A 72,089-nucleotide genomic window follows, 5' to 3' on the forward strand; every position below is an offset into this window, starting at 1 on the left:
ATCAAAGTCGCTCAAGCACCATTTATTGAAATCCTTCAGGACTGTTATGAAAAATCAATTGATCGCACAAGTGTGGCTATCTTTCTAATTCCATGTTCTGTTTTATTTAACTATCTTTTCATAAATACCACACTGTCTTTAAATGTAACCTCACAGAAAGTCTTTACATAGTAAGTAAAGTAAGATAAAGTCTTACTCTTTGTAAAAAGTCAATCTTTTTAAATAAAGATTTTATTTATTTATTTGACAGAGAGAGAAAGTGAGAGAGCAAAGCAAGGGAAGCAGGAGAGGGAGAAGCAGGCTCCCCACTGAGCAGGGAGCCCTATATGGGGCTTCATCCCAGGACCTTAGGATCTTGACCTGAGCTAAAGGCAGACACTTAACCAACTGAGCCACCTGGGTGTCCCTTACAATAAGTAAGCCTTGAAGTCAGGGTAGCCCTCCTACATTATATTATTTTCCCTTTTCAAGACTGTTTTGACTATTCTAGGTTATTTGTTCTTCCATATAAGTTTTACAGTAGCTTACCAATTTATAAAATAAAAAACCTTTTGGAATTGTGATTTGGCTTGTATTAAATCTATACAATAATTTGGTGGAGAACTGGTATCTTGACAAATTTGTCTTTTATCAATTAACATGTTATGTAATGATTTCTTTAATTTCTCTCATTAATATGGATTAATACGGATTCAGAGTACAAGGTTTTTTTCTGTATTGCTAAATTTATCCTTAAGTATTTTATGGTTTTGATGTTATTTTAAATGCAACCTTTAAATTTTTATTTTCCAAAATCATTTTCTTAAAGAGAAAATATAACCTCTTAAAGAGAAAAATGTGGAACTCCTCCTAAATTTTCCTGTTTGTTCAGAATTCATGCTAGTCATCTCTGTACGGTTCTAATATTAATATATATGTTGACTTTAATGCAATTCCTAACAAAATACCACCAATATTTTTGCAAACAACCCTAAAATTTGTATGGAATCACAAAAGACCTGAATAGCCAAAGAAATTCCGAAAAAGAAAAATAAAACTGGAGGCATCATGATTCCAGATTTCAAGCTATATTATAAAGCTATAGTCATCAAGACAGTGTGATAATGGCACAAAAACAGACCCATAGATCAATGTAACAGAGACTAAAGAACCCAGAAATGGAGCCACAGCTATGGTCAACTAATCTTTGACAAAGCAGGAAAGAATATTCAATGGAAAAAAGACAGTCTCCAACAAATGGTGTTGGGAAAACTGGACAGCCACATGCAGAAAAATGAAACTGGACCACTTTCTCACACCATACACAAAAATAAATTCAAAATGGATGATAGACCTAAATGTGAGATGGGAAACCAATAAAATCCTAGAGGAGAACATAAGCAGAAACCTCTTTAACCTTGGCCATAGCAACTTCTTATTAGACATGTCACTAGAAGTAAGAGAAACTGGTACCTTGGGTGGTTCAGTGGGTTAAGCCTCTGCCTTTGGCTCAGGTCACGCTTTCAGGGTCCTGGGATTGAGCCCCACATCGGGCTCTCTGCTCAGCAGGGATCCCACTTCCCCCTCTCCCTCTGCCTGCCTCTCTGCCTACTTGTGATCTCTCTCTCTCTCTGTCAAATAGATAAATAAAATCTTTAAAGAAGAAGAAGAAGGTGAAGCAATAGTAGTAGTAGTAGTAGTAGTAGTGAGAGAAACAAAAGCAAAAATAAACTATTGGGACTTCAACAAGATAAAAGTTTAGGCACAGCAAAGGAAACAATCAACAAAACTAAAGGCAGCCCACAGAATGGGAAGGATATTTGCAAATGACAAATCCAATAAAGGGTTAGTATTCAAAATGTATGAAGAACTTATCAAACTCAATATCCAAAAAACAAATAATCCAGTTAAGAAATGGGCATAAGACATGAACAGACACTTTTCCAAAGAGGACATCCAGATGGCTAACAGACATATGAAAAGATGCTCAACATCACTCATCATCAGGGAAATACAAATCAAAACCATGATGATACACCACCTCACACCTGTCAGAATGGCTAAAATTAACACAAGAAATAAGAGGTGTTGGCAAGGATGTGGAGAAAGGGGAACCCTTTGCACTGCTGATGGGAATGTAAACTGGTATGGCCACTCTGGAGAACAGTTTGGAGGTTCCTCAGAAAGCTAAATCTACCCTACAATCCAGCAGTTGCACTACTAGGTATTTACCCAGAGAATATAAAAATACAGATTTGAAGGGGTACATGCACCTTGATGTTTATAGCAGGATTATCTACAATAGCCAAACTATGGAGAGAGTCGAAATGCCCACTGACTGACAAATGGATATATGTATATATATATATATATATATATATATATATATATATATATGGAATGAAATCTTGCCATTTGCAATGATGTGGATGAAACTAGAAGGTATTATGCTAATAAGTTAGAGAAAGATAAATATCATATGATCTCACTCATATGTGGAATTTAAGAAAGAAAACAGATGAACATGTAGGAAGGGGGGAAAGGAAAAAAGGAAAGAGGGAAATAAACCATAAATGACTCTTAATGATAGAGAACTGAGGATTGATGGAGGGAGGTGGATGTGGGATGGGCTAGATGGGTGATGGGCAATAAAGAGGGCACTTGTGATAAGCACTAGGTGTTGTATGTAAGTGATGAATCACTGAATGCTACTCTATAAACCAACAGGACACTGAAAAATAACAAAATAATAATCATTAATGTATATTAACATATTGACATATATAAATTATTTGTATTAATAAATAATATATAAATTAATACTTTAATAACAAAATTTAAATTAAAAAATAGTATATATGTTGCCAAAAAAGCACATATTTCCTCTCTAAGTCTGTGGCTTCCTGGAGGTCAGAACTTTAGAGATATCATTTTAATTCAGGTACCTAGCATAATGCCTCAAACATGTAAGAATTCCAAAAAGCATTCAAAAACGATTAATCAAAAAGAAAGAAGATTGTTTTTAAGAGATTACTCTAATAAGAACATAGGACATTATTTACCAGAGCATGTTCCATCTAATACTAGTTCTAAGAGAAGACAGCACTTGTTAATTTAAATATATATATATATATATACACACACATAGATATGGGGGATTTTTCTCTATGTAATAGAGTAGACAATTTATACCTACATCTCATTTGTATAAAATTTTATGATATTTCTGTGTAACTAAGTTCCCTTATAATCCTCATTTCTAATGATGGGTAGAAAGCAATACTGTGAACTTCCCAGTTACAGGTAACTCGATCTTTTCCAGTTTAAGATCTCACTTAGGCACATGTTCAACTCAATTTAAAGTTTAAACTCTCCTTCGAGCAATTTTTCACTTCCAAGTGATCTTACACAATTTTCTTTCCAAAAAATGTCCAGGGCTGGGGGGAAATGACTTCTGGGCTTTTTCTTGTTGAATTCTGGTTGAGGTGTAGCTTGTCTCACCTAACTCTGGGCAGTGGCCTTTTTTCTAACTACATCTACTTCTTAGGTATAAGTCATTGCCTGTTTGCTCAGCAAAATCAAAAGTCTTGAAAGCCTCATCCTCATTCTTACTTCTGGATATTATGTGTCTCCTTGGTTTCCATTAGCACTCTAAATCCTCTGCTTTTCGGCCATATCTTTCTGCTTTAGTCTTTTTCATATGGGATCGCCTTGCCATTTACTGTAGTGACCCATAACACATCCAGTCTTATTTCTCAACTATTTTTATTTGCCTCAATAGGAGCATGGAAGGAATTTTTAATTCTTTCCACACCAAATATCTGTCAAGGGAAACTTAATTGGCAAAATCCCCTTCTGTTTTCTGCCTAAATACGAGTACAATCTTTTCTATTCCACTGTGATTGTCCCATATTGGCACAAGAGGATCTTGTATCCTTTCAGAATTTCAGTTGGTAAAGGGATTACATACACCCTAGGGTTTCAACTTCTCTTTTAACTTGCCTGAGATTTTTAACCTGGTTTCTCTGGCATCTCTTGAATGAAGACCCATGGAGGTAGAGACACTGGGTCTCTGAAGAACCCAGGCTGCTTCTTTATCCTCCTCCTGTCCCTCCCAAGTATCTCCCCTCCCCCTCATGAAAACTGTCATGTTCCTTTCTCAGCCTGGTAGGCCTTCTTTATACACTACTGTTTTCTGATAAACCCGTCTTTTTTTTTTTTTTTTTTTTTGTAAAATTTAGTATTTATGATTCCACGAAGACTGGAGTTTGAAATGTAAAAAATCTTTTGGAATTTATAAGTCCATGTTCTCTCAATAAAGCTGGGATTTCAAGAATTTTTCTAGTCTTGATGTTCACAGTCCCCTTTGGAAGTTCAGTGTTCAATACTGACTCTTTGTCTTCTAATTATTTTAATTTTGCCTAAAGCACTAGGTACTACAAACTAAACACACATGGTGATCATGGGTAACGTGGACAAGAAAAGCACGTTACTATGTTCCTGTTACTCAGGACTTCTCAAAGCTTTCAATGTGCTGAAAGGGTTTTTGGCTCTATACACATGAAGGATATGGGCTATACAGCATTTCCAACTTATTTGAACACAGATCCTTTTTCTTTTTTTTTTTTAAGGATTTTTTTCTTTTTTTATTTTAACAGAGAGGGAACACAAGCAGAGGGAGTGGGAGAGGGAGAAGCAGGCTTCCCCCTGAGCAGGGAGCCTGACACAGAGCCTGATCCCAGGACCCTGGGATCATGACCTGAGCCGAAGGCAGACAATTAAAGACTGAGCCACCCAGGCACCCCCAGAGAGCATTTTTCTTTAGGGAACATATTACCAAACTAATATTCCATTAGAAATACTCTGAGATCCAAAAGGATACACTGCAAAGGAAAAACTGGAACTGAGGATGCCAGTTAAGAGGGTACTTCATTCGTCCAGAAGAGAAGGGATGAAGATGTCCGCTGGAGAAATGGCAGTAGCCGTGAGCCTACACAGGTTCCATAAGAATTTAGAAAATGAAATTACATAATTTGGTGAGAATATTTACTCTAATAGATAGAATCCTAGAGATTTCTATTTAACAATATATTTTGTAAATTTTCAAATTTCACAAAAGCACATAGATGAAAACTAGAGACATATCTCTATGAAATAGATGTCTATGAAGTAGATATGGAAAGAAAACATATTTCCTTTGGGTTGATCTTGAAGGGAAATTTTCCTAAGATGCTCAATTGTGTTTTATTCTGCCCCTCTTAGTGTGTGTAAAATACTAGAAAGGCTCCCTTTGACTTATTAAGATCTTAAAAAACAGACCTACAATGGAATAAGAAAGACCGAAGGAAAAAAATCACCAAATGAGTACTTCAGTGAAATTCTAGAATCAAAGTAATTTCAATATTTTCAGTACCACATATTTTTTTTTAATGACATGTTGGAATATCAAGATCCTTCATGGGCCTCCAATGATACACTTTCCATTAACTAAGCCTAGTACCATGTGTTTACTGTACTGTAATGTGAACATAGGAAGAAAACAAAAACAATTTAGTCATAAACCACATTAATTGATATTATTAAATATGATATAAAAATCTGCAGATATTTCAGGCTTAATAGAACCAAATCATAAAAATAGAATTGGTGATTTCTTAACCAAAGATAAAACCATATTGCTATGCTTCTTTTTAGCAAAGACAGTGACAATTAGAGAGAAATTACTAATACGATATGCTCCAGAAAAATGGCCTATTCCTCCATATCTTTTATATAGTGAGAAAAAAATTATATGAAAAAATAATGATAAAAAAATTAGAGAATATGGCAGATTGCTGGGGGGAGAAATGACCCATAATTATTTCCTTCCCTCCCGTTTATCCACGCACCTATGCAATGTGACTTTGCAGCCACTTGAGTAACAACACAACAGCAGTAACATCAAGCCAGTTGCATGTCTAGATTTCAAGTGCCCTAGGCACTTCCACTCTTCAGACAGAAAGTCTTCTCGGCTTCCCGTGATCAAATCTGAGCTAGTCTTCTGGCAGATGAAAGACCACACGGAGCAAGGATGTGTCATCCCCACTGAAGTTGTCAGAGACTGGCTGGCTCTGGTCATTAGCTGCAGGCATGTGACTGAGATCAGCTAAGACCAGAACTGCCCAGATAGGCCCCGCCCAAACTGCTACTTATAGAATTATAGAATAAATAAATGGTGGTGGTTTTAAACTACTAAATTTTGGGGTGGTTTATTACTCAGTAACTAATTTAACAGTTCAGATAGTTTCTCTCAACTATTTAATCACCTCTCTGTATTCTACCTTTCTACAATTTCTATTCGTGTCTACCCACACATTCCTGTCAACTTAATTTCCTAAATGCTTTTCGTACTCTATTACTTCTTACAAAAAATGTTTGGTGGTTCTGGATTGCCTGTGTGATAAAGTCTCAACAATTTTGATCTGGCATTCAAGGCCTTTTGTGATTTCTCCACAACTTAAAATTTGAATCTGAGTTTCTGCTACTTTTCTCCATTCACCCTCAGTTTTGTCAAGATGAGTGCTAGTGTCCTAACTCATTGATGTGACACCATTGATTGAACAGTCCATCATCCCTTTAAAATGTATCTTATTCCATAGCCTACTGGGTGGGAAGTTTTTGTTTTTGGGGGGGGGGGTGTTGTTTTTTAAAGATTTTATTTATTTATTTGACAGAGAGAGATCACAGGCAGGCAGAGGAGAGGCAGGCAGAGAGAGAAGGGGAAGCAGGTTCCCCACCAAGCAGAGAGCCAATGCGGGGGTCAATCCCAGGACCCTGAGATCAGGACCTGAGCCAAAGGCAGAGGCTTAACCCACTGAGCCACCCAGGTGCCCCAGGAAGTTTTTTTGAAGTTGACTCTAAGATAACTCATGATACTCTAGACATTAAAATATAAAAAGATAACGTAACTGAGATTTAAGGCAAGAGTCCTTGCCTTAAAGGGACTCAGCCCCTTGTGGGACTAGAAAAATTCCCTCTGCTTTCTCTACTGTGGGTCTGAATATTCAAATTCTAGCTATCTAAAAATCTATTCAAATGTCCCCTCTCTTAGAAATCCTTGAGAACCTTTCTCTTTACTGAGTCAGATGTAATCACTCCTACATGAACTCCCCTAGAAAATGATTAGAAACACTCAAAGGCACTTGTCACTTCCTACTCTGTACTGACAACTTTTTTTCATTGCTTTAGATTGTCTTCAGTTGAGGGCAATTCAGCATTCATTGACTATTTTACGTCCTCTTTTTGCAATGCCAACCCACAGTTCTAAGTACAATATCTATTGGATATGACACTATGTATTTGTTAAGAAGGTAATTTAATGAAAAACACAGATAACAAACCTTGAGTTTCTAACCCTTACTTTTTGTTCTGTCACTAAGTAACCATGTGACCTTAAGCAATTTATTTAACCTCCTAGGGCTGAGGCCCCCAATGACATAAGAAACGAGATAATGCATATGTGGAAACTCTTTATACAAACTATAAACTGTAAGATCAGTTCGAGGTATTAGCATTGTTTCCTCTTCTGAGAAATGAGGCAGTTGAACCTGATCTGTTTTTTTTTTTTTTTAATGGTCTGTACAACTAGCATTCCACAATGACATGATTGCAAGTTGCTGCTTTTTCCCAAAGGGTGTTGGCTCTAAGTGTGAAGTGACTTGAAACCCAGTGGCAGAACCTGCCTTTTCAAAAGCTTCTCTTGGTAGCTGATACACCAGTGAATGTCCCTAATGTGATTATCACTACGGACAGCTTTGTGCCATGTGAATATGTTGAATGAGACCAGAAGTATTAGGAACCTGTGCCAATCAGGCCTATCCCCTGCACTCTGAGGTCAAAGGAGTCATTCTCACAAAGAAGGAGATGGGGTGAGTACGGCAGGGTAAGTTACCCGAGAGTTTCATTCAGAACTTTTTTTATTAGCTAAAACTTTTCTTAATAAAAGTAGATTTAAAACATATTAAGGGTTCAATATTTTAAAGTATCACCTCTCAGAAACAGGCACGTTGTGATTGGTGTTGATGTAATGATACACCATCAATGATATGACTACTACAGAGTCTTAAGCCCCACATCTCTACATTGTGATGGATTTTCCAGTTCAGTTCAATACAGTTCAATTCAATTCACCTTGATTCAATTTACATTTGTTTCAACTCAAGGTAGCATTATGATATTGTGGGAGGAAGGTCAGCTTTATCTCAGATCTTAGAATTCACAGACTTCAACGTAGACTACAATTAGTATGACATTTGGCAATTTACCCAATCTCTCTAAACCTTAATGTCCTCATCTGCAAAAAGGGGATAATATTAGCCACCTCATAATAGATAGAAAGTCCCCAGCACAATGATCATATCATCTTCCTCCACCTTCAATTCATGTCAGTTCAATTTGGCTTAATTCAACAAACATCAACTATTTGTCAACTACAATGCTGAGATATAACAATGAATTATGGTAGCATCATTGCAAATGTGGGCTTCTGAGAAGACTCTGCAATTCAAAACTTTATCCCCAGGAAAATATGTGTAATTTGATTAAGGAATGAGGTTGTAATGGACAATGATACAGATGCGTTTAGTATGGAACAAAAAGTAAAGGAATAATTGGAGTTTCAATGCCTATGAACACATTAGGTGTTCAGAAGACTCACTAAGAGACATTCCCTGTGGCAGGGACTACGACCTCAACCAAGACTTCCCAATTCCAATGATGAATTCTGACTTGACAAGAGATGTTAGGAAGTTCCCTATTGGCTCTGAATGTTAGTACATTCCCTCACTTAGGAATTTAATTATTCCTAAGCATTGATTCAACTTATAGCATATTTTAAATAGTTTATAAAGAAATATATAACCCATTCTCCTGACTTTTGATTACAAAGCACAAGATATATACAAATGTGCAAGGGTGTTTTAGGCAGAATAGGTTATGATATTATAATACATAGTTCCCAAATCTCAGCAGCTAAACATATAAGGTTTATTACTTGCTCCTGCAAAGTCTGTTATATGCTGGGTCATGCCTCTAGGCAGCTGTCCTCCATGGGATGATTCAGTGATCCAGGCTATTGTTGCTCTGTTATCTCAACACACAGACTCCATGCTTTCTGCTCAAGAGGAGAGGGGAAAGACTGGAAAATTATGTAGGGGCTTGTTCCCTGCCTCCATTTCAGAGGGACACATGTCAGTTCTGCTTATGTTTCACTGACCATTCATAGTCACACTCTCCTGTCTTACTGCAAAAGGACTGGGAAACTTTGACTCTCATATGTCCAGAAAGAAAAGAATGACCAGATATTGATATTTTATTACTACATAATTCAGTGGGAAGATCACCAAGGAAAGCCTGATGCTTTGTGAAAATCCGATGTCTTCGCATACCATACTTTCCAATAAAAGTGAGTAAGTCTCCTTAAATTTCAGGAAGACCATTGTCTCCCATAACCAGGTCAGGGCACATGGCCGGAATGGAAGGCATGAGTGAATCTAAGTATTGCAAGGATGGACTTTACTGGATCCCTCTTGTGGTCCACTTAATTCTGTTCAGCCAGATTTCTTTCTCCAGCCACTGTTGCAATAACCAGTCCCATATGGGCTTTGATCAGCTTCACTCAGATGCAATCTCACTTTGGGGCTTTGCCATAGACTGTTCTACCTGCCTTGGATTCTCTGATGCTGTAGCACAGGATACCTACAGGATCCCACTCAGAACCCCGAAGTGAGAATGAAGTAAGGGATTAATAAACAAATTATTCCCTCTTTCATTCCCCAGGTAGATAGGTCTGAAATGCCATTTCATTAGGCTCCTCAGAAAGTCCCATGGGAGGAGCAACTGTCACACAGTAGACACCAACTTGTCTTAGCTCTTCCACCTTTCTTCTCTCACTCTGCCTATCCACCAGTCCTGTTTCTTCATCTGACATTCGGAGGGAACCTGGGCTAAGACAGCATATAATAGGACAATTTTTAAAGCTTGAAACTTCTCTGTACCCCATAATATTTAATATAGTAGAAATATATTTTTGGTCTTCATCCCCATTTCAGCACAGAGTTCCTAAAATCCTTGGAATTTCCTAAGCGGTGAAAGGAAAAAAGGTGTCTTTGACATGTTAATGGTGACTTTTGGACCCCACCAAAGGATGGAGGCTGGTTGCCTGAACCAACCATGTGATTAGAGGGCTGGAACGTTCGGTGCCTCAGGGGAGGGAACAGGGCTGGAGGCCGAATTAATTGCCAATGGTCAAGGACTTATTTGTGATAGCCGAGATAGAGGCAGGATTTTCAGGCCTTAAGTAAGAACAGCAGACAATAAGGCAGCACTACGGTTGAAGACATCTCATGACCCAAGTGCTACGGATTCCTGGCAGGTTTCTCATCCTTCTGATCCCTCAGTGGGGACTGAATCTGTTTCAGTGGCAGCTTTGTGAGGGTCTAGATTTCTTGACTTTGGGCTACTGTGGTTTTGTGCTAAGTTAGCTAAGGTGGAACTACATGTCCCAGAACCCTCCTCCATTTACGGCCCCAGACTACTGTTGGCCATCTGGAATGTCCATGAAGCTGGGAAGGTGGAAGTGAAGATGCAGCCCTGGTGATGCTGGAAGGCTGGCAGAGGGTCAGAAGTCGTTGCAGTGCACACGTGTTGTCACAGGTGTTGGCTCACCTGGTTGGTGTGCAGCAGCAGCCCAGCCCATTCTCTATCACCTGCCACCAGGTCTCCTCCTTTGGCTTCTCTGACTCCTGGCCAAGAGCCTGTTTACTTCCACATTAATGGGCTGGCAGCTGCTTCTGCAGGTGACTCACATTAACAAAGTCAGAGGCTTCAAGGTGGCGTGACACCACGTGGGTTCTGCCTAGTCCACATGGACTCCAATTTGCACTTGCCCTCACCCATTTCGCAACCATCTTTCCTTTACCCCTGCCAGCCCTGCTCATGCCATGCAGTAGCCTGGCAAAAAGCAATAGCTCCACATAAGCAGTCTTACCAGTCACCAGAATTTTGCATGATAAAATCCCTACCATAAGCTCCTTATTGGATATCACTCTGAGTCAATTTGCTTCTGATCTAACGCTGCCTGATACCATGGCCAGACATAAAGATTTCTGTTTTACAACTTTGGGCCAGAGGTGTCTCAACCTGCTTTGGCCTGATTTCACTTGTGCTATGTATAATGTGGGTAAGAAAGAGAGAGATCAGTCTGGGGACAGTGGTTTGCAAGATAGTTCTCCAGAGGATGTCCCCAGTTTTAACTCAACAGCACAGCTGAAGTCACAACATTAAATCTGCATAGGGAAGAAGCAAGGGAAGAAACTGAATGGAGCAGGTAAGATAGAGACAAGAGAACAGGCACTTCCATAGGGGAAGTAGCAAATCCCTCAAACTGATTCTTATCAGGTGAGGACAGATGCCTAATATCACTAAAGCTAATTTTCCTAAAAGCTGGAAATCAAATTCTTATACAAAATTTCTCAATCATAAATGTTTGCAACAAAAACAAAAACTAACGACTTTTAAAAAAAAAAAAAAAAAAAAAAAGAAAAGAAAGAAAGCCAGGGGCCCCTGGGTGGCTCAGTGGGTTGGAGCCTCTGCCTTCGGCTCAGGTCATGATCCCAGGGTCCTGGGAATGAGCCCCATGTCCGGCTCTCTGCTCAGCGTGGAGCCTGCTTTCCCCACCCCCGCCTCTCTGCCTACTTGTGATCTCTGTCAAGTAAATAAATAAAATCTTTTTTTAAAAAAAGGGGAAAAAAACCTACAACGTTTACACCTAACAAATCCTGTCTATAAATCAGCTTTAGCTCAGATTAAGCGTGAATTCCACAGCCAAATTTCCTGGTTGCAAATACATGCTTAAACACTTATGACATATTCAACCTTGGCCAAGTTCCTTCTGTACCTTGGTCTTTAAACTATAGGGGCACCTGGATGGCTCAGTCGTTAAGTGTTTGCCTTGGGCTCAGGTCCTGATCCCAGGGTCCTGGAGACTCAGGTCAGGCTCCCTGCTCACTGAGAAGCCTGCTTCTCCCTCACCCACTCCCCCTGCTTATGTTTCCTCTTTGCTGTCTCTCTCATTGTCAAAAAACTAAATAAAAATCTAAAAAAAGAAAAAAAAAGAAAAGAAAAAACTAGAGAATAAGACTAATAGCACTAATCACAGAGGATGTGTACAAGGATCAAATGAGTTACTCATATATTTCTTTGTTTCTAAGACACTACTGAATATAGGATGAACCATTATTTTACATGTCTCCAAGAAAAGATGGCTGCTAATTAACCTATGACACAATGTCTTCTTATCACTTAGAACTGTTGTTTTATAATTATTGAAGGAGCTCTTTCAGAGTTATTTTGACATCGATTTTTATCATTTATCACATATATAAAGGGCACACATATAAAGGAGCTATAAGTGAAATAATCAGGTTTGGTCTTCTTAAACCTTCCACATTATGAGGCTGACAACTAAGAATTAGCTTCCCACTTTGTGCTTTTCCACAAAGTGTCATCCTTGCTGCTATTAAGAATGTAGGTGAGGGGCACCTGGTTGGCTCAGTGGGTTAAGCCTCTGCCTTCAGCTCGGGTCATGATCTCAGGGTCCTGGGATCGAGCCCCACATCGGGCTCTCTGCTCGGCAGGGAGCCTGCTTCCCTTCCTCTCTCTCTGCCTGCTTCTCTGCCTATTTGTGATCTCTGTCAAATAAATAAATAAAATCTTTAAAAAAAAAAAAAAAAGAATGTTGGCGATGTAGCATTTCTTAAAAGAGAGTTCCACCATTGTCTCCAGAAATGTCTTCTAAGTTACTGACACCCATGGAGAGGATTTGATCTAACCAGAAGATGTCAAATGCAGAATTTTCAGACAACGGAAAGATGTGTGTGATTTTTTTTAAAGATTGTTGGCTGAACATTCAAAGAATTTCAGTTTTTAGTCATTCACCAGGAATAACAAAAAAAGTTGTGCATCTACAGACATTGGCAGCTACACAACACCTGTTTGGCTGACAGTGACTGTCCAAGGGGCACTGATTTTAAGACATTTTCCGACGTATTAAAACATAAAAAAGAAAAGTGTGCTGAATTTCATCCAAGAGAGTCTTTGCAAAGCTTATAGGAGAGTGATAAATAAAGGTAAATGAAATCTAAACACAGGGGAGAAGCGATCATTACTCCTTGAGTCTCAGTTTTATCTTGAATCACTTGTATGGCCTTCCTAAGACATAATCTTTTCTTCTAGAAAGTAGGTGTAATCTGAGTTGTATTGATTGCATGTGACAGTACCTAAGTAAATGGATGATCATGTGTAGAATGTCATGGTTATGTCAATTCAGTGGGTCAGAGTCTTTGAGGGTTGGAAGAGAGAAACTTGGAGAAAGGAAGGAGCACAAAAGGGTTCACTGATGACGTCTCTTTGGGAAGAGCAGACTGAATCAGCCCAGTTCCTTAGAAAATTAAAAATAAAAGACCCTTAATACTGGGATTTTTTTAAAGTAATCTCCATGCCCGACATGGGGTTCAAACTCATGACCCCAAGAATCACATGCTCTACCATCTCAGCCTGCCAGGTGCCCTTAGCCATAACATTGGTTTGACCACAAACATAACTTGTTGAAGGCGAGAACGAAAAGAAAAACTTTATCTGGGAAAAGAGGAAATAGCAGAGACAACATTTGCCTAAGTCAGACATTCTGATTGGGAGGTCTTAGATGGCTTGAGTCCAAGTTGTTCCATCTGACCTAGGATGTCTGGCCATAGCAAATCCCAGAAGAGCCGTTGTTTGTGATGCCAAGATTCTTGGGCCCCATTTGTCCATTGCACCTGAATCCCAAAGTCCCCCCCGCCACCCCGCCAAGAGAAAAACATTTCTTTGGCTTTTTGGTTCTTAAATTCTATCAGTTCGGTCCCTTGCCCCCACTAAGCTGGAGGACATATCAGGACTTGGAGAATGAGGCAGTGCTGGAGAGAAATCAGGCAGAGGAAGGGCCACCCCTCTCCTAGCCCACCTTCCATGGTTACAAATGTTTCCGCAAGCTGAACAGGGCCATTGTATATTTCATTTACAATGATTGTACAACAGCTGTATAATCGATGTTGTTGAAGATAGGAGTGTTGCTCAGAGTGCAGCATAAATGTCCACAGTGAGCTGCAAATGTGAATAAGAATGGCCCTGCCTGCATAGTAATTGGTATTATTATCGGAATGAATGGGAAAGCCACATATGGATGGATGGGTGGGCCTTTGAAAGGGTGCAGCATGAGAGACTAACGGTAGTGCTTATTTTCTCTTATCCACGTCTGTTTTCTCAAATAACCAGCCAGAGGAGGTGGAGGAAAGGGGATAAGAAGTGGGAATGCAGCGGGGGAAAGAGGGAAACTCTTTATCTGCTGTTCTGCAGCAAGCCTGTTTGCCTCTTTCTGTGCCCATTCTTATTAATTGCAACTAATATATCACATATCCCCACCCTAAAAAAAAAAAAAAAAAATCTGTTACAAAAGGATAGAGGCCCAGGCTCAGGTGAAAGGGGTAAGGTTGAGGGGGAGACATAGGAAAGAGAAACACTTCAGGTTAATTGGAGCTGAGAATATAAAATACTCGTCTTAAAGTGTGTGCTTCAGTTATGAGAAGGAAAGTGTCGAGATCATAATGTTTTCTGTGCAGGATTCAACACAGCATGGGTGTTTTAAAACAAGCGGTAATCATTTCTCATGGAGAAATTATAAGCTGCAGCTCCAGGCTCAGGACAAGCACATGGGAGACTCGTTCTTTTCATGTCTCCAGGGAGACACAAGGAGACACTCGGTAGTTAGCGGCTGAGTCCCTTGAACCAAACGGCAGAGTTAGTGATGGAGAGATTTATATAGTTTAATTTGCTCAGTGCTTTATTCATTCAAAAAGAAATGACATGGAATTCTCCTAGAATTCTGAAAAGTAAGAGGGAAGAAATATGGGTTTGGAAAAATCAAACTGCCTGGCTCCTATAGACACTGGGAAGCAAATTTGATCAACTTTGTGATCAGGAAACAACACAACATTGTTACAATGAGTTCTTTGGCAAAGCTGGCTATGTTATTTCTTTTAAAGACAAGACCCTTTGAGCCGGATGCAAACACAGACTCTGCCGGGTTAGACAGTGCTTTGGTTTGGCTGCTCTCATCCTGGATTATTCACCCATGTGGCATCTGAATCGCTATTAGGTCACTGTTTAAAGATTCATTTTTACTGGAAATAATTTCTCTAAAGTAATAAACAACACACTGCATAATACCGAGTTAAAAATTCTTAGAAATAAATGCAGGGAAATTAGTTACAATTATTCACATAGTTCTTCAAAATGGTAGTACATGAGAAGAAAGAGGGGTCCTTCTCACCCTTTTTTTTTGAAAATCCATCTTTGTTTACTTCATTCCCAAGTATTAAGAGATTGCATGAACCATTTGCATAGGATAACTAACATATACCACATCATTTGCACGTCTGCAAGTACACGTGAGTAACCGTAATTACACGTGACACCAATTACTCTATTACTTTGTATTAAATTATAATGGAAAATTCCACTAGAGAATTGAAGCCTAATTGCATCTTAATTTGCATAATTTTGCATATTAATTACATCTCAGATGAATAATAAATTTCAGCAGATTTTTAATTTATGCATAGACACAAAAACAAGTGGAGAAATAATTTAGAAAAAAAAAATACCAGCAACTATTACTTAGGGCATTCAACTAATTTTGCTTAGTTTAGCAAAACAAAACTTGGTTTGTTTAATATAGCATCTTTAGGCTGATTGCTGTTTATTGCACAATATGTCAGTCTTGAAACATAGGTGCAGACATGGCTTTTCTTAATAAAAAAAAAAAGTGTTCAATTATAGCATTTCAAGTTTGGGATTTTATATTTTGATAAAACTGTCGTGGGGATAACATCATTTAGTTGGAAATATCTATAATTGTGATGTATTTTATTGAGGCTTAATCTCTGTTGTAGTTATTTTAAATGCAAGGTATTATGAAAAACGGAATGTAAAGATATCTTGGCGAAGGAGATCACTAATAAAATATGCCAACGCTTTCTAATTTTGAGTCTATTATGAAGTCACCCAAGAATGTTTCAGTGATTTCACATGAATGATTCAGAGTGAGAAATTCCATACAGTTTTGTTTTGCAGAGTACCACAATTTAGAAGAATGGCTTTTAAAGATGACTACTATTTTCTAATCGTTTTCTTTGTTTTTCCTTGCCTGCGTGGTAAACAATATTAATGCCAGAGACCTTGGTGTTAAATTTAGTCACCCTTGCTTCAGATTTACCAAATAAACAGAAGGTTTATTTCTCTGAAATAATTCACACGTTTTAGTTACGTAGCTCTATCTAGGTTGACAGTCATTAGGAAACACCGATTTAGTGTTCCTCAAATGACAGTATGTAACGGAAAATTCATTTCATCCCCGTCTTGCCTCAACCCGAGCCCTAATGCTTTGTACCTGCTGCCACTGTTAGGGGGGAAACCCTTCGCTCTGCCTCCACCAAGTCTAATACTGTGATCATTTGCCAAATTATACAAAAGAAGAGGATGACAACGTCCTAATAAATCAGGAAACTGTCAGGATTAATAATCTCAGCCGTCATCTGTTTTCCTATAAAAGCCCTACTGGCATCAAATATTTTGCAGTTTGTTTTGCAGTTCTGTTGGTACAGAAACTGGACCTGTGCCAGCCTGGGGCCACACGAACTCCAAGAGGCCATTCTATATGTCTTTTATCACATTAATCTGGATTTCACAACTGTGCTGGTTCAAAAGGCTGTAGGCAAGAATTCTTTGCAACATATGTTCCCCTTCTCCAGTTACCAATCACAGTTATTATTTGCTAGTTAATACACAACACTTAGAGCTAAAGGTCTGGATTTGTCTTTGTGTCCTTATAGTCCGCTATTTGCTGTTTGCATCCAAAGAAGTTTGCCTTGTTCATAGTGAAAATAAAGACTCGTCAGTGTTTTCTCGATTACATGAATTTCTCTCAGATGCTTGACTCGGGGCCTGGGTTTCTGTTAAACAGGTTAGCGCCCTGGGAGTGTTTTTGATTATTTGAATGTTTAAAAGCTGAGATACTTCAGCTCTTAAAAACAGAACTGCATCGATGATTGTATCTGTCCCTTTACTTTTTTGTTCAACCCTTTGGACCAGGTTCTTATATTCAAGAAAGATTTGAGCAGGATGAAGCCCTCAAAAGACCCAATCCTTCCAACATTTAAACAATGGTTCCCTCTTGTGGCAAGGTTTGAGTACTGTGGTTTGTGACTTTCAAAGGGATTACCATGAAACATACAGTATTAATCTGCTTTGCAGATAATATTTGGAGTCTTTCCTAGGTCCCCCAGGCCTTTGTTACCTATTTCCAGCCAGGTGCAAGCTCTGGAATTTATTGAGAAAGACTAGCCAAGGAGTCTGAAGCTCATTATAGACAGTACTGGGCGGGGTGTGGGATCTGTTTTGGGGTAGAATGTCCATATTTTAGGGTAGTTTTGAGGATGTTAATGTGGGTGTTGGAAAAAAGACAGTTTAGCCTTTCACTGAAAGCTCTGGAAATGGATTTAGAACTTCACTATTCACAATTCATTATCTCCTGAGGGAACATCGCTAGTGTAGAATTAAATCTAGACTACGCTTGTTCTTTCAGGCATTTTATCCTCAAAGTTCATCTGCGGGGGGGTGGGGAGGATGGGGGGAATCTGACACTTAACCAGTTGTTCAAAGATAGTCTTTCCAAGCACCTTTAATATATGCTCTCAAAGATTTATTTTGAGTCCAATTTCCCCAGGGGCCACCATCTTACGCTCTCCAAATTACTGTGATAAAGAGCATTCTTCTGACACAGCAACTATACACAGCCCACAAATGCTTTCTTTCCGTGTGAAGCTATGTTCAGAACAGCAACAGCCAAGAGATGTCCCTTAAGTAGATTTTTTTTTTCCTTAAGCTTATGTTTAATGTAAAAGTAAAGTGTTGTTAGTTATAGAGACAAGAAGCTGCTCTTGCGGTCATAGGACCATAAGTATCTAGGAAGGATTGCAGCCATCCACGCAAGACGGAGGTGAGGTTTTTTCAGTACACTTCAAAATCCTGAGTAATAAAAATGTCGTCTTTCAATTCCACTCCAAGGATCCTTTTTAAAGAAGGAAAGGATTCGTATTTATCAGGTCTTTTTCAAGCCACAACCCTTCTCGCTCACCACAGAGTTTATGTATGTAGAAGTTAAACATGGAAACTGAGGTGCAAGATGGAAATGTCCACTAGTTCTGGGTGTCCTGGGAAGGGTGGTCAAAAGAGAGCTAGTTGCCAAGAAGGGAGAGCCCAGAGATCATATAATGACTAATACCATGTTACTTACTCTTCTGACTCCAAGTGAATACCTCCTTCCCTTCTCTCCCCCTCCCTCCCCAGGCTCAGCCACCAAGTAACAAGTGTCTTTCCTTGATTGCTGAGGCCACAAGGACACCACAGGCCACCTCCACATTTTTCACTGACCGTGCACCATTTTGTGCAGAAACACACAGGGAGCTCATTTTTAACTCTTCACCAGCAATGTGAGTCATATAAGCAGCTCACATAACACAGGAAGATTATACATTCAGGAAATAATATTAGTATCAATTGAATTTTTAGCTGGAATTTCAACATTGAAAAGAATGACCTTCTTCAAATAACGACTATTTATTTATTTATTTTGGTAAATTGTGTTTCCCACGGTGAATCTTGCTACACTTTTCTGTCCTCACTAGGGACAGAAGTGCCCCATTTACGCCCCCTTTGTCATGTTCTCTCTTAGGGTTGGTGTGAGTTTCCTGGAGCAGGGAGGAGTTACTGCCTAGGATTCCTTTCCTTAAACTTTTCTGGCTGCCTTTTTGTTCACTATCACAATATAAAATTTTATGAAATAGTGACCATGAAAAGCTTGCCCACAAATGCGCAATTATTAGTTCTTGTGGACATATATTTTTAAGTCATTATCAAATGGCTTTTATATGTATATGTATATATGTATATATGTACCTGCAAACTCTCAGTCTCTCCCTGTTCTTGCTCGCTCTCTGTCTCTCTCTGAGACTAGCCATGTAATTCATCAGCAGAGGAACGATACAAAATAAAACTCCATTTGACTTTTCATCTTCCCACTCTTAGAAGAACACAGAGGACCCTGGAAGTTTGCAAAACAAAAAAGGACATGGAAGGAAGTGTAACACAGAGGTCTCCCAATTTTAGATTTAAAGATTCAGTAAAATTTCAAACACAGTATTCAAGATTTGGGGACGATGAAGATTTTCCAGTTTTTTATTTTGCTAGACTTTTTTTTTTAATCTAAAAATAACCATAGATGCTATCATTTATAAAAGAAAAGCTAAAAACCTTAAAAACAAAGGAATAGGTAGAACATAATCTCAAAATATAAAAAGGACATCCTTTTCATTGGTTATATTTAGCTTTAGAAAACAATTACTCCACTTTCTTTATTTTCCCCCCTTTATGCTTTCATCAATTAGATCAGTTAAACTTCAGTCTAGAGTAGCGCTAGTGCACAGACCAGCATCCGGGACTCACAGGGACCAACTCTGCCATCCATGCTTTCATGATGCATTGTTTTATTTTCACCATATTATTCTAAATCTGTTTGGTACTTAACTTGTTTCCATCTTCTGACTATAAACACCTTGAGGTCAGAAATTCCTGTAACTGAAGCATTTTCTAAGAAGCACTCCAAAAATTTCAGTTGGCCAAATGAACCCAAGATATAAAAGAAAATTATATGATTTTTGCAAGAGTTGATTTTCCCTCCTAAAGACAAGTAACTCCTTATAGGCATGTAGAAAATGGGTTAGAAATGTTAGAATGGTGGCAGGGGGAGGTAACCAAAACCAAAACCAAAAGAAATGTTAGAAGGTATTATTGATCACATCTGCACAGGATAGCAATGAGGCACGTGTCCAAGAAGATACTAATTTCTCAAATTGCTCTACTATGTCCAACCCTAAATCGCATAGGTATATATATCAAAAAGTTTCTGGAATCCTACTCTAATTGAAACTGCAAACAAGGGTTGAGATATGGGGAGGAAATATGTATGTCTTACTGGTCTTGCTGTTGGCCAAACACTTCTATTTTTAGATTCTCTTTGGTGAGCTTGATCCCTGACAGCCAAGGTTCAGAGGCTGAGAGGTTCAGAGTTGGAAAGCCTTTAGGAAATCGTCTGTCTCAACCTTCCCAATGCATGGAAGAGGAAATTGAGACTCAGAAGGATGAAACAAACTGGTCTGCTGACTTCCCAGCCAATGCTTTTCCCACTCAAAACTATTAGATTGACAAAAGGGAAAATCATGTGGCAATTTGGGCTTTTTAAAAGAGAATTTTTAGAGGTAATCTAATTATTTTTATGTTGTATTAAGAAAGAGAGAAGGGAAGGAAGAGCAAGCCGCCAAAATCAGCAAGGTGAACTCTGCAGAAAACCTGGTTTTCATCAGTTGGTCATAGCCTTGGGAGCCAGACCAGGGCCCAGAGGAAAATCCTGGGCTGATCTATTCTTGGCAGAAAACGTTTTTTGGGGGTAAGCCGCCCACTAGCCTTTTTTTTCCTCCCATCTTGTAGATAAAAATGAGTGTTTAAAAACTGTGCTAAAATTTTCAAAAACACCTTAAAAAGATTCCATTACTTAAAGTGATTTGGATAATTGTGTTCAATGGTAGCCATTATTTAAAAATATAATTAGTTGCTGAACTCAGAGAAGGAGGGAAATTTCTGCAGGTGTTTCTCATTATTTGCTATGCATACAAAATATCTGCATAAATTACCATTATTATTCCAATGTATACTAAGAGACAATAAAGCATTAGCAAGCAAAGAAGAACGCTGTTGACCCACAGACTGCGAGAGAGGCCTGGATTCACAGTAATAGAGCGCTGGCCTTCAGAGCTATTGTTGCACATGTGCAACTGCATTCAGGATTGAAAGAAACAATTTTGCACCTGTAACAATATTACATATGGAACGTAACTCCATCAGAAAGATATTGAAAATGGAGGAGGGGGGCAGGGAGAAACAACCACAAAACAATGTGAAAAGGAACAATGTATGCTCTAATTGTTTCAAAAGGTTTACACATGCTGTAGGTGGGTATTGGGGATGTTTCATTGCTTTTACAGCCCCCCATAGAATGCACAGATGAGGTTTTATTTTAAGTCCGTGGTGCATTTCACATGTTTCCTTTATGGCGTTTCTAGGGTTCAAGAGCAACGTCCTTTTCGGCACAGTCCCCAGAACTTTCTGTGAAATGGAGAAATGGAGAAATGTTCTGCATCCGTACAATCCAATACCAGCAGCCATCTCTGACCACTGAACACTTCAAAGGTGGCCAGTGCAACTAAGGAACTGATTTTTTAAAATTCAATAAATTTAAATTCAAAAAACTACATGTGCTTAGTGAATGCTAAATTGGACAACACAGTTATCCTTAGTTTCATCAGGTTGTCTCTGTCAATAAAAATAATAACTAATACCTTTTGAGTACTTATTACATGCCAGGAACTAGGCTAAATATTATCTCATTTAATTACCACAACAAGTCTCTGAGGTCAGCACTATCACAGTTGAAGAGACTCAAGTCTGTAAAAATTAAATTACTTATCTCGAAGTCACCAGAGTCACATGTGAAGGAGTCAGAATAGAATTCAGACAGTCTGACTCCAGATTTCTCCCTGTTGAACTCTTAAGGTGGTATCAAGAAACATGCTGTGGCATTTACTTTTTTGCGGTATAAATCAACTTCTGTGGGCATAGAACATGAGTTCAAATGATGAATGTATACTGTAGGGATGAGTTACATTGGAGGGAAAGATTAACCAGGGATCAATCCAGTTCATGATACTGATAGGATGGAAGCCCAGAGGAGCTGAGATCAAACCCATGAGGTAGCATTAGAAAGCTTAGAACCAAAGTTGTTGAGATATGCATGTGTATACCTATACCAAATGCCCCACAGCACATCCCATAGTAAACACTCATAAAATGGTAAATCTGATCACACAACTGAGAAGGAAGACACAGAAGGCACGTCATAGCCTACTCACTCATGGACAAAGAGCCAATGAAGAACACTGACTGGGAAATGAAGGTAAGTTACTGACAGTGATCATCATTTGGGTTTTCAGGTATCATCCCAGCTTTGTGGGAATAATACTACACCAGTATGCCCCAGCCTCTGGTAGTTCCAGGTTTCACAAACCTCCTCATGCTTAAGACTCAACCAAGAAAGGAATAATACTAAGAGGTTGTTCCAGGGAATAAGGAAAGCAGGAAATTGGTTTCCCTTATTTGATCACTCTCATATGGCAGTGGCTGGTAACAAGAACCTATGTGGAGTCTGGCTACCAAAGCTTTGTATTATTCATGGAAACTTCCTGGGTTATACACATTTGCATGGCTTTTGACTCCATAAGTAGACCCCTTAGACCAGAGGGGTCCAGAACGTAGAAGAAACTTCATTTCTTAACTGTGTTCTAGGAATTTTGCACAGCTTAGGTAGGTAAAAATCATTCCCCCTGAACTTGAGAGAGGTGAGATAACTTGCCCCAAATCACAAAGCTAGTGAGTTAGAAATTCCAAATTTGAATTCAGATCTATTAAATTTAAAAAACTGGAACTGTCTTTACTACTCTGACCTGGTCCTCACCACCATACAGTAAGGTCTGTGATCCTAAATACAATCCAGTCTCATTTCTGAGGTTTAGTACAACCAGAGTTTAAAAGACACAAACCACATCCATCAGACTTGCATGATGGCATATCTTAAAATCCTGATTAATTCTGTTCCCTCCAACTAAATGAGACTCCACACTCTTTATCCCCACCCTTGTCTTATAACCTCTTGCACAAAACTTCCCAAATTTCTCATTTTTCACAGTAATTTTACTGCTCACCTGCCTCAACTTCCTCTTGGGAACAGAGTTAATTACCCGACCCATGGGGTCCCATTGCCATCCTTCTCTTTGTTGACTCTAGGGCACAAACAGTCGTATGATTATTTGCTTAGGTGTCCACATTGTCCACTCTGCTACTCAAAGGTGCCTTCTATGGCAGCCCCTTTATGTATCTTTGGTAACTGAGAAAGCACCCACACATAGAAGGTGCTTAAATACGCGCTGAATGGAACCAAACGGCAAGTTCACACAAACACTATCCAAGATACATGTTTTTTCCTCATTGACAATGCTGTTGAATGAGCTAGCCATGACAATGATATCTTCATGATCACATTTACATATTACTTGGTAAGTATTTGCTTCTGACTCTGTTTCCCCGCAGGACTGAGAACCCTTTAAAGAGCGTGTCTTATTTCTGTCAGCATAGCTCATATGTTAAGAGCACAGACTCTGACCTCAGCCTATTGAGTCCCAAGTGCCCCACCCCCAACCTCTTTACCAGCTTTATGATGAATTGCACATTGGTCTTAATTTACAAGGCTGACTGAGTGAGGACGTGGAGAGTTGATGACATTGAAGGAAACAAGAGTCATAGCACAGCACAAAGGGCCACAGAGGAAGCACTACATTTAGTCAAGAGGCAGGAGGACGAAGGGGGGGGATCCTAGATCAGAGCTTTGACTTGGGTTTCTGTGAGAAAGGCAAGGCAGACCAGTTTAGGATTGGCTAATTTGAATAATTCCAGTAGGTTTCCGCTCTAAGGTTGCCTGGTCCCTGCCCTGGGATAATTTAGGTTAGTGGAAATAAGGTTTGGTGTGTGAGATTTAGGCAAGGAGGTGGCTGGGAGAATAGACTTGGGACTGGTTGGTTTGCATATGAAAGGCGTCCTTCTACCTGAGCTTTAGCGATCAAGTTTTTTGTTTGTTTGTTTTTAAGTAGGCTCCATGCCCAGCCTGAAGCCCACCTAGCAAGCAAGATTGTTAAGAAGTCAAAACATTGTAAGATGTAGGGGGAAAAAAACCAAAACAAAACGTGATTAACACAAACGGGACTTTGACAAGCTGCTCACTCTCTGCCTCCCTCCCTCATCTGTAAAATGGGGATAATAACACCACGTAGAGTGGTAGCAAAAGTTAAATGAAGTGTGTGACATATGGAGTATGATATAAAAATCAGCCATAATATTTGTCATGATAACCCCTCTCACACGCCTCCCACAAAGCAGGAGGTCCCCCGAAAGTCCTGAATGAGTGAATGCGTGAATGAGTTCCCATGATCACGCACCTTCATGTCAAGCAACCAACATTTTCAATTTCTTAGAAACAGAAAATGAATCTGTGGGGAAAATTGGCACCGGAGTGGAAAGATGAATCAAATCTAGAGAAAGAAGATTCCCAGCCACTAAAGGGTTGCTGCGGTTTTCCTATAGTGCTTCCTTTAGTCCATCTATCTCTGTCTCAATATTTAAGGCAGGCATTTGTCTTTCAGGTTTCCTTTGGCATCACTGCAGTCATCAAATGAAACATAATTTCCCCCATCCATAACCCAGTGAAGTTTAGTTGGACTTGGTACTACTACTCTCACTCCCAATTTTACAAAGAAAATTTGCATCTTCAGACATCAGCAGCACAAGACAACCTAAGAAATAAGTGTGCATTAAGCTTCTAAATAGACGTTTCCTTTATTATCTGTATATAGCATCTATCTAATGGAAAACGAAGCAACAGCATCCATCTCTTTCTAGTGGCATTAAAATTCAATGGAATCCAACAAACCCTCCTTGTTACAAGCAGAGGACGTGTTTCATTCTCTACTTCTAATGAACCTGGCATCTTAGATGCATAGACATTTAGAGTCAGAGAAATGGAGAATATTTAATCTACCCCCTCGATTTCCAAAGAAGAAAACAGATTCCAATGCCCCATCTGCCATTTCTTGTCAACAATCATGGAAAAAGGAGAGGTGCCTGGGTGGCTCAGAGGGTTAAAGCCTCTGCCTTCGGCTCAGGTCATGATCCCAGGGTCCTAGGATTGAGCCCCACATTGGGCTCTCTGCTCAGCAGGGATCCTGCTTCTTCCTCTCTCTCTGTCTGCCTCTCCGCCCTGTCATATAAATAAATAAAATCTTCAAAAAAAAATCATGGAAAAAGGAATCATTTCTGTGTGTTCAGGACATCCAGAATAATGTCTTGTTTTCTTAAATCAGCATTATGGACTGATACGTGCAGACATTTTACTGGTATTTACACAAGAAACTTAACATCAGTTAACAATGAGGCTTGGAAATGTCCATCTAATGTACCCTTGCTGTAGAAAGCATAGCAGAAATAACCCATATTATAACATGAACAAGTAACTAATCCTCTTATGCATAGATGTCAATAGCTATATGGAAAGGGCACTGGGTGGGGCCTTGGGGCACATTTGCTGATCTCTTAGCTTTGCGACTATGTGTAAATTCTTTAAACACTCAAGTCTCTGTTTTCTTACCTATAAAATGAGCACATTAAACCAGATGTTCAAGATCTAACTTGGCCTGGTTTGATGAGAGAGATTACGCTCAAACTTTATGGCACTAATTACCTAAGGGTCAGGTCTGAATGTCAAGACCAGTTCACATAGACCCAGTATAGAATTAGGCAGACTACATGATAACCTCATATAGATACTCTTTACACATTTATCATCTTTTGTAATCTTTTAACGCTACTTCCTATAACAAGAAGTCCAATTTTAAAATAAGTTGAGTTATAGGTCTTTACCTAGCATTCATTTCTCTACACTTGAAATGGAAAATGTTCACTAATTAGTCAGGTTCATGATTTAGTTTGTAAACTCAGAGACCATATCTAGGTTTTACATAATATTGATTACATGCTCTGGGCTCATTAAAGGATAATAATTTAAAAATCACTTTTAAGTGTTAGCTTTCTCTAGCTAATTTCCTTTCCATATGAATGCTTCATATTTTAATATATAACCCTTTTCTCCTATTTATTTATTTATTTATATTTGCTCTAGAAAACCAGTGAAAATTAATCTAGAATGATGATAAAATTAATGGAAATTTAAATGAAAGTGCAATCTTATTGGAATTTCATTTTTGATGACATAATAATAGGCTTATATAGCACCTTTCATCTATGGACCTCTAAGTACTTTACAAACATTAGTTAATTCGCACAACAATCCTGTGAGGTTGGCAATTATAATCAGCCCCATTATGTAAATCAGGGAAGTGCCATACAGAAAGGTTAAGTTCCTCAGGCAATGTGGAAACCAGTGGCAGAGCCAGCTTCAGACCACAAGCTTTCACGTGCTTAGCGCCGCATACCCAAAAAGGCTAGTGGAAAGTCGACCATTCATCTTGGTTGCAACAAAAAGCCCTCTTTTCGAAAGAAATGAAGACCCAAAGAGATGTCCAATTTTGTCACTTTTTCAGTGTTCCACACTGGCTGTGAAACAGCTAGAAAGATAGGGCAGGACAGACCAGAAGTTGCCTTGAAATGTGAAGAGAACTGGTACTTAGTCAATGAATTTCCCCACCTGTATGAGAATCCCACCAGAAGGCCATGTGATCCCTATTCGTTCATCAGCCACATCTGAAGGAATAAAAAGTATCAAATCCAAATACTATTGTGAACATTGTTTTAGCAGCAGAAATTCTTTCTTGAGTGCTTATTATTTTCAGGGGTCTTATATTAATTGTTTTGTATATTACCTGATTTAATCTGCATCACAACCTAAGTGGTTTAGTTAAAACTGCTGTGTAACAAAGCACCCTACAACTCAAGACTTCAAAATACATTTATTCTTGCTCACCAATTGTAGGTCAGCTGTGGGATGGTGATACAGGTTGGGTTGACTTAAGCTGCAGGTGGGTCCAGGCCTGCTCCACGAGCCTCTCCTCCCCTTCAGAGATGGAGAGCTAGAGTACAGGTTTCTGATGACAGGCATACTTTAAACTTATTGCATCATATTGACTGATAACCCATCAGTGAATGCAAGTTACATGGTCAGGCTCAAAGCCAAATTACAGTGACGTTCCTTCTGCCCTGCATGAAGCCAGTGGAATTGCATAGCTAAACCCAGTTATCACTGGGGCAGAAAAAGTTATTCTCCCCATTAAGGTGATGGAGAGGTGTGAATGTTTTTGAATGATCATCTAACCTCCCCTTGTAGTTATTCTTGTTCCCATTTTACAGACAAAAAAGTAGGCTGCTGCCAGAGAAAGTTTAGGGGCTTGCATTTCTATACTTCTCCCACCATCTGCTGTCTCCCTTCAAGCACCAAGTATATTACAGGCTGCTTTCTCCTCTCTCAGATCATCCACTCAGAAGTGATATAAATCCACCATCTCCACTTCACTGGAGACTGATGATGATTTAAATTACAGGGCCATGGACCTCTCCACCCGGGTTATGGCTTAAGCAGGGGCTAAATAGGCCTTTTTGATTCCATGCCTACCGTTCCTCATGGGACCAAGAAGCACTGAGCCCTTCTCTTCCCTTCATCACCGGTGCGTTTAAGCCATTAAACCATCCCGTTGCATTTCAATGAATGAGGCAGACAATTCACAAAAAGCACCCTTTAGCTTTTGGATATATGAATTAATCTTTCCAGCTAACCAGATACAGAGTTCACCTAAGGTTTCTGACCTCCTCACGATAAATATTAAACATATCAGACTTACTCAGTAGAAGCAATGCCAATTACCAACAGTCCCTGGGTCAAAGATCTGAGAAGTGATAAAAAGGTCAAATAAATCAGATCAGGAAGTCAGGCAAGAATTTTATGACTGGTGTGAATATTACACATAGTCCACAAACAGCTGTCTCCTGCCAATACCGGCAAGGACATAAGGAAGTGTGAACGGGCCATTCAAATCTTGTACTTTTGTGGGCTGCTACAGATTTCAGCCCTATTTACAGGCTGAAAAACATCACGGACACCGGGAAAGAGACTGGTGACTTTATTAGCATACATTTACAGATGTAAGAGGAGCTGATAACATTTAATATCTGTGAAACCTTGGAACGGATAAAAGCTGCAACATTCCAATGTTTCTTTTTCAAATTCCGCTTTGCAGAGTGCAAGGATTCCCTGGCAGGGGTACGGGAGCAGCTGCCGGAGAAAACAGAGAGGCAGAGGTACCGTGCCCTTGGCCTCCCCTTACTCTGCTGGAGCAGCTGCATTTTTATCTGCTTTATCATTTGAACTCCATGTACGATTACATTTGAATAAAAGCATTCTGCTGGTTAAAACAACAACAACAACAACCACCACAGTTAGGAAACATTGGTTTTGATCACGCCTTCCTCTGCTATCATATCCATTTTCCAACACCCAAGAACAGCGCTTCTCTTGAACACGGCCTTAACATTTATTTATTTAATTTTTGACTCTTTATGTATCAGCAAAGAATGGGATTATCTTTGCCACGTTTTGGCCTTTTTTCCACAACATGCCCCATTTTATTTTGATTGCTTTAATCTTTTTGTTCTCTCCTCCTTATGTTCAGCCTCAAAATTGCTATTTTACTCCTAGCCTAGGGACAGGCATGTTTGATACCATTTCAAATAAATAATCTAACTGGAGATTGGAGAGGAAAACAATGTGATCTCTCAGGTCTAGGAATGGTTGTGTTTCATTTAATTTATGCAAAGCCTTCTGTACCACACTCCCTATAGAGTTTCCTTTGGAAGCCTGACCACTACCTTTCAGGAGAGTGGAGTTTCCTGGAGCACACGGTAAGGATCAGCATAACCCAAAGGGCTTTTTCCAATCACTTCCACTTCCCATCTCTTTTTTCTAAGTGTCATGTACGGATGAGCAGAGAGACCACAGATACACACAGGCTGCTCCCTGAAAACCAGAGCTGCTTTGTATCTATTTATATGTGGACATGGTGGGACCCCCTGGACAGCATAGTGGGGCTTCACTGAGATTGCCACAGCCTTCACTTTTAACACAATATTCCAAGCCTCCCTTTTTCTGACCACGGTGAGTACTACCTCACACTGTACCATCCCTCAGTTTCTTGGCTCCCTGAACTGTGCCTTCACTGTTCCAGAGAAGGAAGAACCAAATTTAATCTTCACCGATGTCAAGGGATTCTTGTGTCTTCTTTGGCACCACTCTTGGTGGCAAATTTCTAACCCGTTTAGACTACTGTGGCTTTAGACTTCATGAAAATGCCCTTGCTGACCAGTCTTAAATGGTCTTTAAATCTGCAATCATGTTGAAATAAAATTCGTGAAATGGGTTCTAGGTCCCACTTTTGGGTTGTTGATGAACAGGGGACTATACTGATCCTTTTTAAATAAAACACATTTACCTTCTCTGTGACACAGACATAAGGCTAGCTGAGATCCCACTTCTTAAGTTCTTCCTTTGGTACCACAGTAGGGGTCCACGTGCAAATTCTGATTTTGCAAAATACCACTTGACTCCCTGTAGTAGACGCTTTCATGCTCCATCCATATCTGCGCCACTGTGATCTGTGTACCTAGGGTAAACTTTCAGCTGCTAGCCCCTGAAAATCTGTCTAGTTTTCCTTAATGTCCGGATACATGTCTTAAAGTATGACGGGCTGAAAGCACAGAGAATGAATGCCCTTTGGGGAACAGTTCCAAACTCTGATTGAGGGATCTGAGGTTAAACACTCCAGTTCCATCAGCCTCTAGGTGGGGTAACTGGCTGGGCATGGGCTTCCAGAGTCCCCCTGGGGGATGAAGCTCCAGTTGCCCACAGTGGTGATTTCATGACACATCAGTTTTCTGTTTTCTTCCCTTGCCTGACCCATTCCCCAAATTTCCTATTGGCATCTTCTGGAATCAACTCCCAAATAAACTATTAGCACTTGGATCCTTGGTTTAGGATTTGGAGTAACCCAAACTAAAATACTGCCATAAGCCTCAAGTCTGTTGTTAGTAAAAGGGAAGATATATGAATGCCATCATTGTCTTGCAAATATTAAGGGAAATAATATCTATATAATTTGTATGCCATTATTATGACAACAAAACAGACATTCAATAAATTATTGTTATCCATTATAACTCCCCATCCTGCTCCGATACCTCTTTCACCGGATTGCCTACCACTTTATCCTCTACTTATTCCAACCAGGTCACAGTGGTCTTGTTGCTCTCCCTTAAACATGCCAAGCACATTCCTACTCCAGAGTCTCTGCACCCCCAGTGTCCTTTTCCAGATATCTGCATGGCTTTCTCTAACACTTCAGACCTTACTCAAATGTGAGCTAATCAAGAAAAGAGTTGCCTGGGGTGCCTGGGTGGCTCAGTAGGTTGGGCAGCTGCCTTCAGATCAGGTCATGATCCCAGGGTCCTGGGATTGAGCCCTGCATTGGGCTCCCTGCTCAGAGGGGAGTCTGCTTCTCCCTACCCCACTCCCCCACTTGTGTTCCCTCTCTTGCCATGTCTCTGTCAAATAAATAATTTTTTAAATGAAAAAAATTTAAAAAAGAGTTCTCTGACCTTCATATGTAAAGTCGTACTTCCCATAACATCTCAGTAACAAATCCCCTTTCCCCAATCTTATTTTTCTCCATTACAGTAATCACTTTCTACTAGAACAGAAACTTCATAATGGAAGGAGCCACATCTGTTTTGTTCCTGGTATATGCATCCCCAGCATCTGTAACAGGGCTGACCACATAGAAAATGCAAAAATAATATTTGTCAAATGAATGAATGAATCTTCATAAAACCCCAAATTTAAAAAGTCTTTTTAAAGTATTCTCATATGGGGATAACTAAGTGGCTCAGTTGGTTAAGCAGCTGCCTTTGGCTCAGGTCATGATCTAAGGGTCCTGGGATCGAGTCCCACATTGGGCTCCTTGCTCAGTGGGAAGCCTGTTTCTCTCTCTACCTCTGCCTGCCATTCTCCCTGCTTATGCTCTCTCTCTCTCTCTGACAAATAAATAAATAAAATCTTTAAGATAAAATAAGATTAAAAAATAAAGTATTCTTATATGGAGATACACCGATGAGGGGGATCTTATCAGATTATGACAGTGGCATGATACGCTGGCTAAAACAGACTCTTTAGAGCCACTTATTAAATATTTCGTCATTTTGTCATCCTGTATTTACATATTGTAGTTTGAAACTGGCTGTGATAGAAGTATTTACACCATGGAAATGGGCTAATGCTATAAAGACTTCTGGTTTTTTTGAACACCGGTTTACCCACACACCACTGATGACAGCAAAGATTCTGGTCCAAACAAAGGAACCTTCAGATTGGCTAGAACATAGCTTTAAAGAAAGGTTAGAGGACAACATTATTGGACACTAATAGCATCCTGGTCACTGGGTTGTGCTTTATATACGTGCTTTAGACTAGATAATCTGTGCCCCCACTCCCAAATTCACATGTTGAAAATTACTGCCCAATGTGATGGTATTAGGAGATGGGGTCTTTAGGAGGCTATTAGGTCCTGAGAGTGGAGCCCTCATGAATGGGATTAGTACTCTTATGAAAAAGACCCTAGAGAGCTAGCTCCCTTGGTCTTTCTACCATATGACTACAAAAAGATGGTTGTCTATGAACCAGAAAGTGGGCCCTCACTAGGACACTAAATCTGCTAGCACCTTGATCTTGGATTTTGCCTTCTCTGTAAGCATGAGGAATAACTTCATGTTGTGTGTAAGTCCTCCAATCTATGATAATTTGTTGTAGCGATCCTAAGAGACAAAGATCATGTGATAAATATTATAGAATCATCCCCAAGCAGATTTAGTAACATTCTCTTCTGTGTTCTGCAGTACATATACACTTCCACTATTGCTCCTAAGACATTAAGTTTTCATCATCAATATACAAACTGTTAGGTCGGTGAGGACAAGACACTATTCATCTTTATAGTCCCAGGGATTAAAAAAATCTGTCCACACAGAAATTTTGCTTGAAATTGGAATGACATAATAATAAAAGCCAGCAATATAAAGATGGACACAAAAAGTAAGAACACACATAACTGCCTCTGAAATGCTTCCTTTTGCAATATCTTACAGGAGGTGGCTGGATTCAACCTCATCTTAAAGTTGCAGTCACTTCTACAGAGATAATGAAAATAACTTAATGGGTTCATTTCATTTTTCTCTGCACAAATACATTTTGCTAAGGGTAGGGATTCTCAAGATATGAGTATTAGTCAACTTTTAAATGTAAGTTGACTTCTGGAGCCACAGGGATATATCATAAAGAATAAGTGAAGTTTTCAGTTTTAACTTTGCATGCCATTAGTAAAAGAAGAGACTTACTGGAAGTCTGAGAAAGACTTTTCTACTTAGAAGAGTATATGAAGCAAGGTAAGAGATGACAATTAATAGCTCCAAAAACACATAACGTAGAGACTGCAGTGACAGAAGTCAATAAAGTTATTTTTTTGTTTGAATATCAGGAATATCAGTCCAATGTGGGAGATGGGGCTCTCCTGAGTAGGGCTCTGCTAAGGCACTTGTACGCACATTCCATTGGTCAGAACTCAGGCACATGACCCCATTCTAACTGGAAGAGAAGCTGGGAAAGGTAGTTTTTGTATGAGTTATGGAAAAGAAATTATGGAAGTGAGCTTCTAGTCAGTGTCTACCACAGTGTGGCTAAAAAGTTATCAGAGATTCTATACATTCATTTTAGGGACACCTGGGAGGTTCAGTTGGTTAAGCATCTGCCTTCAGCTCAAGTCATGATCCCAGTGTCCTATGATCGAGTCCCACATTGGGTTCCATGCTCAGCAGGGAGCCTGCTTCTCCCTCTCCCACTGCCTCTCTGCCTGCTGCTCTCCCTACTAGTGTTCTCTGTCAATCTCTCTCTCTCTCTCTCAATCTCTCTCTCTCTCTGACAAATAAATAAATTAATTAATTAATTAAATCTTCTTTAAAAAATAAACAAATTCATTTTATAGGAAATCACACTACCTCCAAATTACTGAAAACAGCCTACTTTTGTTATGAGTGGAAGTTTTGTTTTGCTGCCCAACAGTCCCACTTCTTCTGGTTGGGAAAGATTGTATCCCTCTCCTAGAAATTAGTTTTCCTAACCTCCCTTCATTAACCTTGTGATTCCCCCCCCTTTTTTTTTTTTAAGATTTTAAAAATTTATTTATTCATTTGAGACAGAGAGAAAGAGCACAAGCAGGGGGAGAGGCAGAGGGAGATGAAGAAGCAGACCCCCGCTGAGCAGGAATCCTACTCCAGGCTCCATCCCAGGACCCTGAGATCATGACCCGAGCCAAAGGCAAATGCTTAACCGACTGAGCCACCCAGGTGCCCCAACCCTGTGAGTCTTATGAAATCTGATGGGAAAATTTTCTCACTAATTAAAAGAGAAAGGGAGTCAACTTCTCCTTTTGTCTCTACTGAAGTAATCTAATCTCTGGACTTAGTAGCAGCATCTTGTGACAATAAGGGAAGATACAGAAAAGGACCGAAGATGGTAGAGACTAAAGATGGAAGTGACACGGTTCTTGAAAACGATGAGGAGCCACTGAATTAACTCTGGAATGCACTACACTGGGTCTCTTATTACTTGAGATAATAAAGGGTTTTCATAGTAAAATCTTTTTAGGGTACTTATGGTTTGATTCAACAGGCATTTATTGAGTGCCTAATTGGCACAAGGTGTAGTATCTGCCACAGAAAGACAATTTCCATGCACTTCAAGATCTGCTCCATTATTTTACAGAATGCTGCCAGGGGCCTCTTTCTAAAAGCCAAACACATGGTCTCTTATGTTAAAACCTGCCTAGATATTTTACCTTCAACCTTTCTGTCAGTCAGTTCAGGCTGCTTTAACAGAAAAGCATAGCCGGGTGGCTTATAAAAAGCAGAAGTGTGTTTCTCACCAATCTGAAGAATGGAAGTCTGAGATCAAGGAGCCAACACCGTCCAGTTTGGAAGGCTCTCTTCTGGGTTGCAGACAGCTGATTTCTCATTATATCCTCATGTGGTAGAGAGAGGAGGAGGGTGCTCTGGGATCCCTTGTATGAGGGTACCCATCCCATTCACGAAGGCCTCATCCTTAAGATCTAATCACCAAACAAAAGCCCCGCCTATTACCATCACACTGGAGATTAGGATTTCAACAGATGAATTTTGGAGGATGCCAACTTTTCATCCATCATACTTTCAATCCTTGGAAGACAGATGTTTGTTTTAGAATTTGTTAGTTTGTTGTGCTGTTGCTGGCCCAGCAGAAGCAGACGGAGGACCAGGCCCTTGGCTGCACTCATGTCCTGTCTCTAAGTTTGTGTTGTTTTCTTTTACTTGCTTTTATTTCATTGTTATCCCCAATCCCTCAGAAAGTCTTTTATACATAGCAGAGCTGTATACTGGTGTCCTAGAGAATAGGGTGAGTAACTCATTCAGATGGGCTCAGGACTTCACTAATTCTAGCCCAGAAACTCCCACATCTCAGGCAAGCCAGCAGAGCGAATCACCCTACTCAGAGAATGGGGGCAGGGGGGCCAGATCTGTGCGTAACAGTGGGAACGCGATGGTGAAAGCTGATTAAATTGATCGGAGAGCAGTTTTCCAACCAGGAAGTGACAGCTACTGAGGGACTGAAAGTACTTTCCTGGTATACTGAGAAATGCAGAACAGGTCATTAGATAACCCCCCACCCCTCACAGGAATGGGAAGTCAAATGGACTATGTGAATGGTAGAAAAAAGAGTTAACTCCAGAAGACCGAGAAACAGAGAGGCAGGCATTGCCAGTTTAAACCATTTCTACAGTTGTGGAAAGTGCAGCCACTTCAAGCAATCTTGTACTGGCTTTCCCTCCATTGCAACTGCTGTATCCTCAAAATATGCCTTACTTAAACCTCTGCTTCATTTGTATCCAAAGGATACAATTTTCCCATAAATCAATTCTGTATAACATGTTATCTAATAGAGATTTGATTCTCCCAGATAAAGGCATCCTATATAAAGGGGTAGTGATAATACTGGACAAATTCAGCCACCTGGGTAGCGGTGTTGGCAAATACAATTCTGACTACACAAATCTCAAGGTCTCTCCTGAGTAAAGTTTGTTTCCAAAATAAACAAGGAAAAAGGTATTTATAACCACATGTAACACATTCCTCAAAGCGCCACTGAAATCCATTATCCGGACAGCCAGTTATCCATGCAGGAAAATATACCATGCAGCTTTCTCAATGATAGAGAATAGAACTCCCTCCAGCTTGTCAATAAAGTTCAGTGTTACTGGCTTCATATTCCTGCTAATGGACTGTGATCATGTACTTGCTATTTCTGCTTAGAAATGATATCATTGCTGCTTACTAGGTCAAAAGACCACTAATAGAAGTTCTCCACCTGAACCGAGTGCCCCAAATGCATTTTTGAAATTCAGTTTAAGAATCTGGTGGTTTAAAAACAAAACAAAACAAAACAAAAACAAAACAAAAAAAAAAAACAGGTTGCAATGAAGACTCTGTAGGCAGACACTTGTTCTTAGGTTAAAAAAAAATTCTCATACATTCTGAACTGGATAAAACTAATCTAGATTATAATCATTATATTTTTTACAAAAATAATAAACTGCCAAGTCTGAAATGAGGAAGAAATTGAATAAACAGACTGAAGAGTTGGGTATATTTCAGGCTTTGAATGGCTTATACAACGGCAATGAAACAACGGACTGGACCCGCAGTCAATGGCCCGAAAGCTTGACCTGTTCTCAATTTCCTGGCTCTGAGATTTTGATGATCCTTGGACGCCATCTCTGGCTTCTTGGACTTTGACTTCAGGGTAACTTCCCATCACGCAGTGATATTCTGAACACTGTTTCCAAATAAAATAACTAAAAATAAAGTTTCCTCTGCCACCACCAATGCAGCTACACAGAACTCAGGCCACAGAAACACAGCAATCCTTTCTCCCAGTTTTTGGAGGTTCCTAAATAGCAGCAGAGAAGACGTGGTAGTGGTTGGAAGCATGCACTGTGGTTAAACGGTCAGAGTCTGGACCCTAACAGCACTGCCTCCCACCATATGACCCTAGACAAGAGGCTGGAACCCGGAGAGCACCATCTCGACAGCGTCTGTGGCCACCATCCAGAGGGCAGTCTTCTCCCTCGTGCTGTGGTTTTCATGTCTACATCTTTTCTCTCCCGACACAACTGGAACAACCTTTAGGTAAAAACTCTCTTCCCTTCTAAGAGCCTTCCTTAAGAGAATGCACACAGTAGGAGCTTGACAAATATCTGTAAGGTAAAAGACTAAATAGCAGCTTAAATACTATGGTTTTTTTTGATCTTCATTGCGCTTTATGACATGATAAACAAAGATGAAAATTTCTCAACTAAAATCCATTTCTTGAGGTTCGGAATTTTTTTGAGGCAGAATGTGTGGGGGAAGTAAGAATTGCTTTGTCTGAATGTAGCCCCTATCTGTCATTTGCTGTGTGATATTAAGCAAGTTCCTTATTGCTCTGTGCTTATTTCCTCATCTGTAAAAGAAGAATGATTACAGTATCTTCATGACAGAGTTAAGAAGAGGATTAAATGAATTAATAAATGAAAAGTACTTAGACTTGTATTTGGTACACAATAAGCACTTTATAAACGTATTATGATTGGGATGTCTGGTGGCTCAGTCAGTTAAGCGTCTGCCTTTGGCTTAGGTCATGATCGGGTCCTACACCAGGTTCCTTGCTTGGTATGGAGCTTTCTTCTCCCTCTCCCTCTGTCCCTGCTCATGTGCTCTCTCTCTCCCCCCACCCAACCCGCCAAGTAAATCAAAATAAAAAAAAAAAAAAAAAAAAAAAAGGACCCCAGAGAGCTCCCTCTATGAGGGACACAATGAGATGGCCCTCTATGAGCGATAAAGGGAGTTCTTACCAGATGAGGATTTGCTAGCACCTTGATCTTGGACCTCCAGACTCCAGAAGTGTGGGCAATAAAAGTTTGTTGTCTTTAAGCCACCAAGTGTATGGCATTCTGTTATAAAAGCCCAAACAGACTGAGAAAAATTATTTACCCTCTAAAGACACAGGATTGGTTAAAAGGTTATTCACTATTCCACTCAGCTCCTTCTTTCTGGTGTTGGTACTTTTTGTCGGAGGTGGCCTAGAAGAAAGGTCACAACACCAGCAAGGAATGTGAGAAAAAAACATCTCAGTGTGTTTCTTCTAGAAACCTCAGTATAAATATTAGGGTCACTGCATTAAAAGAGTTGATGGAAATCCTACAGAAACTAGGTGAAATACACCAGCTACATTTCTGTTTCCTATTAAAATAATCTCAATGTTATCCTAAAAATACGCAACTTCTCTTTTGAAAGCTATGATGAATTTACGTTTTGTTTCAGGGTCACATTTAAAGTAATCTAGACCTGGCTTCTTAAATTATCATCTATCTTCCTCCATAGAGTTTTAATAACAATATCTTTTTAAAAAAAATTTTTCATAATCCTTTAAGAATAATTCAATGGTCAAAGAAAGTAAACATTAGTTAACCAAAACTTAAGTGGGTATCTTTTTGATTGGACTTCTCAGAGTCCTTAATATGCCAACAAGCATTGTTCATGTCCTAGAAAGAGATACTGTAGGTAGTTTTTGTCAAACATATTTGCCCACATAACATTTATAGCTTTTTCCCCTATGGGGCATTGTGACAGGTATGTTTTAGAAAAAAATAATTAAAAGGGCTGACTTAAACAGAGCTTTATTCCCATGAATATAAACAATAATGCAATGCATTTGACATTCTGTACTTTTACAGAATATTTTCACATATGTGGTAATAATTGTCCATCACCACAGTCCCTGGAAAACAACATGAAAGAAATTAGTACCACCATTTTACAGAATATGAAACAGAAGCCTTGGAGGGCTCGATTATTTTCTCACTGTCACACCATGAGGCATCTATGGCATTTGGCATTTAGGCCCCCTGATTCTAAGTCTTATTCTCTCAAACACCCTCTTATTCAAGAAATACATGGACTGGTTAGTCATGCAATCTCTCTGTAGCTTTGCACCAGCTTCTATCCCCTTGCTGCAACTCCAGTGAGGGGTGACAGCATCTAGGACACACAGTATCCTGTCTTGCGTCCAAGGACAAACCAGGAAGGGCCATTTCTGAAGAACCAGCAGCCAAGAGAGACAGCATCTATGAAGCAACCGTAAGAGAAGATGGAGCCAGGTTTTCAGACCCCTAGACAAGGAATGGCATGTTGCAAACTACAGCCATGAAAGCTTGGGTATTGCTTAGGACGTGGTGAACGAGAGCTGTGCTAGTCAAAGGTCTATCACATGAGCTGGTTGCTGTATGGCCTGTGGGTAGATCATGCATGGTTGTCACAATCAGCTAAGATGAGGGTTACGATTTCTGCTTACCAGCCTCCAGTTCTGGAGAGCCAAGTAGATCCTACCTGGATTGGGCCAAGGGAAAGAAATCGTGCAAATCCTTTGATTTCACTGCATGTGGAGTTTTAAAGGTAAAAGACATTCTCAGCAATCATACTTGGTTCAGCCCAGCGTACCAGGATAAGAAAAAAGACTTGGGATTCAGTACCAAACCGTCATCTTATGTATGGGAGATACACCTTCTCATCATCCAAGTCTCCAAAGCTGAAAGGCATGTGCAAAGTCAAGTACAAACCGTGGTTTCCTGGGGAAGAGAAGTCTATTCAGCCAAAGTCAGTTAATCTCATAATGTGTTTTCATGTGCTAAGTGATATTTCACTGCATAAGTTGTCTGAGCAGCACACACTGGATTGCCACCAACCTCCAGAGCTGTAGGAAAAGAAAATGATCACTTATGTATCTTGGTGGCTTATCGGGAAACATAGAAGAATTAATGTATTTATTCTTTCTTCTGAGATTAAATGTAATTGCTTTAAAAAGATAATCATGCTATTGTTTGAATTGTATGCATTTCTTATGAAGCACTAATACATTTTCCTGTAGTCTGACAAAGTGTATAGTCTCTTATCCTCATTTCCCTGTGGATAAATACTTTGTTAATTAATAAAGTATTATATGAGCACTTAGTGTCTGCATTTAACAGTGCAAGGATTTCATTCAGATTATGTTAATAGATTGTTCGCATTATTTCTTGCATTAATTACAACTTCTTTCTGTGGTTTCATCATAAGAGCATTGTCTCTGTGAATACAAGGGGCTTTTTGGATTATAGTCTTGTTTGACTGCTGAAGTAATACAAGGAAAATATTATTATATTGAGAACTACTCGCTAGGACTTGGATCAAAAGACAGAAACAGAAATTCAATTATTTCCAAATCTTAGAGGTGACACAATTAGAGTCTGTCTTAGTTGAATCAAAATCAAGCAATTTGGGAATTTCTCTGGAACCCACACTACCTTAGGAACAAATTCATGAAATTGGTATTCCACATCATGATACCTTTGGCATAATCATGAGAAAAAGCTAAAAGGATTCCTGCTAGTTATTCATAAGTGTGGAATTCAGATGAAGCAAACATGTGCAGTAGGTATGAATCTTGGGCCATGGGCATGCAGCAAATTTCACTTTATTTTCCTTGAATCAATTTAATCCTGTCTCATCCTGCTGTGCTGCTAGGAAATGTAATCACAGTTACGTGACACACCTCTCCCTCCCCAACTGCTGTCCAGGGTGATAACAAAGGTTCTGGGTCTTTGGTAACTTCTAGAAATGAAGAAGCCTCTGGGTCATCAGTCATCAGCTCGTCATGGTGACCACTGAGGCCTTATGGGCCTCGCTCTCAGGTCCCTTCAGAGCCGACTGTGCTCTGTTCAGGCTCCAGCAATCTGACATAGTTTGGAAGGCGGGGGATCTCTGTGTCCACTCCAGAGATGCGCCCCTGCATCCAGACCTCCAAGAACGCATCCCTTCCTTAGTTCACAGGTAGAGCCCCCTCCCCAGCCAAATCAGGAAATATGCCCATCCCCACCCTCCCATTTTCTGCCTCCCCTTCTTCTTTTTTTTTTTTTTTTTCCTTTCCAGGAGCTATTTCCCTCCTTCCCGCCTTACACCCATATTTACTCACTCTCTTTCCAGTTGCCCTCAGAAGCAATCTTGGCATTATTTTTAAGGTTTTTCCTAGTCAGGGAGACTAGTTTGGGGCAACTAAAGGTTTCTACTGGGCTAAAAGAGCTCAGAAGTCCATTTGCAGAAAAAAGGCTTCCTGCTCAGAAGACAGATGAGAGGAAAACAGAGGCCGAAGGTTAACATCTTGATAACATATCCTGGAACATAACTGATTTTCCAAGGAAATGCAATTTTATTTTTAAAAAACTAAACTGTAAAAAACTCAGCTGTCATTATTTCATGAAAAAACAAAAAGAGCTTATAACAATTAAATTAACAAGGTTGAATTCAGAATTTGCAAAGGCTCAATTTTGATGTTCTAGATAATGTGATAAAACATTAACATTTGAAGTTTTATCTAATTGTATTTACTTACAAAAAATGATTAGGTTATTTTCATTTTATTTCTTAAATATTCCTAGGAAGCGTAACTCCTGAAATCAAGAAGCGTGTTTCCTTTTTTCCCTTTCTATGCCTGCACATTGTCCTCCTCCCTCCCAAGTCCCGCTGTTCCAATGCTGTCGAGATGGACTCAGCTCCATGTGCCATCTCTCACTCATGACCACCTCTTGTCCTTTGTATTTACACTTCTCCCATTTCTAGGGCTGTCTACTTAGCAAATAAAACTACAGACAGCCACATTAACTTTGAATGCGATAAGAATGCAGAATTCTGGGGCACCTTGGTGGCTCAGTCCATTAGGCGCCTGCCTAATGGGTCATGATCCCAGGGTCGTAGAATTAAGCCTCATGTTGGGCTCCCTGTTCCATGGGGAGTCTGCTTCTCCCTCTCCCTCTGCCTATTTCTCCCTCTGCTTGTTCTCTCTCTCTCTCTGTCAAATAAATAAATAAAATATTTAAGAAAAAAAAAAGGAGCATTCTTTAGTGTATGTCCCATGCAATATTTGCAACATATTTATACTATTTCATTGAGCTAAATTTCAATGTTAACAGTGCTCTGTATTTTATCTGACAACCCTACTCATATCCCCAGGACACTATTGCTTTTTTTTCTCCCTACCTTTCCAGCCTCCTCCATCAGAAGAATGTTCCATTTAAAAAGCCATTGTAGTATATGTGAAAGAAATCTTCAAAGAAAGACACTTTGGTTGAATACCTCAAAATCTCTGAGGAATTTCCCAACTGGGGCTCCCAGGCCTGCAGCTGTCTGAGAAATAGGAAACTGCCTTCACGAGACAGAATCTAACAGCTTCAGGATTCTATATTTATAGTAAAAATGAAGAATCAAGAAAAGGAATTAAAGTTTTGGTCCAAAGATAGTTTGTGTCACATAAGAAAGGAAATTTGAACCATTTATAATAATCAGGCATTCTGAATTCATGAAATAAACTGAAAACAATTTCACAGTTGAAATAAAAGGAGAATTTGGATTTTTTTCCCAACTTGATAGTGCTAGAGTTACGAAAATAGGTTAATTCCTTGAATAGGTTCTCTTTAGAAATCATCCATTTGGAATACGAAGACCCTTGTTATAAAGAAAGGTCTGTCTGGGAGGCCGAGGCCGTTGAATTTGCCAGTTGTACTCTGTCAAGCATTTAATGTACAGGAAACAAAGGTAAAGTAGCAAGCAGTGTTCCTACAGGAAAACACTTAAACTTGTAAGCTGAGCTTTATAAATACAGGTGCAAGGACAAGATGAGTAGAGGCTGTTATTTCAAGGCAAAATAAGAACTGTGCAGGATACCGTCCTTCTGGTACAACAAAGTCTCCAAGATGCTTTCAAGTTGAACATGTTTTTAAGCATTGCAAGGATATTCCATAAATGATTTTTCTTAAGCTGTTGCTTATTAAATCAAATCTGAATCTGGCAAAGTAACAGTATGAGCCAGGGGAAAGATAGTAGATGATGCATTAATGCAGCCTTGAAAATAATTTTCAAGTCTTACTCAGCAACAAATTTGGTTATGTCCTGCTTCATATGGAATGATTTCATTCCTTTGTTTTCCTAATCAGTCCACTTTCTGCAATAGCCATTTAAATCAAACATCAAGTTTATCAAAAGGGTATTCCTTATTATAATTAATTCTAAGGAATAGAAGAATACCACTTTCTTTAGCAAACAGAGGAGCTCTGACATTCAACTATATTTACACAGAAAACCAAAAGGCTATAAATTGAGCAGATCTGGGTTTAAAACCCAGCTCTATTATTTACTTGCTTTGTAGCTTTGGGAAGATCCATTAACCTCACTGAGTCTCCTTCCTTAATTGTAGTATGAATAATAATGTCTTACATACATTACATACATACATCTTACAGTTTAAGAATTAAAAATAATATGTGAGAATGTTTCAGAAATATTAATACCTACATTAATAAGGTCTATTAAGATATTTTGAGGCTCATGAAAGAGAACTGCAGAGACCTCTTGGGTAACATTTCTCAAAACATGTTGGGAGAACATTAATCCCTACATGGTATTTGTCTTTCCTCTGACTTACTTTGCTTAGCATTATACTCTCTAGCTCCATCCATGTCATTGCAAATGGCAAGATTTCACTCTTTTTTTATGGCTGAATGATAATCCATTGTATATATACGTGTGTGTGTGTGTGTGTGTGTGTGTGTACCAAATCTTTCAAATAGATACCAAATATTATAAGTAAAAAAATATATTTTTAGGGGCACCTGGGTGGCTCAGTGGGTTAAAGCCTCTGACTTCAGCTTGGGTCATGGTCTCAGGGTCCTGGGATGGAGCCCTACATCAGGCTCTCTGCTCAGCAGGGAGCCTGCTTCCTCCCCTCTCTCTCTGCCTTTCTGACTACCTGTGATCTCTGTCAAATATATAAATAAATATTTAAATACATATATATATATATATTTTTAAACAAAAACACTGAAAGAAGTTTCCTTTTTCTCCACATCCTCATCAACACTTGTGGCTTCTTGCATTTTTTGATTTTAGCCATTCTGACAAGTATGAAGTGATATCTCACTGTAGTATTGGTTTGGATTTCCCTGATGATGTGTCTGTTGGCCATCTGTATATCTTCTTTGGAGAAATGTCTGTTCATGTCTTCTGCCCATTTTTTCATTGGATTATTTGTTTTTTGGGGTCTTGAGTTATATAAAAGTTCTTTATATATTTTGAATACTAACTCTTTATCGGGTGCGTCGTTTGCAAATATCTTCTCCCATTCAGTAGGCTGCCTTTAAGTTTTATTATTTCCTTCATGGTGCAGAAGCTTTTTATTTTGATGTAGTCCCAATAGCTTATTTTTGCTTTTATTTCCCTTGTCTCAGGAGACATATCTAGAAAAATGCTGGTACGGTCAATGTCAGAGAAATTATTGCCTTCTAGTATTTTTATGGTTTCAGCTCTCACATTTGGGTCTCTAATCCATTTTGAATTTGTTTTTGTGCATGATACAAGGAAGTGCTCCATTTTCATTCTTTTGCATGTAGTTTTCCCAACACCATTTTTTTTTTAAGTTTTATTTATTTATTTGAGAGAGCAAGTAAGAGAGAAAGAGCATGCGGACCGGAGCAGAGACCCCACTGAGCAGGGAGCTTGATGTGGGGCTCCATCCCAGGACCCCCGGGATCATGATCTGAGCCAAAGGCAGATGCTTAACCAACTGAGCTACCCAGGTGCCCCTAACACAATTTGTTGAAGAGACTGTTCTTTTCCCATTGTATATTCTTTCCTTTTTCACCAGTTTTTTTTTTTTTAATTTCTACTTATAACTGATGAAGAAAATTAGGATAAAATGTCTTTTATTAAAAATATACCAATTAATAATCTTCCTGAAAGATTTTTCTTTCTTTTTTTTTTTTAAGATTTTATTTATTTAATTGACAGAGATCACAAGTAGGCAGAGAGGCAGGCAGAGAGAGAGGAGGGGAAGCAGGATCCCTGCTGAGCAGAGAGCCTGATGTGAGACTCGATCCCAGGACCCTGGGATCATGACCTGACCTGAAGGCAGAGGCTTTAACCCACTGAGCCACCCAGGCGCCCCCTGAAAGATTTTTCTTACGCAACTTTTAAGTTCAAAACCTTGTTGTCTGACCTGATCCTGAACTATTGTACTTAAAACCAAGAAAATACACTGATCCATTGCCTTCTGAACAGAACATGCTACTCTCCTAGCTGCTTGGATACACACCCTGGATTATCTGTGCTTACCCTCTTTGAGCCTCTCTCCTTATCATCAGCCTCCCGAATCCCATCAGCTTCTGCCCTTTCTCTCTCCATGTAGGCCATGCCAGCATAAATATAATGCACACTTTCATTTGTTTTGTCCTCAAACTTTCTCTCTTCCCCAGCGAGGCCCCCCATTGCCATGAGGACCGGTCTATCAACAGCATATCTATAAACAGCTGTATAGAACAGGGATGAACCAGGCCATTTCCCTGCCTGGGTTCCACATTCCACAATCCATTCAGCATCTGTTTAACTACTCTGTTTTCTAAGTGAGGATCTAATCTATCCCAGCTCCAAAAGTTAGATCCAGACATTTTTAATCACTCAGAAGCAAACTGTTAGTAATGAGATTTCGGTAATCCATATAGAGAGCAGCAGTGGGGATGGCTATGTGGCTTACTTGTTATATAAAACAACTTAATCTATCAGCAGGCTGATAATACAGTCTTACTCATGTATCAGTTTTGGTCTTTGGAAGAGGTCGTCTATTGATAACGATCCAGAAGCAGCCGATTTGCTCCCATCGAGCATTCTAAGCATTTTCTACCTGGCCATTGTGCAATGAGCCTTGAGATCAACAGCTCCGATCCCACAGGCCTTGTGGAAATGCCAGTTGTGAGACACAGCCAGAGCATTCATCTCACAATCTCAGTTCCTACAACACTAAGCCATCCAACAGCCTGCTGGGTTGGCAGGGGCTGCCTCGGTGATGTCCAAGACCAGGGCCGTGGCAGGGAAAGGGCTGAGGTGTTTTGGCACAAGGGATGGAGAACGGTTTCTCAGCACCTGCCCACAGTATGCTTGCTTCCAGGTGCTATGACAAACACCTTGGCTTTTATATGACTCTCTAAAATTATTCCTCAGGCCGACATAAGACTATAAACCGAGAGGAATATGGATGAGCTCCCCAAATACTGAAACATAAGACCTCTATTAGAGCAGAATGCAATACATCTACTCATAATCAATCTTTGGTTGTGCTTTCACATTGTCGACTTCATGAATATGAAAGCTCACTGTAATAAAATTCAAGTGGAGGTTTTCCATCAAGTTTCAGCTTCCTAGGACAGGAGCTTTTGAATAAAAAGTCTAATGATAAGTGTTAACACACATAGCTCTTTCCCGATACAAGCACTATTCAAAACACGTGGCAGATATTAACTACCTTAATCTTTAATACAATCCATGAAGTAGATAGGTAGTATTATTCCCATTTTAAAGATGAGAAGTAAGGTTAAATAACTCTAAATATGGAGACTGAAGCATTGTTGACAGTGAGCAGCTATAGGATTAAGAGCCCTACTGCTGTGAGGAAGCAGGAGGTCTACTTGAGGGGGACAGGAGACTGTGACATCAACCCCACCTACATGAGAACTATAGCAAAGTCACATTTGACCCTAGTGTCTCTATCAGTAAGATGAACATATGCTCATCTTTCCCTAGAGTATTTGAAAATATATTTCAAAGCATCATGGAACTCTATGACAACCACTACGAATAACAAGGGAGCCACGATTAGTAAGTACCTTAAAGCTATGGAAATAGAAGAACCACAGTTTGAACCATGATTGCCCAACTCTCTGTGCAGTACTGTGTCTCCTGCAACTACAGTCAGGAAATGAGTTACGGCACTCTCTCTGGGACTATTCAAAGGACAGGATTCTGGAGTAAACTGAAGAAAAGGAATTAGGCATATTTCATTCAGAGTTATTTTTCTAGTTGGGGCCAAGTACTAGGTTGAGCCAAATGAAATTGTTCATATTCAACCATTTTTGACATAGAAAAATGAAAATTTCATATGGTCCATCTAATATAAAGCCCTGATTTATGGAGTTCCTGGGAAAAAGCACATTTGATTAGAAAGTCTATAACAAGTCTAGGCTGAAATATCTAGCCCAAACCAACTAACCTCACCAAACCTACAGCAACCTTGAACACATGATAGGGAGGGGGCTATGCATGGTACGTGGCTACACACAGTATTCATAACTGTGGAAATCTGAGTCAGTCATGAGATCGCCATTAGCACAGGTGATACACCTGGAAACCCAGGGTTTTTGTCCCCACGCCCAGTGTTCCAGAAAACTTGGTGCAACCATGCTCATCCTTTCCAGCAGGAAGTTTTAAATACAAATCTGCTAGACCCTTGCAAAAACAAACAAAATGAAACAAGAACAACAAAGCCTCTTCCCAGGATTATTTTGTGTGTGTTTTTTTTTTTTTTTTTTTTTTTTTTTTTGGAAAGACAGTGAGGTAATGTAATGGAACTCTGTAATACACTTCTATGACTCCCATTGTAATTTGTGAGATATCCCTACAAAAACAGATTTGGAGTTGCTCCAGCTCATGCTGTCAGTTTGGACTAAGATAGGCAGTACAAATGGGCAGTCCATTTTTTTGATAATGAAATCTAGAAATTCGTTTGGAAGACCCTGAGCAATGTCACTGGTGCTTGCTTGATGCCGCAGTGCCATCAGCATGAAGTGGAACAGCTCTGCTCTAAAGTGCCTGGCAAAAAAAGGCGCATGTCTCTGCATCTCAGGAGCAAAAGCAATAAACATCATGTTATTGTAAATTCCATTTTTTATAGCATAGATTAATAATGCATGAGCATGCATTTCTTACTGCCATTCCAGTGAATTTCCAGAAGACTTTTAATTCTAAATGAAAAAAAAAAAAAAGGTGTGTTTATATTTTCCACGCCATCATGTGTGCTCTGTACATGTAGTAAGAGATACAGACACATAAAGAGAAAATACAAATTATGAATCTTGGAAGAATCATCTTTCTGTCCATAAGCATTTTTTGGTGTCTCTGGAGAGATCAAAAGAGTCACTGCACATATTTCAGAAAGAAAAGAACAGAAGCATATGATGTTATGTCTTCCTGGGGAATTCACTACTTAACAACAAGTGAATTGTGCAGGTGAGTGCAAGGGAGTGGCCCCTCAGTATTCCTCCAAGAAGGTCCTTAGAAGGCAAACACTTAGTGTGAGGTTGACTCTGGAAGAACTAGCCTGGAAAATGCCATTTATTCACATTTCCCTACATTCATTTTTATCAATGGCATTTTCCAGGGTGCATGTTTACCCTTCCAAGCACTTACATAGACACAAAACATGGACAAATCGAATGTAATAACTACCACAATCTTCCTGCAGCCAAGATAGAAATTCTTCATTCTTCAGCCCATGAAGTCATTCAGCCTCATACTTAGACTACCGATGGGAACTAACGTGCAGGAGGCCCACCTGAAAGGTCTTTGCTGTGGTTAAGTCTACCCAGATACTTCTTCTCAACCTTTTGGCTAAGATCAAGTGTACTTTAGCCAGCTATGCAACTGGGTGCAAAGTACTGACTATTCCATTACATGGATTGTTGAGTGAGCTCTATAAATTTTGCTGGTCTGTTTCTGGCTCCCTCTCTTCTTTATCCCGTTATCTGAGCTTTCTAATCCATCTTATTTTTAGATTTAGATGGCATTTTCCCCCTATCCCCACTATACACACACAATGTAGGTGGGCCTTGAATTGCATGATGCCACTAGAATAGTCACATACCTATCTCTAGGGTTTGTTCTTCAGAAATTAATTTACACAATGACCTTGGAGGGATGTACTAACCCTGCTGTGACATAATTTGAGTCTGACTTGTGCTCACCTTATGTGGAAGTTGGTGGTAATTGTGACCTAATATTAATTCCTCAATCTCTTCTTCCTTGTTCAGGGTGGCAATAGTCTATTGCAGCTAGAGGTGGCCATGGGATATAACTCTGGCCAACAAAAATGGTTGAGACTTTCTGGAAAAGTTAAGAATTATTAGTATAAGTACCATTCCTTCATTTTGGACCTTTTTCTTCCCTCAACACAAGTGAGATGAAGGTGTGGCAGCTATATTGCAACCAGGAGGTGGCAAACACAAGCACAAGAGAATGCTGGAACACAAAAATAGAAAATATCTGGGTTCATGACTTTGTTGTTAAGCAGCTGTGAGAGACCTGGATTCACTACCTCTGGATTTTTTATTACTTGATCAAAGTGAACCTTATATGCTTAAGTGACTGTGATGTTTTCTGTTATTTGCAGCTGACCCTCTATCTCAAATGACATACAATATTAGACAGGGTTCTCCAGAGAAGCAGAATCAGTAAAGATTTATTGTAAGAAATTGGTTCACTTGATTATGGAGGCTGAGAAGTCCCACTGTCTGCCATCTACAAGCTGGAGACCTAGGAGAGCTGGTGGTGTAAATCATAGTCAAAGGCAGGAAAAGATCAGGGTTCCAGCTCCATCAGTCAGACAGAGAGGACAAATTCTCTTCTCTCCTCTGCCTCTCATCAATTCCTCAGTGAATTAGATGATACTCACATTTGGGAGTACCACCTGCTTTCCTTTCTCTACTGATTCAAATGTTGATCTCACCCAGAAACACCCTAATAGACACACCGAGAATAATGGCTAATCAAGTAACTGGGTATCCTGTGACCCAGTCAAGCTGACACAGAAAATGAGCCATCACGTACAACCTTACACTCTGCTAGCAATTTCAGGTGACCATATATTGTTTGTGGATTGCTTTAGCATGATAGGGCATTACAGTCAAGAGCCAGTTCTTCTTCCTGATTTCTCCCTTCTGAAAAGGTGAACCCACAGTACCACTGGAGAACACTTTATTTACTCTGTTTATCCTTCCAGTTTTTCAGTTATTCTTTCTTGACTTTTTTCAGCCCTCTTTCTCTCAAAGCTATCTTGCCTCAAAAGAGCAAGGAGAAAAGTCAGAGAGACTGAATTGGAGGTAGAAGTATCTTAGGTGGAGTTTCTCCAAAACAGACCTAGAGATATGGACGTGGGATGTGTAGTTTATTTGGGAGGTGATTCTAGAAGACAATTGTAGAGAAGCAAGGAAGTGAGAAAGGAAAAGAAGATAGCAAAGCATGTGTCATTGCATAGACAACCGACAGTGAACCGCTGAGGCTGAGGCATGATGTAATATGCCTCAGTCATTCCAACGTGCCAGCTAACTCCAGCAAGGTGACTGGAGTAGTTATCCACCAGGTCCTATCACTCATTGCTTGAGGACTATTGGGGAGGGACGGTTATTCCCCAATACCTCTAGTCTGTGGACCAAGAAGCTCTAGCTGAAGAGCTGCAAGGGCTTGTGATTGGAAGCTATTGGGTTGATATGCATGTGAATGGTAAGTTCTGAGGGGATATGGCTAAGACATCATCAGCATCCTCTATGCTCAATTCCTTGCACCATTCAGATGAACTTTTTGTGCCCCAACTGATGTTCACTTTGTGAAGTTAATGCTTCTTCAAGGTGATATCCAGTTGCAATTCTTTTCTTAAAGATTTTATTTATTTATTTGACAGACAGAGATCACAAGTAGGCAGAGAGGCAGGCAGAGAGAGGAAGGGAAGCAGGCTTCCTGTTGAGCAAAGAGCCAGATGTAGGGCTTGATCCCAGGACCCTGGGATCATGACCTGAGCCAAAGGCAGAGGCTTTAACCCAGGTGCCCCTCTAGTTGCAATTTTAACAAGAATGAGAAAGCCTTGCACAGTAGGTTTAGTGCAACAAGCTACTATCCTTGTTGCTGCAGTTCATCCAAGATCTTAATTAATACACCAGGACTCTATCTTCATGCCCCTACTCTATCAAAGGGAGTATGATGCCATTTTTGAGTCATTTGGTTTTACTGTCATTCGAGACTGTACATGTAACATTCATTGACTGCTCTCCTTCCAGTTACTCTGGCAAATACCTAAGGTCCTTTGGGGAAGGACTGGAGAAATTACTACTATATATCCTTGCAGTGTCATTGCAGGGTTCTTCCTCAAATGTGCTTGGAATGTCCTTCCATTAAAGGGAAGTAATGTCTCATGCTTTGAGAACTGGCTCATGTCTGGAAGGCAGGTGAAAAATTGAGATTTTCCATTTTAATCGTTCTTATCAGTTTTCTTATTCACCCACTTTTGATCTTTTGTGGTTGTCTCAGAGAAATAATACTCTTACTGGCTACCCATCTATCTCACTCCCAGGCCCACCATCCTCTCTATATGCCACTGCCACAAACTGTGGCAGCTCAAGTCCCTCTGGGCCATATTGGCCTTGCTGCTCATCATGAAATCACATCCATCTTGTCTCCAGTGTTTAGTTCCCTCTGGCCTGGTTCTGTATTATTCCCATTGATACCAGCGGGCCCGCTTCCCCAGTGACAGAGAACAGCCGCTACTGAACTTCTCAGTGATAGCTGTGCCTCTCTCCCCAGGGCATTCCTTATCACCTTCATGATGGGTTAACACAGTTAGCTGGTTAGTTCTCTAGTTTTAAATAACTTACTTAATACACCCATTTAACATGACTTTGTAGACTTTTAAATTATTACTCAAGTCTGAGCCAAAGTATTCTGACATCTCTGCCTCATTTATTGCCCCTGATTTTAGCCCAAGGAGCCATCCTTTAACAGAAATAAAAAGGATTGTGAAGAAATACTATGAAGAATTATAGCTTAACTGAAGTGAAAAAAATCCTAGAAAGACACAAACAACAAAAACTAAATTAAGAACTAGAAAATGGGGGTGCCTGGGTGGCTCAGTGGGTTAAGCCGCTGCCTTCAGCTCAGGTCATGATCTCAGGGTCCTGGAATCGAGTCCTGAGTCGGGCTCTCTGCTCAGCAGGGAGCCTGCTTCCCTCTCTCTCTCTCTCTCTCTCTCTCTGCCTGCCTCTCTGCCTACTTGTGATCTCTCTCTTCAAATAAATAATAAAAATAAAATAAATAAATATAATAAAAATAATAAAAATCTTAAAAAAAAAAAAACCTAGAAAATGTGGGGCACCTGGGTGGCTCAGTGGGTTAAAGCCTCTGCCTTCAGCTCTGGTCATGATCCCAGGGTCCTGGGATCCAGCCCTGCATTGGGCTCTCTGCTCAGCGGGGAGCCTACTTCCCTCTCTCTCTCTGCCTGCCTCTCTGCCTACTTGTGATTTCTGTCTGTCAAATAAATAAATAAAATCTTTAAAAAAAAAAAAAGAACTAGAAAATGTGATTTGAACTATAACAAGTAAAAAGATCAGTAGTTTAAAAAAAGAAAAAAAAGCACAAAACAAAAACAAAAACAAAAAAAAACCCAAAACCAAATGGCTTCACTGGTAAATTCTACTAAATACCTAAAGAAGAATTAATACCAATTCTTCACATTCTTCCAAAAAGTAAAAGAAAAGAACGCATCCTATGAGACCAGTATTACCCTGATACCGAAAGCAGACAAAGATAACACAAGAAAACTAAGGAGCAGTGTCTCTTGTAAATATAGGCACAAAAATTCTCAAAAAAATACTAATATCAAATCCAGATATGTAAAACAGATTATATAGTGTCACAAAATAGGATTTATTCCAGGAATGCAAGGTTGTTTCAACATCAAAAATAAATTAATGTAATATACCTCATCAACAGAATAAAGAACAAAATCCTACAATCATCTCAATAGATGCAGGAAAAGCATCTGATAAAATTCATCACTCCTTAACCATAAAAACACTCAACAAATTAGGAATAGAAGGGAACTTTCTATTCCTTTCTTTTAACAACCACATTTAACACCATACTTCATAATGAATAATAAGTACTGAAATACTGAATTGGGAACCAGACATGGATGTCTTATCTAGCCAATTGTATTCAACATGGAACTAAGAGTTCTAACCAGGATAATTAGGCAAGAAAATGAGATAGAATATATCCCATACTTAGAAAAGAAGAAGTAATACTATTTTGATTTGTGGATGACATGATCCCACTTACAGAAAATCCTAAGCAATTCACTAAAAAAACATTGGGATTAATAAATAAATCCCACAGACTGCAGCATACAAAATAAACATACAAAAATTAATTATTTTTCTAAATAGTAGGAATGAGAAAGCAAAACTTAAATAAATGAAAACAATTTATAAACACCAAAAATAATAAAGTAATTAGAAATAAATTTAGCAGGAGAAATTTAAGACTTGTACTCTGAAAACTATAAACATTACTGAAGGAAATTAAATAAATGGGAAGACACCCCACAATCAAAGATCAGAAGACTTAAAGTTGTTATGATGACAATGCTCCCCAAATTGATCTATAGATTAGACATAATTACATCAAAATTCCAGATGACTTCTTTGCAGAAACTGACAAGGTGCACTTAAAATTCATATGGAAATTCAAAGAACCAGAAAAGCCAAAATAATCTTGCAAAAAAACAAATCTAGAGAACTCATACTTCCCAGTCGTAAAAGTTTACCACACATCTACAGTAATCAAGACTGTGGTATTGTTTTAAAAATAAACATACAAATCAATAAAATAGAAATCTTAACATTTATCTTCAACAGGGTGGCCAGGAAATTCAGTGGAGCAAAAGTAGTCTTTTAACAAACCATTCTGGTTTATAACTGGATATATGCATGCAAAAACTATACCTAGACCCCACTTCACACTATCCAAACCCTAACTCAAAACGGATCAAAGACCTAAACTTAAGAGTTAAAACTATAAAACTCTTAGAAGAAAAATACATACATAAATCTTTATGACCTTGAATTGGGCAATGAATTCTTAGATATAACAAAAAAAGCACAAGCAAAAACCGTAAAATTAATGAAATATATGACATCAAAATGAAAAAGTCTATGCTTCAAAGTACACCATCAAGAAAGTAAAAAGAGAACAAAATGCAAAAAAAAATTTACAAATCTTATATCTGAAAATAACAAGGAGATACCACTTCACACCCACTACAATGGTTATAATAAAAAAGACAGATAATAACAAGTGTTTGGAAAGATGTGGAGAAATTAGAATGCATATACACTACAATGTAATGAATGTAAAATGATACAGAATTTTGGAAATCAGTCCACCAGTACCTCAAATGGTTAAATATAGAATTACCATAGATCTAGCAATTCCACTTATAGATATATACCAAAGAGAAAGAAAAACATAGATCAACCAAAAACAAAAACAAATCTTGTACAAGAATATTTATAGCAACTCTATTCACAATAGTAAAAAAATAGAAACAACCCAAAAGACCATCATGTGATGGATGGATCAACAAAGTATGGTATATCCATACAATGGAATATTATTTGGCATAAAAAGAAAGAAATACTGATATATGCCACAGCATGAACGAATCTTGCAAACACCGTACCAAGTGAAAGAAACCAGTCACAAAAGACCACATGCTGTTTGACTCCATTTATATAAATTGTCCAGAATAGGCAAATCTAGAGAGACAGAAAGGAGGTTGGTGGTTGCCTTATGGAAGCTGGGGTGAGGGAGGATTGGGGGCCAGGGATGATAGCTAAGAGCTGTGAAGAATTTTGGAGGGGATGACCATATTTTAAAGTTGATTGTGGTGATGAATGCACAGCTGTGATTATGCCAAGTGTCACTAAATTGTATACTTTAAATGCGTGAATTGCACGGCATGGTACCAATAAAGCAGTTTAAAATTGAGTAATAGTTAAATGTCAGGTTCTCTGTAAAACGAGAACTATAGGAACGAATATACAAATACATAAATCACATATATTTCCTCCACTCAGTGTAGGACCCGCTAGCCACATGTGCTTATCTAGATTTACATTTCTGTTCATTAAAATGAATACAATTAAAATTTCAGTCTTTGAATTGCAATTACATTTCAAGTCTTCCATATCCATAAGCAACTAGCAATTCCATATATATATATATATATATATATATATATATATATATATATAACACATACCCATCATTTCAGAAAATTCTACTGAACATTTATATCTATAATATATGTATCATAAATTTATTTTTACATTTGTCAAATGCATTACCTACTTAAAGAAAATTCCTTATTTAGAAAATTAGGCCTCTCTGGTTTTAAATGATTTTTCCTAATAAGAGGTGTTATTTTTCTTAATGTTCTTACCTTGAAAAATCTAACCCATATTAGCCCACTGCTGCCATCTCCAATCTTCTCCCCCACAAAATCCAGGATCATTGATGCATATTTTCAATTGCACTTTGGTTTGAAAGTTTATCCAGAATAAAAGTAGTTTGTAAGACTGAAGGTTGAGAAAGATGAGAGTCTTGGCATATTAAGATCTATCTTACTGGTATGTAAATATTGGGTATTAATTTAGAAACAAAGGTGGTTTTGACAGTGAAGTGCTAATAATTCAACCTCATCTGAGGGGAAACATGCAGCGGATTGAATCAAAGGCATTCAAAAGGGAGGGTTATTTCAGTTGCTGTGTCACTCAAGAATAAAAAGAAAAGGGTGAAAGAAAATATTCTATTGATATGTGTTGTCATCTGGGTTTGCTTTTCCATAGTCATCTGTGTGTGCGTTTGATTGTATTTTATGTCACCCTGGTGAACAATACGGCAATATGTCAAGACCATTAGAATTCAACTACAAAGGAGGCAAAAAAAGAGTTGTGGTTTTCATGTCGATCAGCATAGCTTAGGTTGGGAGGCCTTAAAATTAACTCAAGCAATATAAAAAATATATATCAGACACAATGCAGAACAGCCAATCTCACAAAAGACTTCCTTTATGGCTCATCAGAGTAAATTTCTTGTCAAAATACTCCCTGCGCTAAGTAAAGGTTATCCATTCATATGAACACCTGACTTATGAAATCAATCAGGGCACAATAAGAAAGATGCCTGCTTTTTGCATGCATTCAAGTTGTTGCTTCCATTAACTTAACTTCCTAAAAATATATTTCATTTTTTCAGTCTGCTCGACATAACTCATTAACATCATAATCGCCAGCAATAATTGCCTGAAGTGAGTAAAGAAAATCACGAAAGATGAAGAGTTGAATTACCACTTAATGAAAGAAGAAAAAAAAAGAAGACAATTTAAATCAACAGTCTACGATACTATCACCACTCCCTTCCTTGAGAAAATGTATAGTAATTGTGTTTCTTGGAGCTTGTTGTGTTTATAAATGAGGACTCTCAGACAGTAAATTCTCAGAACGATTCTAAGGGCTTAATTGATGATGTGAATCAGAAGAATATTTGCTCAGCAATCTCAAGATTTTTTTTTTAAAGATTTTATTTATTTGTTTGACAGACAGAGATCACAAGTAGGCAAAGAAGTGGGTGGAGAGAGAGAGGAGAAAGCAGGCTCCCTGAGCAGAGAGCCCAATATGGGGCTCGATCCCAGGATCCTGGGATCATATCCTGAGCTGAAGGCAGAGGCTTTAACCCACTGAGCCACCCAGGCACCCCTCAAGATGCATTTCTATAACAAGTTGCAAAATAATATCATTTAAAGTATTTCAAAATTATCTCTACGGTAATTAGAAGTCCTGACCAAAACTCAGTGTTCCTTTTGGTGTCAAAATGTGTGGAATTGATAAGAAATGTTAACTGTATTTGGGGACTTCATGGGTGTCCGTTTAAACCAATGCTTCTCTAGCAGAGTTGATTTTCACTCCCAGGAAACATGTGTCCACGTCTGGAGAAATTTGGAGCTGTCACAATTGAGAGCATGCTACTAGCATCTAGGACAGCTCCATACAACAAAGAATCATCTAGTCAAAAATATTAATAGTTCCGAAGTTGAGGAATCCTGATTTATAGCAACAAAAGGACCTAAGAGGTTACTCTACAAGGTAGTGAGTAAAATCAAGGGATGATGTCTCTCTCTACAAAAAGAACACAAAGAAGTCTGACCAATGATAAAAAATTAATGCACTAGTTTACAAAACAATAATTCATCTTACAGTTTAGTGAGCACGCTGGAGCTACAGAAATGGGAGAGAGACTATAACAACACATTACTCCAGCTGCCCTTTCTGGCGAACCTTCAACTCATGGTAATTTAGGACTGATGACTGTCAGATAATCAGCAGGCTTTGGTTTTAGTCAAATGTAATTATGATTTATCATTTTCATAGTATTTCTTAAATCTGTAAACATATGAGTTATTAACAAGAAACAGATTAAGTGGTTTGACAAGTTCAGCTAAGGGTACGCATGAGAGGCTATTAAGGTGGAATTCTCGGAGATGCCTTAAAACAGTGGTTCCTGTTTCAAAGCATTGTGATCTGAGAATATGCAGGGAATAATCTCAGTCTTTTGGTATCGGTTGAGTCCTGATTTGTGACCCAGTATGTGGTCTATTGTGGAGAAGGTTCCGTGTGCACTTGAGAAGAATGAGTATTCTGTTGTTTTAGGGTGGAATGTTCTGTATATATCTATGAGGTCCATCTGTTCCAATGTGTCATTCAATGCTCTTGTTTCTTTATTGATTTTCTGCTTCGATGATCTGTCTATTTCAGAGAGAGGCGTGTTAAGATCTCTTACGATTAGTGTATTCATATCAATATGACTCTTTATCTTGATTAACAGTTTTCTTAAGTAATTGGCTGCTCCCATATTGGGAGCATAGATATTTACAATTGTTAGATCATCTTGGTGGATGTCTTTCTGTATCTCTGACTACAGTCTTTAGTTTAAAGTCTACCCTCTTCCACTGTTGGTGGGAATGCAAGTTGGTGCAGCCTCTTTGGAGAACAGTGTGGAGATTCCTCAAGAAATTAAAAATAGAACTTCCCTATGACCCTGCAATTGCACTCCTGGGTATTTACCCCAAAGATACAGATGTCATGAAAAGAAGGGCCATCTGTACCCCAATGTTTATAGCAGCAATGGCCACGGTCGCCAAACTGTGGAAAGAACCAAGATGCCCTTCAACGGACAAATGGATAAGGAAGATGTGGTCCATATACACTATGGAGTATTATGCCTCCATCAGAAAGGATGAATACCCAACTTTTGTAGCAACATGGACCGGACTGGAAGAGATTATGCTGAGTGAAATAAGTCAAGCAGAGAGAGTCAACTATCATATGGTTTCACTTATTTGTGGAGCATAACAAATATCATGGAAGACAAGGGGTCTTAGGGAGGAGAAAGGAGTTGGGGTAAATTGGAAGGGGAGGTGAATCATGAGAGACTATGGACTCTGAAAAACAACTGAGGGGTTTGAAGTGGCGGGGTGGGGTGGGAGGTTGGGGTACCAGGTGGTGGGTATTATAGAGGGCACAGATTGCATGGAGCACTGGGTGTGTTAAAAAAAAATAATCAATACTGTTTTTCTGAAAATAAATAAATTAATTTAATTTAAAAAAATACACAATAAAAAACAAAACAAACAAACAAACAAACAAACAAACAAAAACAGTGGTTCCCAAGCATTAGCATACATCATAAGCACCTAGAATGTTTGCTAAAAGTCTGCTAAAAGGCTGCTAAAATGCAGACTTCTGGGCTCCACCCATAGAATTTCTGATCCTGTAGGTTCAGTAGATCTGTGAGCTCTGAGAACTGGCAATTTAATCAGCTTCCCAGCCCTGGCATAATGCTGGTCCGGGATCACTCTAAGAGCCACTGCCCTAGTTCAGTGGACATTGCAACTTAAAACAAAATGCAAGATAACTATAACGCAAAATGTTTAGAGGATGTGGCTAAAAGCTCCTCCCCACAACAAGGATCTAGAGATTTAGAGACAAGGGAAGTAGAGGGCTTTACAGAGAACTCTAAAATGTGTATTGTGAGTCCCATTCCCTCATAGGTGGTAGAAACGGGCTGGAGAGTGTACGCACCACCCATCATGACTGAGGGGAAAAGCTTCAATCCAACCACTTACAAAAATATCTTCTTTACAGTTTGCAAACACAGAGGACACTCACTCTCATCTCCCCAACCCCACTCTATGCCCCCTCTCCCGAGAAATCTAAACAGCAAAAGAGTAAGAGAGCCGAACTGGCTGGCAGCTGTTGTGATGGTGGGGCAGATGGCAAGTGGTTATTGTGATGGAATTAGCCTGCTCTGCTGGAGTCTGTCCCGGGAGAAGGTCACTTGAGTGTACTCTCAGGTATGTGCTGTGTGCAAGAGAACTTATATAGGTCTTCACAGATTCTGACGAAGAGGGCAGCCTGCCAGGGTAAGGAGAAAAAGGCTGGAGGTACAACTGGATTTATAGAGGTTGGGAGGAAGTAAGAGGTCAGCCATAATACAGATGCATTTTTCTTCATCAGGATGATGACAGGCAGAAAATTTCCCCAAGAATGAAGGGGTGAGATATCTCCAACAACCCAATTAAGTGCATCCAGAAAGTTCATTTTAAATGCCTTCCAAATGTCCCAAGCACTGAAATTAGGTAAGTAGAACCCTACCTTTAGGTGGGAACTTTTCCCCATAGGGCAACTCCCTCTCTCCGCCCCCCAACTCTGGAAGGGTCAGAGCATGGTGTCAGATGACAGAGCATGTGCAGAACATAGAGAAGATGCCATCTACACCCTTGTCCTTGACTCCCACCTCCCTGTCCACAGAAGCCCCGAGAAACTGGAGGAGGACATATTTTTAACTACATGGGAGATTCAACTTTTAAGTTATTACACTGAGATTATGTTTGTGATTTTAACTGAGGAGAGAACTGTTAGCTTTCCTGGAGAAGGACCAGAAAACTCAAGGGTCTGCTGAGATTTGATCCAAAGGTAGAATAAGAATTTGCCTCCCAGTGAAGATTTAAAGGGAGAATGGAGAGCTAAAATTTAAGTTGTTAGTATTTGGTCATGCCCCCATGAAGGATGTGTCTTCAGTAATGGCTACACTCACAGTATTTATGCCTTCCTAAGGTTTCTGAGAGACCCACTGCTCCACATTTGCCCTCAGTTTCTTTCTTTGATAGAAGAGATCAGGATTATTTCATAAAGCATGGGTAGTTGTAAGCCAAAGAAAGTTGCTGTTTGAATACAAAAAAGATCATGTTACATTCCACAATGAATAGCCCAAAGAATATGTATTATTTGACGTATTTGACAGGAGTAAAATCTTGTAATTATTCCAATACTTGGATTAGCAATCGAGAAAACCATTTGGGGAGTCAGTTTTAACCTATATAGACAATCGCAGAGCAAAAAGTAAAGAATACATAAGAATCCTAATGGATATATGTTATCAACTGGATATGCCTTGAGTATTTGGGATTTTATTGTTACAAGCTGTGACATGTCCCCTGATTTCTTCATCTTCCCTTTTTGTATACCCTGCCTCCTGTCACCATATTGATGTCATGGATTGGAACACCATTCTAGTCAAAACTAGTCAAAACTAGTCAATGGGTCTTCATCTCTACAGAATTATAATAATCCACATTGGTTAACGTGTGCTAAGTAGGCCATTTTTATAAACTATGGGTCTGATCATTCTGAAAAGGAATTTGGCAACTGAATAACCAGGGTTCTACCCAAGAAACAAAACCAGTATCAACTCTATCTATCTGACATATACGTAAGTGTACATAATACATACGAATAGGTGTGTGGGTGCATGTAAAGACACATATACATGTATATAAGACATGCAGGCACATATGACATACATAAGCAAAATGCAAATACCTATAAACACAAAGAATTGATGTGAGTTATGGCAGGGACTGGGTAGACAAACCTGAGACTCGTAGGGGAAGATCAGGCTAGAAACTTTGGGGAGGAGCCAAAGCTGCAGTCCACAGCAGGAATTTCTTCCTCAGGAAAGTCTGAATTCAGCTGGAAGGCCTTTCAATTAATTGAATCAGGCCCAAGCAGATGACTGAGGATAATCTCCTTAACTTAACATTAACTAACTGTAGATGTTAATTCTATCTACAAAGTACTTTCACAGCAACACCTATTTAGTGTTTGATTGAATAACTGGGCACTGTAGCCCAGCTAAGGAGACACATGAAACTGGCCATCATGGCAACATTATCAAGAGGCGTAAATCGCCTCCCACCATTTGACCCAAGATTTCAGTTCCTGAAATCTGTCCTAAAGGAAATAAACAGTTATGTGCACAACCTTTTTATATGTATTAATGGCCCACTCCAATTACTATCTTGAACCAAAGCTCTGTACCATCAGCCAAAGACACATATGCCTGACCTCTGAAAGTATGCTAATTTGGAAAATTCAAGCCAAGATTATTATTTAGTCATTGACTAATAAGTTGCATTGTTAATGAAAAGTGGAAAAGGGTTAAAAGGTGTTAAGATTGCATATTGTGGTTATCTACCTCTTCACACCATAACATTTCTAAAAGATCCTAGAGTATGCATGTACATTTCACACTCTGAAAATGAACATTTTATATATTTTTAAAATAATGGCAAGAGACATTTTAAAGCACCAATAAAAGCAAAAACAAAATTGTAATTAAACTAAATACAGCACTCTGAATATGACAACATAATTTGTATGTATCACAATGTTATGATTTTAATGCCTAACACACCACACAGTGTCTAATATTAGGGAATCAAAACTAAATATTAGAGAATTGAGCTCAGATCACTAAGTTCCACTATAGGATGAACCAGTAACTACAACCAGAGCAGACAGTACAATGAAAGCAACCTTCAGGTAATTAACAGAGCTTGCATAGACTCTATTGTTCCTTTACCTTGTGTCCACCAGGTCAAAAGCAATATATATGTATATACACACACACACATATATATGTATATGTATATGTATATGTATATGTATATATGTATATGTATATATGTGTGTGTGTGTGTGTATATATATATATTTTTACACGTGTGTGTATATATCTATTTTTTTTAATATACAAGCATAGACAGCTTATTGCCCAATACCACTGCTCATCAAAGTGGCCTGATTCATTCCTTGCCACCCAAAGGTATACCTGTGGTTCTCCTTATGTCAACTTCCAGAAGAAAATAGGTTAATTGTAGCATCTTTAGACCCTCCCCACTAATCCAGAAGGAGCAAAAGTCTTCTACAAACCAATTTCCTAACTTCTCCTAATATCAGGAGAGGCTATGATTGATCATAACCCAGGATATTCACTGGATCAGGTCTTATACAATACTGAACAAGCCTGCTATCACTTTAATTGTATAAACCCAGCTTCCATCCTTTATCTTGACCTTCAACCTCACCCTTAGACTAAAATTGATCCATTGGACAAGTCAGTGTCTCTTAAAACTTCCTTTTATATTCCATGTGGCAGGTTGAGAAAACTCAGAGTCCTTCTTGGGATTAGTACTCACCTACCCATTCTCTCTCTCTCTCTTCAGATTTGTCTAATCACATCTGTCCCAAATTTGTATATTTGAAGTTGAGAGTAGGGAAGAGCTGGTCAGAGGGTAGAAGGTTTCACTTAGACCCCAAGTTTTAGCTTTTATGAAATAGCCTGCAATATGGTATTGAATATTCACCCTTAAACCCTAATAAAGCTTGGGTGCCTGGGTGGCTCAGTTGGTTAAGTGTTTGCCTTGGCTCAGTTCATGATCCCAGGAGTCCCAGGATCATCAGGTTCCCTGCTCAGTGGGGAGTCTGCTTCCCGCTCTGCCCCTCACCCTACTGCTTTGACCTCTCTCACTCTTTCTTTCTCAAATAAATAAATAAATTATTTTTTAAAAAAAGAAAATAAAAAGCTAACAAGGCTTAAAAGTGGATCCCTTCCTTATCTTGTTTTAGTCTTATATGTCCATGATACTCCAGTGTTGATCTCACGTCACCACCATTTCAAGACTGGACAGAACACCAGACCCTTCCTCTATGAATTACAGTTTTTGCAAATAACCTTAATGCCTTTGTTCTATTCTGAATTTCCAAGGTGAAACTTCCCTGTTTATAGTCTTGGCTTTTCCGAGTTACTGGTTCAGGCTGCTCTGCAAATCAAGCCCTGGTTTCCAAGAAAGAGTCTCTTCTTGCTATACTTTAGTCTTTACCTCCCTTATGCCTCCTCAGTTTTGGTGATTTAACCTGCTTCCTTATATTGGGCTCTATGGGAGACAGAATTACAAGATAACCCCAAGACTTCTAGTCCTTAATGTATATGCCCTGTATAATCCCTTCCCTTGGAGCATGGGTGGGGCCAGTGAATATGATGGATGTCTTTGGATGATTAGTTTGTACTATATGCCCAAAAAGTCTGAGATTTTTAGGTGTAAATTTGATATCAAGTCCACTGACTTTGAGAACGAGATTAACCTCAGTGAGCCTGACCTAATCTAGACCCTTCCAAAGAGTAGGTCTAGAAAGAAGAGAAAAGTAGTAGCAGACATGCTCCCTGTTGGCCTTCAAGAAGCAAACTGTCACACTGGAGAGAGGATATGTGGAAGACAATACTGGGTAGCCTCTAGGAAATAAGGACCTTAGACTTTCAAACATAAGGAACTAAATTCTGCTGACAATCACATGACCTTTGAAGGGAGAACAGGCTCTAGAAAGGCATGCATCCTCTTCCACATCCTGACTGCAGCCTCATAAGACCCTGAGCAAAAGACCATCTTAGCTGTGCCTGGACTCCTGACCACAGAAACTGTTAAGATAATGAATGCATGTTGTTTTAAGCTGCTAAATTTGTGATATTTTGTGACACAGCAATAGGGAGGTAATATACATTCCCAGATTGTTTTTACTACAAGCTTGACTGGAAACTACAGTGCTGAAGACAGCACGTGCAAGGGCAGGGTCAGCCAGACATTCTCTTCGCACCCTCTTGCCCAGCAACACACACACAAGCACATTCTTCCACTTCTAAACTGCCAGTATCCCTTCTGCTTTGGGAGGAGCTGGATCTAATTTCAAGCTAAGGCTCCTCCCACTCCTGTACCAGACTGATACCAGCAGACCACCCATAGAAACTTTTCTCTGAGTCCTGCGGTAAAACCACGTTGTCCTTGGGGACTCATAGGCTCAGCTGGTGAAGTTGCTTCCATTAATTACAGCACAAAGAAACCTCTTGAATGTAGTATTGTGAAGTTTGTTTTGAAAATCATACTCCTTTTGAAAATTACTATTCATTATGCTTCGTCGCCAAATCGTTTTACTTAGGAGCAAAAATGTGATTTTCTACCAGCTGAAGGGTTTCCTCCACAATTAAGCCAGAGAATTATTCCTTGAGCAAGACTGCCTCTCCTGAAGCTAAACTCTTGCTGCATATTTTAGAGGGAAAATGGACAAATCACATGTAAATGGAGAAATAAATCTTTGAAAGCAAGAGCAACCTCCTCTTCAGTTCATTTCTATAAGTATCTTTTTCTTGTTTTGCTTGTAAAATGGGAAACAATATAACTATCTGTATTTTTTGTGAATAAATACATAATTCATCACTTTAAAATCTAAATCTTTCTCTCTGACCTGTAATATCTCATAGCCTCTATAATAAAACAATCAAATCAACTCAGTGTGTTTCAAATATGCCATATTCTGTGACATTCTTGTTCAAAGTCATTTTTTGGCTCCTTGACACTGTAGTTTCTTGATATATGCAATGCCATCTTTATAGCTGTGAATTGTACTTGCTGGATAGACTGCAATGATTTATGCAGTGATTTGTGATGTGTGCCCCTGAAAGCAACCATACAGAAATAAATTGCATTATAAAAACCACATGTGAGGGGCACCTGGGTGGCTTAGTCGTTAAGCATCTGCCTTTGGCTCAGGTTGTGATCCGAGGATCCTTGGATGGAGCCCCGCATTGGGCACCCTGCTCAGCAGGAAGCCTGTTTCTCCCTCTCCCTCTGCTGCTCCCCTGCTTATGTTCCCTCTCTCGCTATGTCTCTCTCCGTCAAATAAATAAATAAAATCTTAAAAAACAACAACAACAACAACAACAACACACATTTAATGCCTCAATCAAGCCCATTCACTAAATTTTGAAAATTCCACCATATGTAGGTCAAAGCTACTGCTTTGCATTTATCAGTAGTTTTCCATTCTCATGGATTAGAGATTTATAAGTTTCTAATTATTTTCTAGGCCAAACTGAATACCAATAATCAAAGAAGAACTATTTACTTTCTAATTATTATAGTAAAATAACCTTATCTGATCACAAGGAAATGAAATCAGTCATTAGATCAGAATCCTTGCATGGGTACATAAGAACTGAAGTGGGTTATTTATTTATGGAAGATGGGAATGCTTATTGTGGACATAAATGAAAAGGATGATTCTTCTCCCTTTTTACTTTCTTTTTCTACTATCAGAGCTAAGAAAGGAGGAAGTACCATGATTCCCTTTTGCAATTCTCATCATTGCCTTCGGTGTCTCACTAGATGTCTTCAGCTGTATTTAGAGAATAATACATTTGAAATGGCCAACACAGCCAAAATTAGAAAAAATTAAGTTTTTAAAAAATAGAAAAAATAAACGTAGCTTATTCTTCTTCATATTTTCCCCACTCCCTGAATATGGCCCATTATGATTTTTTTTTCTCCTTCTTTTGTCATGTCTATGAGATTGTAGGCTCCATGGAAGTTGAAATGGTGACTTTCCTACTCACCATTATATTCTCAGAGTTTAGAGTGTTGGACACAGAGTATGGTCCTTACAAATACATGTGCAATACATGAATATCTCTAAACATTTAAAAATTTGTGTTTCTCTCTAAAATCAGAAAATGAGTTAGATAAGCCATGTTACAATTGGAATTTCCCACCACATCTTTAACCAATCTTTGAGGACTAAGCTATGCTGACCCAGGAATAACCCACAGGAAGACAGGTTTAACAATAAAAATAATAATATATTTTTTTTAATTTAGCAGAGACAGCCATTACTTTACTGTATCGAAGATAGACTGTATATAAATAGTTCAGGAAAAATCACTAAACAAATGAGCAAGTGAACAACAACCAAAGAAAAAAAAACAAAAAAACAAAACCCCCAAAAAACAACAAAAATACCCTAGCAACATTCACAACCCCTGTGAGAGGTAGAAATCATAATCTAGATTGTACAATATATTACTCTAAATACTCAGTTTTAAACAACACAAAAAAATAAGGTATACAAAGAAATAAGAATATGTAGCCCATATACTGAAAGAGACTATCTCTGTTTCAATAAAACTCTCTGAAGGGGCCCAGATGTTGGACTTAGCAGCAAAGAAAAGTAGGTATTATATATGTTCAAAAGCAAAAAGAAACTATGTTCTGATAATTAGAGGACAGTATGATAATAGTGGATCACCAAGTATAAACATCAATAAAGAGGGGGAACTTATAAAAATTAACCAAATAGGGGCGCCTGGGTGGCTCAGTGGTTTGGGCTACTGCTTTCGGCTCGGGTCATGATCTCAGGGTCCTGGGATCGAGCCCCGCATCGGGCTCCCTGCTCCACAGGAAGCCTGCTTCCCTCTCTCTCTCTCTGTCTCTGCCTGCCTCTCTGCCTACTTGTGATCTCTGTCTGTCAAATAAATAAATAAAATCTTAAAAAAAAATTAACCAAATAGAATGTCAGGAATATATAATAATCGAAATGAAAAATCACTAAAATAGCTCAACAGAAGATTTGAGATGGCAGAAGAAAGACTCAGCAAACCTGAAGTGGGTCAATAAAAATGATCCAATCTGAGGAATTGGGGGGGGGGGGAACGAATGGAGAACATAACAAATAGAGCCTCAGACACATGGGACTATATAAAATATATTAACATAAATGTAAGAAGTCCCAGAGAGAGAAGAAAAGGGGCACAAAAATAAATGAAGAAATAATGGCTAAACATTTTCAAAACATTATTACCAAAAAGAAAAAAAAACATTAATCTACACATCCAGAAAACTTAATAAACAAATACAATGAGTAGGACAAGTACAAGTAGGACAAATATGATGAGTTGGGCTTATATAAAGGTGTAGATATATGACATAGCATCATAAAGAAATGGGAAAGCAATAAATCTGTGTTGGATAAAGTTTCCATAGCTCACTGAAATCAAGGCATGGGATGGGGACTAGAAAGAGATGCTTTAAGAAATTATTCCAATAGCTGGGAAAATGGTCAGTCGGGGACCAGAGTAGGGCAGTGGCAATCAACTGGAAACTAACTGAGTGGGATAAAGAGAATTACCAAATCTGGCAAAGGATTAGAACAAAGAGACAGGCAAATGGCAGGAAGTATAAGTTAGGGAAAATTTTAATAAGTTTGAAAGGGAAAAAGGAGTATCCATTAACATAACTGGAATCGTAACAGATGGGTGTAGATTATTCAGATAATAATAAGTATCAAGCCTGAGAATTCACTAAAAGCCAGGTCTGAGGAACAGAAAGCAAGGTGGGTCAGCTTTGGTAAGCCTGGACTGTCTGTCCCATCTCATCCTTGTCACTACAACGGGAAACCACATTTGAGTAAGTCATGAGGGTGATACCTCTCAGCAAGGAGAGGAGCAAATACAAAAGATGCCAAGCTGGAGTGGCATTAAACGAAAGCTCTTTGTATTTCAAATTATTGTCTGGCACCAGTGCCATTAACGAAAATAAATCCATTTCAACTCAGTTTCAATTAGTTTTTTTTTTTTTTTAAACCTAATAGTGTGATAGTTTGATGATGGACGTAAAAGAAAACTGCTAAGATTTCAGATTTGGAAAAGAAACAGGGAAGAAATGAGGAGAAAAGATGAAGAAATGCAATTCAATTACCATACGAGAAGAATTTAAGCTTCCATCTGGATATCTATCTAAACTTGGCCTTTGACCTTGCTCTATTCTGTCATTGTCTACATGTGAAACGATAACCTCATTTTTCCTTCCCTTTTCCTCAGTATTAACGATTATTTGAATAGATTCCTGAATTGACAAGAACGTCTTAAAAATTCAGAGCACAGGCTTATTATATCAAAAATTTTAATGATAAATTTCTCTTGTGCTCCACAGCACATTAAAATGGCCCTGGAAATTCTGATTGGATGTCTGGACCTCTGGCACTCAGAGGTCCCTGTGTTAGCTAAATCACTGGAACCTGAAGTCCTGACTCTTCTTTTAGTTTGCAATTCTTCACTACATGCTCAATTGAATTTGCGTGAATTTTGCTAAGCTTTTTTTTTTTTTTTTTTTTTTTTTTTTAGATTAGAAAGATTCAGGGAATAAGTAGTTGTTATGGAGCCTGGAGATAGATAACGCTAGGATTAATAAAAATGGCAAGCAGTATCCCCATGGAATGAATAATTCAAGAAAACTACTTTTTCTATTTCTGTGTCCTCTTACCTCCAACCATCACTCTTCCTATTCCTTCACTCTCCTTTGTTTATGTGGGGAAACGCTGCCTTCTAGAAAGTTGTTTTGATTAACATGAAGACTTGCTCAGTTTTGATGTAAATGGCCTCTCTTGTTAAAACATAAAACCCAAAAAAAGGAAATCTTGGCAGAGGAAGAGCTCAGCGTGGACTCTTACCATTGACATCAGTAAACACTCTGGGGACTTTTGTGACTCATTCCTTGTGGGAGACCCTTCCTCAACAGATAGATAGCCTTGTCTACTTAAGATCCACAAGGTAACCAGATCTTGCCTACAGTAACCATTTTTTATGTGATAATTTGTAACACCTTACCTTACTGAAAAATTTTGAATGGCCCAGTTCACTGAAGTTAGGAGAAGTTAACTTGTGTTGAGTAACTATTTTGTGCCAATATATTAATCAATTGAGTCCTTTCTATAATTCTGTGGGGAAGACACAATTATCTACATTCTGTGGCTGTGGCCAAGGCTCATGAAATTTAAATGACTTTCTTGGGATCATACATATAAGCTCAGAATAGATTAAGGGGCAGGATACATGGACAATTTCATATGGAATCAACCTTTACCCAGTACTAAAACATCACCTAAGTACTTGGAAATTTTCTTGACCATTAATCTAAGGATTCACATTAGATTCTTTATTATCACTTGGGAAATGTAATTAGTTCTCTAGGACTGAAGAGGAAAAAGCAAAAGTAAGAGTATAAAACACTCCTCACTGGAATTGATCTCATCCCTGAGAAGCAAATGCTGACTAAACATTAAAAAATATATATTTTCAAAGAATGGCTGCATTATTAAGTTTTCCAAATATCTTTCCTGACTCCATCAAGGTCTGCATTATTAGTTTTCCAAAAATCTTTCCTGTCTCAACCAAGCCCTGTCATGTAGTGTCACAAAGCAGGTACCCTGGGATGCACACTGAGATGGAGTTAGCATTCAGACAACTTTTTAGGGCATATTTTCAGGACTAACATCTACAAAAGATAAGAAGGATGAGAATTGGGTAAGGGAGGAGGTAAGCTATGACAAAGATTCAGCTATGCCTTGGCCAATCCAAAGGGGAGCTTTCAGTTAAGCCCTTCATGGTTGTTCTGACTTGGGCTGAGATGGTCAGACCTTTACATATTTCTGTCAGTCAGCCATTGGGTGATATGGGTCAGCTGCCCCAGGAAGGAGTACAACTTTCAGCAGAGAATTACCAAAGGATTACCAGGGGTAATTTCTGGAGACAACTTACAACTGGAAACTCTCAGCAGGCAGACTCCCAGTCACTGGGAGGAAAAGTCCCTCATTACTGAAGAGACTTCTGGTGGACCATCACAGTATCAAGGACATATAACTCGTTGAGGGTTCAGCCAGTCTTCATATTCAGATCCCTCTGGCTCAAAGCACATGTTTTGTCCCTTATATCTGTTTGACTATCTGAGTGCACAAGGAACACTGTTCATGATCGCTAAAATTCTAACCTCTCTAACCAGTCTTTAGAGTATCTTAAAGAGCAAAGCATATGTTCTTGGTTGCTTGTTTGGTTTCACTATAATAATTCTGAACTAGATATGGGAAGGGCCATCCTTTTACATATTTTCCCCCCACTCTCCAAATATGGTGAAATAATTCAGAGAAATCACTCTGGGATATAGGCACATGGAGATGCACAGCAAGACTCTGTTAGAGGCAGGCAGCCCAGGACCCTTTCCTGATCCCTGGAAAGTGCTCTATAGTAAACTCCCTAGTAAACTCCCCTGAGCCTTTGTTTCCCATCCTCAAAGGGGTGTTTGCAGCTTTCAAAAGGAGTATGGTCAATACTGCCAGATACAAGCTTTCGTTTTCCCCCAAGAGGTGCTAGGTGTCTGAAGAGCCACTGCAGGGAAACCAAGGTAAGTGAACAGTAATTCTTGAATGCTTCTCCTGGTCAATGAGGAGTGAGCTGCAAGGAAAGAGTTAGATGCTATCTGAACCATAAATGGAGTCTGAATTTGGTTCCTTTGTAAGCAGAACTTGAGGCAAGGACTCAAGTGCAGACAGAGTTTTGGGGGGATGGGGAGGATGGAGGTTACCCCAGTAAGTGAGAATGTAAGGAGAATGAGACAATAAAAGAGCTTTAAATGGTTTATTTATTTATTTATTTATTTTATCTGAGAGAGAGAGAGAGAGAGCACAAGCAGGAGAGGAACAGAGGAAAAGGGACAAGAAGACCCTGAGCTGAGCAGAGAGCCCAACTTGGGCTCTGGGATGTCCCAGGACCCTGGGATCATGACCCCAGCCAAGGACAGATGGACGCTTAAGAGATTAAGCCACCCAGGGACCCCTAAACAGTTCTGTTAGCACTGGTTATTGCCCTGGGTAACTAGGACGCAATCCTGTGAAACACCTTTTGAGAAACTTTACAGAATGCACTTCAGAATGACCTCAACAAAGAATAGGGGCCGGGGGGGATTTTTCTCGTGACTCCAATCTCTTATTGTATAATGTTCTCCTCTGAGGAAATGAATCTCCACACACTTTCAGAGCAAGCTCCCTTGGTTTTAGAGAAAGTATTGAGTAAGAAGCATGGAGGACCCAGGTGGGACACCATCAGCATGGAGAGAAACTGTCCACCACAGCTGCTACTGAAATGGGACATGGGCCATTCAGTGGAGGATACTTGGTAGGACTCTAAAAGTGTCTGTTACAGCTGGGGGTTGTCTGAATAGATATGGGTATGGCTGCTTGAGACATTAGCTCTCACAAAAGTAAGAGTGGAAAAGTGGTCACCTTGGCTGTCAGCTCTACTCTGGAATGTCTCTGCTCTCCACGCTCATGGGACCTTCCTCCTGCCCATATTAAAAAACATCTGGGCCCTTCAGAATTATTCCTCCAGGGCATTTGTGAGTTTCTGGTTTTGGATCTGGTTCAAACCCCCAAGAGGCAGGAATAATTTACCCATATCAAGCCTCTCTTCTCATCCTTAGTAAATATCAGCTCCTACACCTGCTAAGAGGAGATTGTAAGTAAACAATGTTTGTGAAGCTGGGGTGGTTTTTCAAATTACATATGTTTTAAATTTTTGGTTTAGTCAGTGCTTACTAAGAAAAGCTGGTTACCATTGAAGATGTCATTTTAGTGGCTTTTACTTTGTCTGAAATCCAGCTTGGATAAAGAGAAGGGCCTTTGGAATTAGCTTTCACCACTGACTAACTTTGTTGCTTCTCCGGGTTTCTGTATGCCTTATCCTTAAATGCTAGGATTTCATTATGTATCATGAAATGGTCTCCTGTTCCTCTTTTTTTTTAATCACTCAGGTAGGTGAGATATGACATTTCATTTCATTTCAATTCATTGAATATGATTCATAAAATGGTAGAGAGAGCTAAACTCTTAAGAGCAGCCTTTTTACTACAAACCAATTGGCTTTCTTCCTATTATTTGAAAAACTATGATAATATTCATGACTTCAGATTTTTTCCCATTACCTTTTTTGGCTATTTCACGGCACTGAAACTTGAAATACAATTTTCAGCACAAAAAAAACAAGGCTGCCTTCTTTGGCCAATGTCTAGAGATGAAAAATAAAGGTGAAAGTAGGTTGTAGGCTTGCTTCCTTACTACCTGTCAAATGTATGATTCTAAATAAGGGGGTGCAGACTCTCCAGCTCAAATGCTGGCATCTCTTGTTATTCAATAAAGGATACAATGTATTTTTTTAAACAACCATCTATATTTCTTTGTATGTCATAATTCTCTTAATTCTCACAGTATTCTCTGTGAGTAACTACAACTATGAGTCCCATCAACAGGCAGGAAAACTGAGGCACATAGACATTAGCTAACACTCCCACAGTCTGTCCAGCTACTAAGCAGGGGAGCCAGGAGTCCAACTCCAGCAGTCCCACTTTAAAAATCCATGCTCATTGTCACCATTTTATGCTGCCTTTTAGCAAAAACTCTCTTTGAAAGTTTTCGGCATGAATTCACTAATACCTTATCAAGTTGTAAGGGACTTAAAGACACCAACATTATTTATACAAACTATTTAAATTTGTTTGAAAATCAGCAGCAAAGTAAGAAATTTTCTGCTGAATCTAATCTCTGTGCCGGTGATCTAATTTTAGCAATTGTGATTTCTCTCACAAATCAGAGCCCAAGGATGTATCCATGTAAGACACCGAAAGTACCCCAAATGTAAGGGCTGCAGCTTGGAGATATTTTTAGTCATAGAAAAATACGATTAATAATAGTAATTTTGTTGGGCGCCTGGGTGGCTCAGTGGGTTAAGCCGCTGCCTTCGGCTCAGGTCATGATCTCAGGGTCCTGGGATCGAGTCCCGCATCGGGCTCTCTGCTCAGCAGGGAGCCTGCTTCCCTCTCTCTCTCTGCCTGCCTCTCCGACTACTGGTGGTTTCTCTCTGTCAAATAAATAAATAAAATCTTTAAAAAAAATAATAGTAATTTTGTTAGTGATCGCTGACCTGTTTTTGTCTTAAAATCACCAGTAAATCCCCCAATATAGCTAACGCTGATAGCCTAAGGGATGTGATTCTTTTCTGGTTTCAGGATGTAATGATGTCTACTGCACACTAGATGGCAGCCTTGCCACGTGAGCCCTCCACCTGAGCCCTGAGCTAAAGTGAAAACTGCTCTCCTTTCTAAGATGTGAATGCATGGCTAATAATGCATCTACTTCTCCGATTCCAGGTTTCGAGGCCAAACCCTGAGAAAGAAAGAACCAACACAGAGGTGAGAAAATTGTTTTCTGCTCGGTAGTTGGACAGGAGTAACAGAAGTTGTCCTA

This window comes from Mustela putorius, unplaced genomic scaffold (genome assembly GCF_011764305.1).
Source record: "Mustela putorius furo isolate JIRA1106 unplaced genomic scaffold, ASM1176430v1.1 tig00003834_pilon_pilon_pilon, whole genome shotgun sequence".
NCBI lineage: Eukaryota > Metazoa > Chordata > Mammalia > Carnivora > Mustelidae > Mustela > Mustela putorius.